The 61618-nt window shown below is 36.6% G+C and overlaps 5 protein-coding genes and 1 non-coding gene across 10 annotated transcripts; 4 read left to right on the forward strand and 2 right to left on the reverse strand.

Annotated features, from left to right (window-relative positions):
• The first annotated feature begins 17464 nt into the window (after positions 1-17464).
• On the forward strand, positions 17465-17572 carry LOC112708579 (small nucleolar RNA R71). Its single transcript, XR_003156431.1, has one exon. It is a non-coding gene; the product is annotated as a small nucleolar RNA R71 (small nucleolar RNA).
• A 13341-nt stretch (positions 17573-30913) lies between these two features.
• LOC112705718 (WUSCHEL-related homeobox 8) lies at positions 30914-32460 on the forward strand. Its single transcript, XM_025756633.3, has 3 exons — positions 30914-31322; positions 31403-31795; positions 32198-32460. The coding sequence occupies exons 1-3, from the start codon at positions 31148-31150 to the stop codon at positions 32257-32259; spliced, it is 630 nt and encodes a 209-aa protein (XP_025612418.1). The 5' UTR covers positions 30914-31147; the 3' UTR covers positions 32260-32460.
• A 1526-nt stretch (positions 32461-33986) lies between these two features.
• On the forward strand, positions 33987-41796 carry LOC112705719 (uncharacterized). Its single transcript, XM_025756634.3, has 13 exons — positions 33987-34573; positions 34833-36129; positions 36681-36899; positions 36996-37213; positions 37706-37780; positions 38528-38599; positions 38677-38775; positions 38937-39008; positions 39091-39205; positions 39690-39758; positions 39847-40132; positions 40281-40359; positions 40711-41796. The coding sequence occupies exons 1-13, from the start codon at positions 34436-34438 to the stop codon at positions 41470-41472; spliced, it is 3501 nt and encodes a 1166-aa protein (XP_025612419.1). The 5' UTR covers positions 33987-34435; the 3' UTR covers positions 41473-41796.
• A 534-nt stretch (positions 41797-42330) lies between these two features.
• LOC112705720 (uncharacterized) lies at positions 42331-44514 on the reverse strand. 3 transcript variants are annotated; one of them, XM_025756638.2, is made up of 7 exons: positions 43983-44514; positions 43781-43898; positions 43609-43686; positions 43372-43400; positions 43124-43211; positions 42888-43015; positions 42331-42705 (listed from the first exon to the last, which is right to left on the reverse strand). In XM_025756638.2, the coding sequence occupies exons 1-6, from the start codon at positions 44169-44171 to the stop codon at positions 42921-42923; spliced, it is 597 nt and encodes a 198-aa protein (XP_025612423.1). In that variant the 5' UTR covers positions 44172-44514; the 3' UTR covers positions 42331-42705; positions 42888-42920. The 3 variants fall into 3 exon arrangements, with proteins under 3 accessions (XP_025612423.1, XP_025612422.1, XP_025612421.1); XM_025756637.2 differs by having other exon boundaries at positions 43609-43695; XM_025756636.2 differs by having other exon boundaries at positions 43609-43707.
• Positions 44515-44572: 58 nt separating this feature from the next.
• Positions 44573-48607, forward strand: LOC112705721 (U-box domain-containing protein 44). The gene is made up of 4 exons (XM_025756639.3): positions 44573-45051; positions 45591-46157; positions 46294-46603; positions 46829-48607. The coding sequence occupies exons 2-4, from the start codon at positions 45600-45602 to the stop codon at positions 48406-48408; spliced, it is 2448 nt and encodes an 815-aa protein (XP_025612424.1). The 5' UTR covers positions 44573-45051; positions 45591-45599; the 3' UTR covers positions 48409-48607.
• Positions 48608-49714: 1107 nt separating this feature from the next.
• LOC112705723 (F-box/kelch-repeat protein At5g42350) lies at positions 49715-52871 on the reverse strand. Of its 3 annotated transcripts, XM_025756641.3 has the most exons (3): positions 52655-52871; positions 52428-52519; positions 49715-51820 (listed from the first exon to the last, which is right to left on the reverse strand). In XM_025756641.3, exon 3 carries the CDS (start codon positions 51727-51729, stop codon positions 49993-49995), a length of 1737 nt encoding a protein of 578 aa, XP_025612426.1. In that variant the 5' UTR covers positions 51730-51820; positions 52428-52519; positions 52655-52871; the 3' UTR covers positions 49715-49992. The 3 variants fall into 3 exon arrangements, with proteins under 3 accessions (XP_025612426.1, XP_025612427.1, XP_025612428.1); XM_025756642.3 differs by lacking the exon at positions 52428-52519 and having other exon boundaries at positions 52555-52691; XM_025756643.2 differs by lacking the exons at positions 52428-52519; positions 52655-52871 and adding an exon at positions 52555-52582 and having other exon boundaries at positions 49715-51716.
• Between the last annotated feature and the right edge of the window lie 8747 nt (positions 52872-61618).

Raw genomic sequence — 61618 nt, forward strand, 5'->3', positions numbered from 1 at the left:
GGTTATAATTACTGCCTTGTTGGTAGTACCCTTGATTCGGACGGTTGTAATAAGCATTTGTAGCCGCCAAGGTGTTGTCCTCCTAGAGTTGCGGACATTCATCAGTGTAGTGGGAGTAGCAAGCGCATATTCCACACACTCTCTGAGGGACTAATTATTGACACTGCTACTATGGAGGAGGTGAAGGTTGTTGTTGATTCAGCTGGAGCTGCTTGAGTATATTGGTCATCTTTCCCAGAGTCTTGGTGAGAGCAGTGGTCTCACTACTAAAAGAAATTTCTGCAATAGCCTTGGGGTGATTAGTCCTTTGGTTTGCATTTCAGGTAGACTCAACTAGATCGGTGATCAGTTGCCACGCTTCTGTCGTCGTCTTGTACTTCGTCAGAGAGCCATTACTCGCAGCATCTAAGAGGGTCTTGTCTCCAGGATTCATGCCTTGGCTAAAGTAGCTAATTAACACCAACTGGTCAATCTTGTGGTGGGGGCATGAGTCTAGGAGATTCCTGAAGCATTTCCAATATTTGTAGAAAGTCTCTGATTCACCTTAAATGACACAAAAAATCTCCTTCCTCAATCTATCAGTAACCTCTGCTGGAAAGTACTTGTCCAGGAATTCCCTTATGAGTGAATCCCAATTGGTAATAATAGCTTTCGATTGAGAGTAGAACCACTCCTTTGCCTTTCCCTAAAGAGAGAATGGGAAGGCGTATAGCCAAACGGCGATCTCATCAGCACCATGCCGCCTAGTAGTTGAGCACGCTGTTTGAAAATCCCTAAGCTGCTTGATAGGCTCTTGAGCAGGTAAGCCATGGAACTTAGGCAGAAGATTTATCAGAGCAGTCTTCAGTTCGAAGTCAGTAGTCAAGTTCGGATGATGCGCTTGATATGGCTGCAGTGTAAAATTTGGAGCTCTTGCTTCCTTAAGAGTAATTCTCCTAAGAGCTACCATAGTATCTGCACTTAAATCAATAGAAGAGGCATCAATTGAATTAACAGGAAAGGAACTAGTTTCTTCCTTGACTGACGCTTCAGAGTCAACCTCAGATAAGACTGGTGAATTGGGTGAAACCCCTTCACCACCCTCAGAGGCTAATCGACGCCAAGCTAATACGTGAAATAGTCCTTTCGATCTCAGGATCAAATGCGGCTAAGCTCGGATCTAGTAACGAACGTGTCATCAATGAAAGAAACATATAGCTCATGGTAATAAAATATATTAAGAAAAATGTAATTATGTAAATAAAAAAAAATATTTACACCAACCAAAAATTTAGCACATTGTTGTAACTCCCCGGCAACGGCACCAAAAATTGACGAGCAGAAAAATGCCAGTTAAGAAATTTTAATAAAAACAATGTTGCAAGTATAGTTCTTAACCGACGAAAATTCCACTATCAATTTAAAAGGATGTCACAATTTAGAATCAAATAACTGGGAGTAGAATTTCCATGTCGTTTCCCAAAGAGTTGACAAAAGAGTGCAATTTATTGGTCAGGGATTTTCTGAGAAATTTTAGAAGTTTAAAAATGGAAAAATAAGTAACTAGGAGTTAAGCAAGGAAGAATTAACAATAGATGTTGTGTATTTGAAATAAAAAGCCTTGGCTAGGGGAAGATCAATTGGAGATTCTATCCTCGTTGGTTTTTCCAAGTATAATAATAAAAGTTATTGCTTCCACTTAGTTATCCCCTTGCAGTTGCAGAGGAAGGTTAAATGGGTGGCACTAACTCTGACTCATAAGTCCTAGTCACTTCATATGGAAAGACTAGAGTTAGTGAAAATAGAGTTAGCCAGCAATTCTAATTATATATTAATACTTGAGTGTCCCAACTTAAGAGTTTCCAATTAATCAACTTCCAAGCCAAGTTGGGAGTTTTAAATCATTAACATGAATGCCATCTTCAACAACATGGAGAAGGAAGAAATAGGAGACATGGTAATTAAAATAAATTTATAAAATCAAAATTGGCACGGATAATTAATTAAAAGAAATTAACAAGCAATGGAATTAAATATAAAAATAGTTCATGGTATTAATAAATTCAATTTCACAAAATCCGAACATGAGTTGAAGCAATTAAATGGAAAACAAAAGAGTAGAATGATAGAAAAGCAAACTAAAGAGATGACGACTTCAATCGAAGGTAGTAGCAGCTCTCTCAATATCCAACCCAAAAGCAAAACTAAGAAAATGCTAGAACCCCAGGAGAAGTAGTAGTTTCTCTCTCTAGAATTCAAAACTAAAACTAAAAACTAAGTGAAAGTGAAAGTCTGCTCTATCTCAGCTACACCCCTGCCTTTAGTCTGTGTTTTCGGGCTTGAAACTAGGTCCGGATTGGCCCAGAAATCGCCCCCAGCGACTTCTGACATCTGCAGCACGCGACGCTCTGTCACGCGTACGCGTCGATGGATTTCTGCGCAGGTCACACGTACGCGTTAGTCACGCGTATGCGTCGCTGTGAAATGCGCCAATGCGCGCGCACGCTTCAGCCATGCGTGCGCGTCGATGCTCACTTCTTATTTCTTTGGTTTCTTGTATTCTTTCCACTTCGACATGCCTCCTCTTCATCCCTTTAAGCCATTCATGCCCTGTAAACCTGAAAACACTTGACAAACATATCACGGGATCGAATGGTAATAAAGGAGACTCAAAAATTAGCAATTTAAAGGCCTAGGAAGCAAGTTTTCAATCATGGAACAAAATTAGGAAGGATTTGTAAAACCATGCCATTTTTATGAATAAGTGTGTGAAGAGTTGATAAAATCCACTCAAATAAGTACAAGATAAACCATAAAATAGTGGTTTATCAGGCTTGTACAGGTTCGAGAGCCTTGTGGGTCAGAGTTCTGCCATCAAGAGCAGAGAAATTTTCACAAACCCGAGTCAGGGCTACTTGAAGGGAAACACCAACGTGTTTATCCAAGTATAAGCTCTTACAGAGGAACCAATGTCAATAAGGCCACACACGTCTAGAGTCTCAGCGAATCTCTCTGCCCTTCTGCTATCAAAGAAACCCCCTCTCACCTCATCAGTAGAGTGTAGAATCTCATTAAAATCTCCTATTGTTAACCATGGTATTTGAATTTACTCAGCTAAGCCTATCAGTTGAGTTCATAAATCTTGTCTAATTCCCATGTTAGGACTCTCAAAGATAGCATTACACAACCATAATTTACTTCCTAAAGATATTTCCACTATAATGCATTGCTCCATGATACTAATCACCTTGCAATGATTAACTAGGACAGTAGATAAAAACCAAATACCACCGCTTTGACCTTGCGCATTAGAGATGGCTACAGCTAAATAACCCATATTACTCCAAAAAAACTTTAGTCTGTCAAAAATAATGTATTTTCAACAAACAGATAAAAGATAAGTGATATTTTCAGATAAGTTCTTTACAGTAAATACAAGCCATCTTATTAGAGGCTCTTCTAACATTTCATACCAAAATATTAAAATCACAACTATCAATAAAAAAAAATAAGAATAATAAAGATGAGGATAGAATATACCAATCACGGTTTGAAATAATTTAATTTTCTTTAAATCCACCAACTATATAAAAAAATTAAGATTTTATTCAAACAAGTAACAAACTATTCTTAAAATTAAATAATTTTACTTTGAATTAGAATATAGAAATATGATGAGTTTGGAAAACTCCAAATTAATATGATGATGATCAAACATTATTAAAATAATTAATTACAAAATTATTAATTTGAATTTTGATGTACATATGTTGATTAATAATTTTGTTGTTTGCAGACTTAGCAATTGGGCATAAAGAAATTTGGAGCCCAAAAATGTTGGCAAAATATTCAACCTTGTGCAAAAATCCTATCTAATATGTGGCTGAATTATTTTTTCAGGCAACATGTATTGGGCCAAGAAATTTTGGAATAGCCCATAATCACTGTTATTAAAAGACCAACATTATGGTCCGAATTGAAAGAAGAAAGAAAGTGGAGCATGTGGTTTCTATTATTAATTTACTTTGGTGGGATCCAAATTCAAATTGAAAGCATGCTTTCCACGGATGCCTTTCTCAATGGTTATGAAATTTAGATTTTGATTAACTTGGATTTATTGCATGCCTTGGTAACATGAGAGAGAAAGCTTACATTGATTTGATTTCTATTATTGCTTTATACGTTACTAGGCATGGGTAATGTAAACATAACTCATTTTAATTTCTTTCTTAATTCCATTGAAAGCTTTTCTCTGTTCTCTCTCCTCTCTCTTTCGGTCATGTCTAGCAAGAAAAGAGGGTTGAAGCAAGCCATCAGAAAAAAAATCACAGAGAATCTATGTGCAAGCAAGAGGCTAAGGTGATGATGGTCTTAGCAAAAGGAAGATCTACAGTATGGTGTGGCTGAGATCTTTACCACAAATGGTAAAATGTGGTGAAGAAGTCTCAAGATCACCATGTCTAAAAAAGGTGGAAGATCCAATTCGGTCAAAGAAAAAGATTTTTGGGGTATGGCTCGTCTCTACTTTTGTTCATCCATCACAGGAGGTAGCTACAGTAGCTACGTGGAAAGAAGCAGAAGATAGAGCAGATGGAGCTGTTAAGGATCAAGAGTTCATCAAGGGTCAGAAATCCTTCTTGGGGATCAAGTCAAGATGGAAGGCTCATATTGATGAAGCTTGATGAGTTGGGATGAGAGTGAGGTAATTGCATGTTGGATTTTGCATTCGGTTTCCTCTCTCTTCTCTTTGTCCGAACTGGTTTGTTAATTGAAGAAGAAGAAGTTGGCACGGTTCAACCGTTTTAACCTTGGAGGCTTCCCCTTCTATAATAAGGGTGAACAGCCAAGGCTTGGAGTAAGGAGAAAAAGAGTGAAAAGCACAGAGTTCTCATAGCTACCCAAGCTAACAGAAGTTCTTCTCCTTCAATGTGTTTCATGTTGTATTTTTCTATTTAGTTTTGTATGTCTTGAGTCTCATGGTGAAAAAGGCAAACAAGTGTAAGGTTTATAAGAAAAATCCAGTGAGTGAAAAAAGGTAGAGGGTATAAAATTAAAAGAAAAAGCCATAGATGTCCTAGAGGTCCTTTGTAAATCTGTGTTGTGTTTCATGATTTTGTGGGAATCCCCTTGCAAGTTGGGTTAGCACTTAGCAATTGAAAGCTTGGTAGGTGACCAAGTCAAGTTCAGGATTAGGGATAGATTCTGGACTTGTCCTGGATAGAAATGGTAGTTCCTAGGGAGAATTGGTGTCTGTAATCAAGATGATTATAGTGAAATTCTATCATTGTTGTGATGAAGACTATATGTAGGCTGCATTACACTGAGCAGCTGAACCAAGATACTTCTTGGTGTGATTCTCTCTCTTTTCTACTCCATATCAGTTTCTGTTCGCAGGAGACAAAATTGAAAAATATCTCTTGGCTTGTTACGAGACAAAAAGAAAAAGTCTATTGATTAGTCACGAGACAAAAACAAGAATATCTCCTCAAAGAGGTCTAAAAGGCAGCAAGTGTAACTAAGCAAAAATGGGCTAAGATTCAACCCCCCTTCTCTTAGCCACTGATAACTATCAATTGGTATCAGAGCTTGGTCTCAAAGAGATCAAGCTTTGCAGCTTGGAGAAAATATCCAGATGGCAGAGAACAGTGGCTCAAACCTGGTGTCCTACAATCTGACAGAAGGGCAGTCAAGTAACAGACCTCCTCTCTTTAATGGAAAGAACTACATTTATTGGAAGGAAAGAATGAAGAATTTTGTGCAAGCAGTAAATTACAGACTCTGGAAGATAATCCTGGAAGGTCCTCAATTTCCAACCACTACAAATGCTGATGGAGTGGTTTCTCTCAAAGGCGAAGCCAGTTGGACTGAAGAAGACAGAAAAAAGGTGGAACTCAATGCCAAGGCTATCAACTTTCTCAACTATGTAATCAACTTCTAAGAATACCGACGGGTATCACGATGCACAACGGCAAAGGAAATCTGGGATAAACTTCAAATTACTCATGAAAGAACAACCCTAGTGAAGAAGACCAGAATAGACATGCTGAACAGAGAGTATGAAATGTTTTCAATGAAGAAAGGAGAATCGATAGAAGAACTGTTTGAAAGATTCAACATCATCGTCAATGACTTGGATGCTATGGGGATCACATATCCTGAATCTGTGCTTGTGAGGAGAATTTTGAGAAGTCCCACAAAAGAGTGGGAAACTAAGGCAATAGTGATATCTGAGAGTAGTGGTCTTGATTCTATGACATATGATGACTTGAGAGAAAATTTACTTGCATTTGAAAACACATATTTGAAAAAAAATTCAAAAATAAAATGAATAGCTCTCAAATCTGTTTCTAACCCTCTGGATGATGAATCCAATGATAAATCTTCTGAAAATGAATTTGTTTTGTTTGCAAAAAAATTCAGGAAAATGGTGAAACTGAAGGAAAAAAGCAAAGGAAGCAGCTCAAGGAAACAAAAGAAAGACTTCAGTAAAGTGATCTGTTACAACTGCAAAGAAACTGGACATTTCAAATCCGATTGCCCTAAGTTGAAGAAGGAGGAGAAGCCAAAGAAGGGAAAGAAAAAAGGACTGATGGCTTCTTGGGAAGACTTGGAAAATGACTCAGAAGAAGATGAAGAATCAGAAACCAAGTCTCAACCGTGCCTTATGGCAAATCACGTTGAATAGGTAGTATTTCATAACCCTGACACTGAAGATCTTCATCTCATGATAGATCACCTTTCTGAAAAAATTAGATGCTTCCTAAGTGAAAACAAAGATCTTGGATCACAAATCACTATTCTTAAAGCTGAAAATAGTTTTCTCAAAGATAAATTAAGGGAGGCTGAAACTGCTGTTGAACTTGTTGAAGAAAACAAGCAGTTAAATGCTCAACTTAAAAGCTGTGAATACCACCATTCTATGACCGCAAATCTGAACTACTTTGAAGAAAATGATTGGCTGCATAAAGAGATAAGAAGGCTTAAAGAAGACTTAGCCAAGTTTACTCAAAGTTCTGAAAATCTAAACCAACTCTTGGCTAGTCAAAAACCTCTTTATGATAAAGCTGGTTTGGGTTTTCATAAAGCCTTAAAATCTGTTGAAGAACCTTGTTTTACCAAATTAGCATCCACTTCAAATGATACAAGGTTTTAAAACCCAACAAGCTTTAGCAAAACAGCAACTCCAAGATTTTGTAGATTTTGCAATTAGAGTGGTCATTTTCCCATTCAATATTTTTTTATTAAAAGAATAATTGAAAACAAAGTTTGTAAAGTTGTTTGTGATTACAATGGCTTGGGACAAAGAAGATATTTTAACATCAAAGGATCCAAAAAGATTTGGATACCTAAGGTCACTTGAGCTTATTTTGTAGGTGTGCCTAGCATCCAAGCGGAAGGACAATATTGGTACATGGATAGTGGATGTTCTAGGCATATGACCGGAAAGGAAACCTTCTTCATTAAGCTTGATGAATATGATGGAGGGTTTGTCACTTTTGGTGATAATGGTAAAGAAAAGATAGTGGCCATAGGTAAAGTTAGTAAGAGCTTTTCTTCTTTCATAAATGATGTTTTACTTGTTGATGGGCTGAAACACAATTTACTAAGCATTAGCCAATTATGTAATCTTGGATATGAAGTTATTTTTAGGAAATTGGATTGCTTAGTTATTTGTGAAAAATTTAGGAAAATTTTGTTTGAAGCCAAAAGGTGTAACAATGTGTATGGATTGACTCTTGAGGATTTAAAAGATCAAAAAGTAACATGCTTTACATCACTTGAATCTGAAAAATGGCTTTGGCATAAGAAATTGGGTCATGAAAGCATGTACCAAATTTCTAAGCTAGTTAAGAAAAATTTGGTGAGAGGAATTCCAAACATTAAATTTGATAAGGATATTACTTGTGATGCTTGTCAATTAGGCAAACAAGTAAAATCTTCTTTTAAATAAAAAGATGGAATCTCCACTAAGAGGCCATTAGAAATGTTGTTTCACATTAATCTTTTTTGTTCCACTAGAACTCAAAGTTTAGGAGGTAAACACTATAGTTTGGTGGTGGTAGATGATTACTCTAGATTCAGTTGGGTACTCTTCCTAACTCATAAGAATGATGCTTTTCATGCTTTTTCAACTCTTTTTAAAAGAATTCAGAATGAAAAAGATTTGAAAATTTTCCACTTGAGAAGTGATCATGGAAAAAAATTGAAAATCAAGATTTTAAAAAATTTTGTGATGATTTTGGAATTACACATAACTTCTCATGTCCTAGAACTCCTCAACAAAATGGTGTAATTGAAAGAAGGAATAGGAACCTTCAAGAAATGACTAGGGTTATGCTTTGTGAAAATGATATTCCAAAATTCTTGTGGGCTAAAGCTGTAAATACAGCTTGTTATATTTTGAATAGGACTATCATTCGAAAAGGATTAAAGAAAACTCCTTATGAGCTATGGAATGGAACCCCACAAAATCTTAAGCATTTCCACATTTTTGAATGCAAGTGTTTTGTACTTAACAACAAAGAAAATCTTGGAAAGTTTGATCCAAAATCCTATGAAGGAATGTTTGTTGGATACTTTACCACTAGCAAAGCATTTAGAATTTACTTTAAGGAACATAAAACCATAGAAGAATCCATACATGTGTCCTTTTGTGATACTAATTCAATTCTCAGTGCCCTTTTTATGATGATACAGGAAGTGAAGCTGATATGAACCATCAACCAAGTCAAGAAAGTCCCAATGTTGTTCCAAGTGAAGAAACATGTCCGTCCAAATTTGTCTCATCAGGATGGAAGAGACATTTCAGTTTTGTCTCCGAACTAGTCAGAGAATCCGGAATAGAACAGTCAACTGAAGCTCATCAAGGCAAAACCTTACTTCAAAAACCAAGAGAATGGAAGTCCTTGAAGGGTTATCCTCAAGATTTTATCATTGGGGATCCTTCCCAAGGCGTAGCCACAAGATCCTCAACCAAGAAGCAAGTCGAACAAAGCAATGTTGTTTTCTTGTCCCAAATAGAGCCTCTCAATGTGAAGCAAGCTCTTGAAGACTCCTCTTGGGTCAAAGCCATGGAAGAAGAGCTAGCTCAATTTGACAAGAATGAGGAAGCCAGGAGACAAATCTGGGTGTGAGATGGTCAAGCCATGAAACAGGGGGAGAATGACCGTGATGTTAATAATCTTGGGCCCAACCAATCCTTTGTTGACCTTCTCTATAACTCTGACCCATTTTGAGTTCCTCGTTTTTTAAATAATTCTTTTTGGGATGTTATCACGTCATACCTTGTAGGAAGGAGTTCTTGTCAAATCATAATCTTTTCCCCAACTCCCTCCCTTGATTCAAGGAACAAATCTTTCAATTTTTTATTTAAAAAAAACCTTCCTTGTTGATAACCGCTCTATTAAATGATCATTATTCTAATAAACCTCTCTCCACTCAGCATTTAATACAGTTACTTCCTCTCTCCACAAACCACCCTTTTCGGCTATCTCTTCACATTCTCACCATCTACTTCTTTCTCTCTCATGATGAAAAAGAAGGTAGCGCCTAAGAGAAGCAACCGAACCCCACATTCCAAAATCCCTCCATCTTCTTCTACTCCTCACACTCACACTCATATCCACGTTCACTCCACTTCATCTTCATCCCCTTCTTCACATACAACAGAAGCCATGAGAAAAAAGGTCATTCATCAAAAATCTTCATCTCGCAAGAAGCCTGAAAAGGAAAAGGGGCCTATGGCTGAAGACGAAGAAGCTTCCCAGTCATCTCCAACTGCCTCACCACCACCACGACGATTCACTCCTCACCCCTCTGGCCGCAGTTCTCAACACTTAAAAGGCTACACTCTCTGAAACACTAGAGAACCGCCAAACTTGGAATCTCTTGATTTCAAAAACAAGTTCAACAAGGGCCATTCTCACTTTGATCTGGGCAGATTCAACTCTAGTGCTGCATATGAGTTCCACAATCAAGTTCTGGCTAAACATCACCCATGTGTCTCTCACATAGTGAATTTGGAGACACTGACTGCAAAAGGCATCAACTTTTCCACTCTGTTTGATAATCTGAAGTGGACTCCATTGTTCAACATTCAAAAGCCTGTTTATCCATCCCTGGTTCGTGAGTTCTATGCGAACATGATGTACCTTGATGGAGCAATTCACTCCTATGTCAAGAGGGTTCACTTAACTCTGAACAGAGAAACCATCAGTGCTGCATTAGGATATACTGATGAAGGAGCAACTGCCTACATAACTGGAAAGTGGAATTCTCAAGTTGGGATCTCCTATCAGATTGCTCTTACTCAAACTTGTGAAAATTTCTCTGCACAAGATGGAACGGTTCTGACGCATAAGGCTCTTGGTCCTGTAAGAGCGCTACTTCACAGAATCATCAATCATATTTTGATACCTCAGAGTGGTTCCTATCAAAGAGTAATTGTTTGTGATACCTTAGTTCTTTTTGCAATCCTTACTTCTTCTCCTATTTCATTTGCTTATTTAATGGTGCGTCACATGTGGGAATGTGTACGCAGTGACAAGAAGGCAAATCTGCCTTATGGCATTTTTCTTACATGCATATTTGAACATTTTCATGTTGATTTGATTAATAAACATGTAGAAAATAAGGTTTCCACCATCAAAGGATGATGAGTCTTTGGACCTGTGAAAAGTAACAAAGGAAAATGCTCCGTGTCCTCTGTATCTTTAGAAAGTGATCTTGAAAGTCATCCATCTGAGCCATCGAAGTATTGCTGAATCCATCAAGGATGTTCTAACTGAATTTTTAAACATGTCAAATCTAATGGTACGTTCATACAAGGAAGCTTGCAAGCAGGCATATGAAAATGAGAAAGTTTGGACTAAGTGCAATGAAATCATCAACCTGCTGCTTAAAAGTTTTGAGAAAGACATGGCTGCTGCAGATGAGGATAATGAATTACTTGGCTCAGATTTTAATCTTTCTGATGATTAATATGCTCTTAGCTGCTTTTTGAACTCTGTTTCTGTTTCTTGCTTTCTTGTTCTGGTATTCTGTAACTGTTGGTTAACTGTACTAGACAATTGTGTTTTGGTAAAAACAAATATTCTACATTTTGGCATGTTATTCTCATTTGTTTTTGGTATGCGAAATTGTGATCAATACTTTTCACAAATCAAATAATCTCCGGTAATGAATCCAAAAACTTGGTGTTCAATACCATGGCATAAACACAACTTCGTACAACTAACCAGCAAGTGTACTGGGTCGTCCAAGTAATAAACCTTACGCGAGTAAGGGTCGATCCCACAGAGATTGTTGGTATGAAGCAAGCTATGGTCACCTTGTAAATCTTAGTCAGGCAAACTCAAATGGATATGGGTGATATACGAATAAAACATAAAGATAAAGATAGAGATACTTATGCAATTCATTGGTTGGACTTTCAGATAAGCGTATGAAGATGCTTGTCCCTTCCGTCTCTCTGCTTTCCTACTGTCTTCATCCAATCCTTCTTACTCCTTTCCATGGCAAGCTTATGCAAGGGTTTCACCGTTGTCAGTGGCTACCTCCCATCCTCTCAGTGGAAATGTTCAACGCACCCTGTCACGGCACGGCTATCCATCTGTCGGTTCTCAATCAGGCCGGAATAGAATCCAGTGATTCTTTTGCGTCTGTCACTAACGCCCCGCCCTCAGGAGTTTGAAGCACGTCACAGTCATTCAATCATTGAATCCTACTCAGAATACCACAGACAAGGTTAGACCTTCCGGATTCTCTTGAATGCCGCCATCAGTTCTAGCCTATACCACGAAGACTCTGATCTCACGGAATGGCTGGCTTGGTTGTCAGGCGAGCACTCGGTTGTCAGGCGATCAACCATGCATCGTGTATCAGGAATCCAAGAGATATTCACCCAATCTAAGGTAGAACGGAGGTGGTTGTCAGGCACACGTTCATAGGTGAGAATGATGATGAGTGTCATGGATCATCACATTCATCAAGTTGAGGAACAAGTGATATCTTAGAACAAGAACAAGCGGAATTGAATAGAAGAACAATAGTAATTGCATTAATACTCGAGGTACAGCAGAGCTCCACACCTTAATCTATGGTGTGTAGAAACTCCACCGTTGAAAATACATAAGAACAAGGTCTAGACATGGCCGAATGGCCAGCCTCCCAATGATCTAAGAACTAGATGTCCAAAGATGATCAAAAGATCTAAAAATGATCCAAAGATTGAAAATACAATAGTAAAAGGTCCTATATATAGAGAACTAGTAGCCTAGGGTTTACAGAGATGAGTAAATGACATAAAAATCCACTTCCGGGCCCACTTGGTGTGTGCTTGGGCTGAGCAATGAAGCATTTTCTTGTAGAGACTCCTCTTGGAGTTAAACGCCAGCTTTGGTGCCAGTTTGGGCGTTTAACTCCCATTCTTGTGCCAGTTCCGGCGTTTAACGCTGGGAATTCTGAGGGTGACTTTGAACGCCGGTTTGGGCCATCAAATCTTGAGCAAAGTATGGACTATCATATATTGCTGGAAAGCCCAGGATGTCTACTTTTCAACGCCGTTGAGAGCGCGCCAATTGGGCTTCTATAGCTCCAGAAAATCCACTTCGAGTGCAGGGAGGTTAGAATCCAACAACATCTGCAGTCCTTTTTAGTCTCTGAATCAGATTTTTGCTCAGGTCCCTCAATTTCAGCCAGAAAATACCTGAAATCACAGAAAAACACACAAACTCATAGTAAAGTCCAGAAAAGTGAATTTTAACTAAAAACTAATAAAAATATACTAAAAACTAACTAGATCGTACTAAAAACATACTAAAAACAATGCCAAAAAGCGTACAAATTATCCGCTCATCACAACACCAAACTTAAATTGTTGCTTGTCCTCAAGCAACTGAAAATCAAATAAGATAAAAAGAAGAGAATATACAATGAATTCCAAAAACATCTATGAAGATCAGTATTAATTAGATGAGCGGGGCTTTTAGCTTTTTGCCTCTGAATAGTTTTGGCATCTCACTCTATCCTTTGAAATTCAGAATGATTGGCTTCTTTAGGAACTCAGAATCCAGATAGTGTTATTGATTCTCCTAGTTAAGTATGATGATTCTTGAACACAGCTACTTATTGAGTCTTGGCTGTGGCCCAAAGCACTCTGGCTTCCAGTATTACCACCGGATACATACATGCCACAGACACATAATTGGGTGAACCTTTTCAGATTGTGACTTAGCTTTGCTAGAGTCCCCAACTAGAGGTGTCCAGGGTTCTTAAGCACACTCTTTTTGCCTTGGATCACAACTTTATTTCTTTCTTTTTCTTTTTCTCTCTTTTTTTTTCGTTTTCTTTTTTCCTCCTTTTCGTTTTTCTCCCCTTTTTTTGTATTCACTGCCTTTTCTTGCTTCAAGAATCATTTTTATGATTTTTCAGATCCTCAGTAACATGTCTCCTTTTTCATCATTCTTTCAAGAGCCAACATTCATGAACCACAAATTCAAAAGACATATGCACTGTTTAAGCATACATTCAGAAAACAAAAGTATTGCCACCACATCAAAATAATTAAACTGTTATAAAATTCAAAATTCATGCAATTCTTCTCTTTTTCAATTAAGAACATTTTTCATTTAAGAGAGGTGATGGATTCATAGGACATTCATAACTTTAAGGCATAGACACTAAGACACTAATGATCACAAGACACAAACATAGATAAACATAAGCACTAAAATTCGAAAAACAGAAAATAAAGAACAGTTGTCCTATGGAGTGCTTGTTCTTCCTCTTGAAGAACGGGTCCACCTTAGTGATGGCGGCTTGTTCTTCCTCTTGAAGATCCTATGGAGTGCTTGAGCTCCTCAATGTCTCTTCCTTGTCTTTGTTGCTCCTCTCTCATGATTTTTTGATCTTCTCTAATTTCATGGAGGATGATGGAGTGTTCTTGATGCTCCACCCTTAGTTGTCCCATGTTGGAACTCAATTCTCCTAGGGAGGTGTTTAGTTGCTCCCAATAGTTTTGTGGAGGAAAGTGCATCCCTTGAGTAATCTCAGGGATCTCATGATGAGTGGGATCTCTTGTGTGCTCCATCTTCTTCTTAGTGATGGGCTTGTCCTCATCAATGGGAATGTCTCCCTCTATGTCAACTCCAACTGAATAACAGAGGTGACAAATGAGATGAGGAAAGGCTAACCTTGCCAAGGTAGAGGACTTGTCCGCCACCTTTTAGAGTTCTTGAGCTATAACCTCATGAACTTCTATTTCTTCTCCAGTCATGATGCTATGAATCATGATAGCCCGGTCTATAGTAACTTCGAACCGGTTGCTAGTGGGAATGATTGAGCGTTGGATAAACTCTAACCATCCTCTAGCCACAGGTTTGAGGTCATGCCTTCTCAATTGAACCGGCTTTCCTCTTGAATCTCTCTTCCATTGGGCGCCCTCTTCACATATGACTGTGAGGACTTGGTCCAACCTTTGATCAAAGTTGACCCTTCTAGTGTAAGGATATTCATCTCCTTGCATCATAGGCAAGTTGAATGCCAACCTTACATTTTCCGGACTAAAATCCAAGTATTTCCCCCGGACCATGGTAAGCCAATTCTTTGGATTCGGGTTCACACTTTGATCATGGTTCTTGGTGATCCATGAATTGGCATAGAACTCTTGAACCATTAAGATTCTGACTTGTTGAATGGGGTTGGTAAGAACTTCCCAACCTCTTCTTCGGATCTCATGTCGGATCTCCAGATATTCACTCTTTTTGAGTGAAAAAGGGACCTCAGGGATCACCTTCTTCAAGGCCACAACTTCATAGAAGTGGTCTTGATGCACCCTTGAGATGAATCTCTCCATCTCCCATGACTCGGAGGTGGAAGCTTTTGCCTTCCCTTTCCTCTTTCTAGAGGTTTCTCCGGCCTTGGATGCCATAAATGGTTATGGAAAAACAAAAAGCAATGCTTTTGCCACACCAAACTTAAAAGGTTTGCTCGTCCTCGAGCAAAAGAAGAAAGAAGAGAGTAGAAGAAGAAGAAATGAGGAAGAAGGGAATGGCTTTGTGTTCGGCCAAAAAGGGGAAGAAGTGGTGTTTAGGTTGTGTGAAAATGAAGGAGTGAAGATGGGTTTATATAGGAGAGGGGGGCTCATGGTTCGGTCATGTATGGGTGGGTTTGGGAGGGAAAGTGGTTTGAATTTGAAGGGTGAGGTAGGTGGGATTTTATGAAGGATGGATGTGAGTGGTGAAGAGAAAGATGGGATTGGATAGGTGAAGGGTTTTTGGGGAAGAGGTGTTGAGGTGATTGGTGAAGAAGAGAGAGAGTGGTAGGGTAGGTGGGGATCCTGTGGGGTCCACAGATCCTGAGGTGTCAAGGAAAAGTCATCCCTGCACCAAATGGCATGCAAAAATGTGTTTTGAGCCAATTCTGGCATTAAACGCCGGGCTGGTGCCCATTTCTGGCGTTTAACGCCAAGTGCTTGCCCTTTTCTTGCGTTTAACGCCAGTCTGGTGCCCCTTTCTGGCGTTAAACGCCCAGAATGGTGCCAGACTGGGCGTTAAACGCCCATCTGCTAACCTTACTGGCGTTTAAACGCCAGTAGGTTCTTCCTCCAGGGTGTGCTGTTTTTCTTCCTGTTTTTCATTCTGTTTTTGCTTTTTTCATTAATTTTGTGACTTCTCATGATCATCAACCTACAGAAAACATAAAATAACAAAGAAAAATATATAAAATATAACATTGGGTTGCCTCCTAACAAGTGCTTCTTTAATGTCAGTAGCTTGACAGAGGGCTCTCATAGAGCCTCAGAGATGCTCAGAGCAATGTTGGAACCTCCCAACACCAAACTTAGAGTTTGAATGTGGGGGTTCAACACCAAACTTAGAAGTTGGTTGTGGCCTCCCAACACCAAACTTAGAGTTTGACTGTGGGGGTTCTGTTTGGCTCTGTTTTGAGAGAAGCTCTTCATGCTTCCTCTCCATGATGACAGAGGGATATCCTTGAGCCTTAAACACCAAGGATTCTTCATTCACTTGAATGATCAATCTCCTCTATCAACATCAATCACAGCCTTTGCTGTGGCTAGGAAGGGTCTGCCAAGGATGATGGATTCATCCATGCACTTCCCAGTCTCTAGGACTATGAAATCAGCAGGGATGTAATGGTCTTCAACTTTTACCAAAACATCCTCTACAAGTCCATAAGCTTGTTTTCTTGAGTTGTCTGCCATCTCTAGTGAGATTTTTGCAGCTTGCACCTCAAAGATCCCTAACTTCTCCATTACAGAGAGAGGCATGAGGTTTACACTTGACCCTAAGTCACACAAGGCCTTCTTGAAGGTCATGGTGCCTATGGTACAAGGTATTGAGAACTTCCCAGGATCTTGTCTTTTTTGAGGTAATTTCTGCCTAGACAAGTCATCCAGTTCTTTGGTGAGCAAGGGGGGTTCATCCTCCCAAGTCTCATTTCCAAATAACTTGTCATTTAGCTTCATGATTGCTCCAAGGTATTTAGCAACTTGCTCTTCAGTGACATACTCATCCTCTTCAGAGGAAGAATACTCATCAGAGCTCATGAATGGCAGAAGTAAGTTCAATAGAATCTCTATGGTCTCATTTTGAGCCTCAGATTCCCATGGTTCCTCATTGGGGAACTCATTGGAGGCCAGTGGACGTCCAGTGAGGTCTTCCTCAGTGGCGTTTACTGCCTCTTCTTCCTCCCAGAATTCGGCCATGTTGATGGCCTTGCACTCTCCTTTTGGATTTTCTTCTGTATTGCTTGGGAGAGTATTAGGAGGGAGTTCAGTAATTTTCTTGCTCAGCTGACCCACTTGTCCTTCCAAATTCCTAATGGAGGACCTAGTTTCAGTCATGAAACTTTGAGTGGTTTTGATTAGATCAGAGACCATGGTTGCTAAGTCAGAGGTGTTCTGCTTAGAACTCTCTGTCTGTTGCTGAGAAGATGATGGAAAAGGCTTGCTATTGCCAAACCTGTTTCTTCCACCATTATTGTTGTTGAAACCTTGTTGAGGTCTCTGTTGATCCTTCCATGAGAGATTTGGATGATTTCTTCATGAAGGATTATAGGTGTTTCCATAGGGTTCTCCCATGTAATTCACCTCTTCCATTGAAGGGTTCTCAGGGTCATAAGCTTCTTCTTCAGATGAAGCTTCCTTAGTACTGCTTGGTGCGTTTTGCATTCCAGACAGACTTTGAGAAATCATATTGACTTGTTGAGTCAATATCTTGTTCTGAGCCAGTATGGCATTCAGAGTGTCAATCTCAAGAACTCCTTTCTTCTGATTAATCCCATTATTCACAGGATTTCTTTCAGAAGTGTACATGAATTGGTTATTTGCAACCATTTCAATTAGCTCTTGAGCTTCTGTAGGTGTCTTCTTCAGATGAAGAGATCCTCCAGCAGAGCTATCCAAAGACATCTTGGACAGTTTAGAGAGACCATCATAGAAAATACCTATGATGCTCCATTCAGAAAGCATATCAGAGGGACACTTTCTGATTAATTGTTTGTATCTTTCCCAAGCTTCATAGAGGGATTCTCCTTCCTTCTGTCTGAAGGTCTGGACTTCCACTCTAAGCTTACTCAATTTTTGAGGTGGAAAGAACCTTGCCAAGAAGGCATTGACTAGCTTTTCCCAAGAGTTCAGGCTTTCTTTAGGTTGTGAGTCCAACCATGTCCTAGCTCTGTCTCTTATAGCAAAAGGGAATAGCATAAGTCTGTAGACCTCAGGGTCAACCCCATTAGTCTTGACAGTGTCACAGATTTGCAAGAATTCAGCTAAAAACTGATGAGGATCTTCCAATGGAAGTCCATGGAACTTGCAATTCTGTTGCATTAGAGAAACTAATTGAGGCTTAAGCTCAAAGTTGTTTGCTCCAATGGCAGGGATAGAGATGCTTCTCCCATAGAAATCGGGAGTAGGTGCAGTAAAGTCACCCAGCACCTTCCTTGCATTGTTGGCTTTGTTGTTGTTTTCGGCTGCCATGGGTTCTTCTTTTTTGAAGATTTCTGTTAGGTCCTCTACAGAGAGTTGTGCCTTGGCTTCTCTTAGCTTTCTCTTCAAGGTCCTTTTAGGTTCAGGATCAGCCTCAACAGGAATGCTTTTATCTTTGCTTCTGCTCATAAGAAAGAGTAGAGAACAAGAAAATGTGGAATCCTCTATGTCACAGTATAGAGATTCCTTGAGATGTCAGAGGAAAAGAAAAAATAGAAGGCAGAAGTAGAAGAATTCGAACTTATCAAAGAAGATGGAGTTCGAATTATGCATTAAGGAATAGTGTTAGTCCAAAAATAGAAGGATATGAGAAGAAGGGAAGTAATTTTCGAAAATTAAGTAAAAGATTTTGAAAACATTTTGAAAAACACTAATTGATTTTCGAAAATAAAAGTGGGAAAGAAATCAAGTGATTTTTGAAAAAGAATTTGAAATTAGAAATAAAAAAGATTTGATTGAAAGCTATTTTGAAAAAGATGTGGTTAAGAAGATATGATTAGTTTTAAAAAGATGTGATTGAGAAGATATGATTTGAAAAACATTTAAAAAAAAGATTTGATTTTGAGAATTAATGACTTGGCTAACAAGAAAAGATATGATTCAAACATTAAACCTTTCTTAACAGAAAAGGCAACATACTTGAAATGTTGAACCAAATCATTAATTGATAGCAAGTATCTTTGAAAAAAAGAAAGAAATTGATTTTGAAAAAGATTTGATTGAAAAGATATGATTTGGAAAAGATTTGATTTTGAAAAATTTTGAAAACCTGAAAAAAATTTGCATTGAAAACAAAATCTTCCCTCTTGTACCATCCTGGCGTTAAACGCCCAGAATGGTGCACATTCTGGCGTTTAACGCCCAAATCACTACCCTTTTGGGCATTAAACGCCCAACCAGGCACCCTGGCTGGCGTTTAAACGCCAGTCTGTCCTTCTTCACTGGGCGTTTTGAACGCCCAGCTTTTTCTGTGCAATTCCTCTGCTGAATGTTCTGAATCTTCAATTCTCTGTATTATTGACTTGAAAAGACATAGATTAAAAATTTTTTGGATTTTTAATAATGAAGAATAATCAAAATGCAACAAAATAACAATGCATGCAAGACACCAAACTTAGCAGTTTGTACACTACTGACACTAACAAAATGAAAATGCATATGAGACACAACAAAACACTCAAGTCAAGAGAATTCAAAGGTCAGAGCAAGAAAATCCTCAAGAAAAACTTGAAGATCATAGAAGACACATGAAAAATGCAAGAAAAACATGCAATTGACACCAAACTTAACATGAGACACTAAACTCAACAAGAAACATAAAATATTTTTGGTTTTTATGGTTTTGTAATTTTTTTGGATTTTTCGAAAATTAGAAAAGAAAATAAAGGTATCAAAATTCTTAATGAGAACTCCAGGAATCAGTGCAATGCTAGTCTAAGACTCCGGTCCAGGAATTAGACATGGCTTCACAGCCAGCCAAGCTTTCAAAGAAAGCTTCGGTCCAAAACACTAGACATGGCCAATGGCCAGCCAAGCCTTAGCAGATCACTGCTCCAATAGCAAGATTGATAGAAATCAACAAGCTCTTGTGATGATAAGTTGAAACCTCGGTCCAATGAAATTAGACATGGCTTCACAGCCAGCCAGACTTCAACAGATTATCATGAAAAACTAGAATTCATTCTTAAGAATTCTGAAAAAAAAATACCTAATCTAAGCAACAAGATGAACCGTCAGTTGTCCAAACTCAACAATCCCCGGCAACGGCGCCAAAAACTTGGTATGCGAAATTGTGATCAATACTTTTCACAAATCAAATAATCCCCGGTAATGAATCCAAAAACTTGGTGTTCAATACCATGGCATAAACACAACTTCGCACAACTAACCAGCAAGTGTACTGGGTCGTCCAAGTAATAAACCTTACGCGAGTAAGGGTCGATCCCACAGAGATTGTTGGTATGAAGCAAGCTATGGTCACCTTGTAAATCTTAGTCAGGCAAACTCAAATGGATATGGGTGATATACGAATAAAACATAAAGATAAAGATAGAGATACTTATGCAATTCATTGGTTGGACTTTCAGATAAGCATATGAAAATGCTTGTCCCTTCCGTCTCTCTGCTTTCCTACTGTCTTCATCCAATCCTTCTTACTCCTTTCCATGGCAAGCTTATGCAAGGGTTTCACCGTTGTCAGTGGCTACCTCCCATCCTCTCAGTGGAAATGTTCAACGCACCCTGTCATGGCACGGCTATCCATCTGTCGATTCTCAATCAGGCCGGAATAGAATCCAGTGATTCTTTTGCGTCTGTCACTAACGCCCCGCCCTCAGGAGTTTGAAGCACGTCACAGTCATTTAATCATTGAATCCTACTCAGAATACCACAGACAAGGTTAGACCTTCCGGATTCTCTTGAATGCCGCCATCAGTTCTAGCCTATACCACGAAGACTCTGATCTCACGGAATGGCTGGCTCGGTTGTCAGGCGATCAACCATGCATCGTGTATCAGGAATCCAAGAGATATTCACCCAATCTAAGGTAGAACGGAGGTGGTTGTCAGGCACACGTTCATAGGTGAGAATGATGATGAGTGTCACGGATCATCACATTCATCAAGTTGAGGAACAAGTGATATCTTAGAACAAGAACAAGCGGAATTGAATAGAAGAACAATAGTAATTGCACTAATACTCGAGGTATAGCAGAGCTCCACACCTTAATCTATGGTGTGTAGAAACTCCACCGTTGAAAATACATAAGAACAAGGTCTAGGCATGGCCGAATGGCCAGCCTCCCAATGATCTAAGAACTAGATGTCCAAAGATGATCAAAAGATCTAAAAATGATCCAAAGATTGAAAATACAATAGTAAAAGGTCCTATATATAGAGAACTAGTAGCCTAGGGTTTACAGAGATGAGTAAATGACATAAAAATCCACTTCCGGGCCCACTTGGTGTGTGCTTGGGCTGAGCAATGAAGCATTTTCGTGTAGAGACTCCTCTTGGAGTTAAACGCCAGCTTTGGTGCCAGTTTGGGCGTTTAACTCCCATTCTTGTGCCAGTTCCGGCGTTTAACGCTGGGAATTCTGAGGGTGACTTTGAACGCCGGTTTGGGCCATCAAATCTTGAGCAAAGTATGGACTATCATATATTGCTGAAAAGCTCAGGATGTCTACTTTCCAAGGCCATTGAGAGCGCGCCAATTGGGCTTCTGTAGCTCCAGAAAATCCACTTCGAGTGCAGGGAGGTCAGAATCCAACAGCATCTGCAGTCCTTTTTAGTCTCTGAATCATATTTTTGCTCAGGTCCCTCAATTTCAGCCAGAAAATACCTGAAATCACAGAAAAACACACAAACTCATAGTAAAGTCCAGAAAAGTGAATTTTAACTAAAAACTAATAAAAATATACTAAAAACTAACTAGATCATACTAAAAACATACTAAAAACAATGCCAAAAAGCGTACAAATTATCCGCTCATCAGTTTTGCAGGACTCCCATTGATGACAAAAAGGGGAGGAAAGTTGAGAAAAAAAATTGAAAAACAGGGGCTGAAATCTTTGAAAAATAGGGGCTGAAATCTGAATGATTAATGATTACCCTTGTGTATGTGCTTCAATTTTTATGGTTTATGATTTATGATCTGATTTTTGGTCTATACTCTGATTTCTGCATTATCATATTTTGATTTTGGTTATGCTCTGATATTTTCCTAATCTGCCTTTTTTTATGAAATTCTATTATTGACACTATATCTCAAAAAATGCTTCATAAAACATGAATCATTGTGTTGTTTGGCAAATTTGTTACTTGGCAGAAAATATTTTGGTATAGCCCAAAATCATTGTGATTAAAAGACCAACATTATGGTCCGAATTGAAAGAAGAAAGAAAGTGGAGCATGTGCTTTCTATTATTCATTTACTTTGGTGGGATCCAAATTCAAATTGAAAGCATGCTTTCCACGGATGCCTTTCTCACTGGGTTATGAAATTCAAATTTTCATTAACTTGGATTTATTGCATGTCTTGGTAACATGAGAAAGAAAGCTTACATTGATTTTATTGCTATTATTGCTTTACACGTTACTAGGCATGGGTAATGTAAACATAACTCATTTTAATTTCTTTCTTAATTCCATTGAAAGCTTTTCTCTGTTCTCTCTCCTCTCTCTTTCGTTCATATCTAGCAGGAAAAGAGTGTTGAAGCAAGTTATCAGAAAAAAATCACAGAGAAGCTATGTACAAGCAAGAGGCTAAGGTGATGATGGCCTTAGTAAAAAGAAAATCTACAGTACGGTGTGGCTGAGATCTTTACCACAAATGGTAAGATGTGATGAAGAAGTCTCAAGATCACCATGCCTAAAAAAGGTGGAAGATCCAATTCGGTCAGAGATGAAGATCCCTAGAGTATGACTCGTCTCTACTTTTGTTCATCCATCACAAGAGGTAGCTACTGTAGCTACGTGGGGAAGAAGCAGAAGATAGAGCAGATGGAGCTGTCAAGGATCAAAGGTTCATCAAGGGTCAGAAATCCTTCTTGGGGATCAAGTCAAGATGGAAGGCTCAGATTAATGAAGCTTGATGAGTTGGGATGAGAATGAGGTAATTGCATGTTGGATTTTGCATTTGGTTTCCTCTTTCTTCTCTTTGTCCAAACTGGTTTGTTGATTGAAGAAGAAGAAGTTGGCACGGTTCAACCGTTTTAACCTTGGAGGCTTCCCCTTCTATAATAAGGGTGAACAGCCAAGGCTTGGAGTAAGGAGAAAAAGAGTGAAAAGCACAGAGTTCTCATAGCTACCCAAGCTAACAGAAGTTCTTCTCCTTCAATGTGTTTCATGTTGTATTTTTCTGTTTAGTTTTGTCTGTCTTGAGTCTCATGGTGAAAAAGGCAAACAAGTGTAAGGTTTGTAAGAAAAAGCCAGTGAGTGAAAAAAGGCAAAGGGTACAAAATTAAAAGAAAAAGCCATAGATGTCCTAGAGATCCTTTGTACATTTGTGTTGTGTTTCATGATTCTGTGAAAATTCCCTTGCAAGTTGGGTTAGCACTTAGCAGTTGAAAGATTGGTAGGTGACCATGTCAAGTTCAGGATTGGGGATAGATTCTGGACTTGTCATGGATAGGAAGGGTAGTTCCTAGGGAGAATTGGTGTCTGTAATCAAGATGATTATAGTGAAATTCCATCATTGTTGTGATGGAGACTGGATGTAGGTTGCAATGCACTGAGCAGCTGAACCAGGATACTTCTTGGTATGATTCTCTCTCTCTTTTCTACTCCATATCAGTTTCTGTTCGCAGGAAACAAAATTGAAAAATATTTCTTGGCTGGTTACAAGACAAAAAGAAAAAGTCTCTTGACTAGTCACAAGACAAAAACAAAAATATCTCTTTAGAGAGGTCTAAAAGGCAGCAAGTGTAACTAAGCAAAAAGGGGCTAAAATCTAACCCCCCTTCTCTTAGCCACTGATAACCATCAAAATAGAAATTGAAATAGATTATCTTTAAAGATAAATATCACAAATAAATCTCGACTTTATAATAAAAAAAAACAAATTAAACTTGAAGTCAAGATTTTAATAATGAATTCTAAATTATATATATAAGTTTAATTTATCCATTAAAAATTAAAAATATTATTTGTGCACTAAAATCAGTCACTAATATATTTGTGTATAAATATATGTATAGTTTAATTTATTTTTAATGTGTATTTATATTCTAATATATCTTTTAGAGAGCTGCTACACATCCAAGTCTTTTTGGCAATCAAGTCCAATCAAGATATCCGAAACCCAACAAAAATTAGTTTCATTAGTGAAGCATGAATACACACTCTAACTACGTAAATGTTTCGCATTTCTCTCCTCCTCCTCCTTCTTCTTCTACTTCTTCGTGTTTCTCCTCCTCCTTCTTTGCATTTTTCTTCCTTCTTCTTCGTGTTCCCTCCTTCTTCTTTACATTCTTTTTTCTTAATTTTATTCCTCTACAGAGAATAAATCAAGAAGAATTTTGAGAAAATAAAATAAGAAGGAGAAGATGAAGAAAAAAAAGATGAAAATGAAGAAGATGAAGCAAAAAATGAGGAGAAAAATTCAAGTAAAACGAAACCAAATAAATTTAAATTAAACTCAGAAATGAAATGAAATTTCTTAAGGAATAAAAAATTTGGTCAATACTTAGAAGCAGCATCAAGTGAACCTCAGTTAAATCACAAATGAACCGAAATTAGTTCAAATTTAAACAAAAACTAACTAAACAACCACACATGAACAAGTTCAGCAAATTCAAGTGAAACGAAACCAAATGAACCTAAATTAAACTAAGAAATGAATTAAAATTTCTTAAGGAATAAAAAATTTGGTTAATACTTAACATGCATCAAGTGAACCTCAGTAAATTTACAAATGAACCGAAATTAGTTCATATTTGAACAAAAACTAACTAAACAACCACATATGAACAAGTTCAGCAAATTCAAGTGAAATGAAACCAAATGAACCTAAATTAAACTAAGAAATGACTGAAATTTCTTAAGAAATAAAAAATTTTGTCAATACTTAACAGCAGCATCAAGTGAACCTCAGTTAATTCACAAATGAACCGAAATTAGTTCAAATTTCAACAAAAACTAACTAAACAACCACACATGAACAAGTTTAATAAATTCAAGCGAGACTAAACCAAATGAACCTAAATTAAAATAAAAAATTACACAAAAATTTTTAAGGTATAAAAAATTTGGTTAATACTTAACAGCAGCTTCAAGTGAACCCTCAGTTAATTCACAAATGAACCGAAATTAGTTCAGATTTAAACAAGCAGTAAAATAAATTCAATCATTAACAAAAATATATCGAATTTATTTCTGGATCCAAATGAACCTCAAATAAAGATGTTAGCAAAATGTTAGTGTTGTTGGTGATGACGATAACGAAAGAGAAAGATAATGAAAAAAAAAAACCTGCGTGTGCAAATTTAAAAGAAGAAGTGACGACAATAAACATGCGCACGTAAATTTAAAATATTGGGTTAAACTTGATTAGTGTCATGACTTTGATGTAAAGATTTATTCTATTTTTTATACTTCCTAAAGATGTTTTCACCGCAATGCACTACTCCACGGTACTAATCACCTTGCAATGATTAACTGGCACAGCAGATAAAAACTAATATCACCTCTTTGACTTTGTGCTTTAGAGATGGCTACAATTGAATAACCCAAATTACTCCAAAAAAATTTTACCCTATAAAAAATAATGTGTTCCTAACAAACAGATAAAAAAATATGTGATATTTACAAACAAGCTCTTTACAGTGTGCAGAAACCATCTTGTTAGAGACTCATCTAATATTTCAAGCCAAAATATTAAAATTACAACTATCCATAAAAAAATAATGAGAATAATAAAGATGAAAATAGAGTATATCAATAACATGGCTTGGAATAATTTAATTTTCATTAAATCCACCAACTATTTAAGAAATTAAGATTTTATTCAAACAAATAATAAACCATTCTTAAAATTAAATAATTTTACTTTAAGTTAGAACATAGAAATAGAAATCGAAATATATTATCTTTAGAGATAAATATCACAAATAAATCTCGACTTTATAATGAAAAACAAATTAAACTCTTAATAATGAATTCTAAATATATATATATATATATATATATATATATATATATATAAGTTTAATTTATAAATTAAAAATTAAAAATGTTATTCGTGCACCAAAATCAGTCACTAATATATTTGTGTATAAATACATATATCGTTTAATTTATTTTTATTGTGTATTTATATTCTAATATATCTTTTAGAGAGCTACTATACATCTAAGTTTTTTTGGCAACTAAGTCCAGCCTAGTTGGTCAAACCCAACAAAATTTAATTTCATTAGTGAAGCGTGAATACACACTCCAACTACGTAAACATTCCCGTGTTTCTCTCTTCCTCCTCATCCTTCTTCTTCGCATTTATCTTACTTCTTCTTTGTGTTCATCTTCCTTTTTCTTTGCGTTCCTTTTTCTTAGTTTTATTCCTCTCAATAGAGTAAATCAAAAAGAATTTTGAGAAAATGAAATAAGAAGGAGAATATGAAGAAAAAAAGATGAAAAATAAGAAGAAGCAAAAAATGAGGGTAGATATTCAAATGAAACGAAACCAAATAAATCTAAATTAAACTAAGAAATGAACTAAAATTTCTTAAAAAATAAAAAATTTGGTCAATACTTAACAACAGCATCAAGTGAACTTCAGTTAATTTACAAATGAACTAAAAATAGTTCAGATTTGAACAAAAACTAACTAAACAACCACACATGAACAAGTTCAGCAAATTCAAGTGAGATGAAACTAAAAGAATCTAAATTAAACTAAGAAATGAACCGAAATTTCTTAAGGAATAAAAAACTTGGTTAATACTTAACAGCATCATCAAATGAATCGAAATTAATTCAGATTTGAACAAAAACTAACTAAACAACCACATATGAACAAGTTCAGCAAATTCAACTGAAACAAAAACAAATGAATCTAAATTAAACTAAAAATGAACTGAAATTTCTTAAGGAATAAAAAATTTGGTCAATACTTAACAGCAACATCAAGTGAACATCAGTTATTTCACAAATGAACCGAAATTAGTTCAAATTTGAACAAAAACTAACTAAACAACCACACATGAACAAGTTCAGCAAATTCAAAAGAGACAAAACTAAATGAACCTAAATTAAACTAAGAAACAAACTAAAATTTCTTAAGGAACAAAAGTTTTGGTCAATACTTAACAGTAGCATCAAGTGAACCTCAGTTAATTCACAAATGAACCGAAATTAGTTTAGATTTGAACAAGCAGTAAAGAAACTCAATCATTAACAAAAAACACATCAAATTTATTTCTGGATCCAATGAACCTCAAATAAAGATGTTAGCAAAATATTGATGTTGGTGATGATGATAACAAAAGAGAAAGATGCGTGCGCGAATTTAAAAGAAGAAGCGACAATAGTAAACGTATGCATGTGAATTTAGAATACTTGGTGACTGACTTTGGTGGTTGATTTTGGTGTACCCGTAGCATAGTCAATTAAAGTCGCAGGAAACGTGCGCATGAATTTAAAATATTTTGTTGGACTTGGTTACGGTTATGACTTGGATGTAGAGATTTATTCTATCTTTTATACTAGTAACTGACTTTGGTGGTTGATTTTGGTGTACCCCTAACATAATCGATTAAAAATATGTATGCGCGCTAAATGATCTTATAGATAATAGATAAATTATAAATAAATCTTCTAAAATACAATTATAATATAATATAAATGTTAAAATATCTTCAAAATTTAAAATATTACATGAAATATCATCAACCAAATCCATATGATCTTATCAAAATATAAATATTTTAGTGAATAAACATAGGCTAACAACTTTACCACAGTCAACAAGAGGTAAAAAAAAAAAAGAAAGAACAGATAGACAATCAACATATATCACATATTCATATGTATAACAATTGATAAGCATAGACAGGTACTACATAAATAAATTGGAAGCTTGTTGAAAATGGCATTACCAAAATTGCAGTGTCGAGTCTGTAATCTCCCAATCTAAAAACATGAGAAAATACCTATGAAAGTTTTCAATTATAATTGTTACCAAATAAAAAACAAAAAAATAAAAACTCATTTTGTCGTTTCACCATTATATTATTTCAAAAGAGGATGTGCAATTGATACAGTTGGAAACCAAAATTGAGTTTAAAAAAAATGGGCCAAAAAATACAACTTACCCATTTTTAGTCATAAGCTTCCCTGTATTTTCTATCATAGTCACCAACCCAAAAAATATCGACCATTTGACAAAAAATTCATAGTTTAGTAACAATTTTCTATTAGCATTTATGTTGGACTTGGTAACAAGATAAATTCACAGCTTAGATATTCTAAACACATAAAAATACATGAATTGTGTAGATCATATGACCAATATGATTTCTTTCTTGATTTTTTGTAAAGTGGGTTCTATTATTTCTTTCTCCATTTTCTTTTCTCTTCATCTTAATAAAATTCTTCTCTCATAAAAAAATAGATAAAAATAAAAATCTCTAAATGAATGAGCAATAAATAATGACAGAGTCATCAATCCTCAGTTTAATTAACAAGATTAACAAGATTTTTAATTTAAATAAAAAATAGTGAGCAATGAGCAATGACAGAGTCATTAATCATCATCAATCATAGGTTTATAAGAACCCATGATAAACCACTTCAACCCAATAATCTTAACAGTCAAAATTATTCAATAATTATTCAACCCAGTAATAAGTAACAACAACAAAGTTCACAGTTTAACTAACAATAATTATTCATAATTATTCAACAAAGTTCAGTTCACAGTTCACAGTTCATAGAAAAATAAAAAATCACAGTTCACAGTTTACAGAACTTCACCATAATAAAAATTTATTCAGTTATAGTTAAAAAAACTACCTAGAAGCTAGAACCTAGAAGCCTTGAACAGAGTACGCAAGAGGAAGACACCGAGACAAGGAGAACTGATAAACCCCAATTTTAGGGTGTATCTTGTATTGAATTTAGTGAAATTTATCAACTTATCTCACATTTATTTAATAAAATAGCATGGTTTTGTGAATTTCTCCTAAATTATACTTAAGGTTGAAAACATGCTTTTTAGACTCTTAATTTGTTAAATTTAATTTACTTTAATTCCATTTGATACCTTAATGTGTTTGTTAAGTGATTTCAGGCTCAGAGGGTAAAGATTGGATTGAAGAAATGAAGAAAAAATATGTAAAAGTGGAGAATTCATGAAAAAATGAAGTTTTAGAAATCTACCATGTGGTGCATACGCGTGACCTGGAAAATCGTAATATGGCACGTACGCATGACCTTGAGCGTATGTGTGACATGCAGCATGTGACTCACTTAAAGAAAACGTGGCTAGCAATTTTTGAGCTCATTCAAGCCCAAATCCAACTCATTTCTGAAGTATTTGAAGCCAAATCCAAGATGGAACAAGGGAAGAGCAATTAGGGTAGTTTAGGAACCATGTTTTATGCGTTTTCTAGAGAGAGGCCTTTTAGTTTAATTTTCTCCTATATTTAGGTTTTAATTCTTGCTTTGATCTAGTTTCAATTACTTTTCCTTGTTTAATTGCTTTGATTCTCTTAGTTCATCTTGTTAATTTCTCATTTGTGTCACCTTTAGTTTCATGAACCTTTATTACTTTTAATTTCATTTAATGCAATTTGATGTTTTTTATGTTTATTGGTGTTTAATTAAGTTGTTGTTATTGTTATCTTGCATTTGGTAGTCTTAGATTTTATTATTATTACAATTTAATATGCTTTTCTTTTTATGCACACCAAGTGTTTGATTACTTGATAAAATGCTTGGCTTAGTTTTAGAATAGATTTTTTGCATTCTTGATTTGGAAAGAAAAATTAGGTACTCTTGAGTCATTAATATCCAATTTATATTGGTAATCTAGAGTTGTTAGTTAATCTTGTTTTCATTGATACTAATTATGGATTGGGATTAACTAGGCCTATTTGACCTTCTCCTAATATTAGAAATAACGTAGTAGATTTAACACTTGGTAATTATTGTGTTATGATTAATGACTAAAATAGAAAACCTCAATTCTCATTCCTCTCCTTGAATGCCTTTTTAGTATTTACTATCTTTAGTTGTTTACTTTATTTTCTTGTTATTTAAATTCTTGTCTTCTTATTTGCAAACCACCCTATGAATCTTATAACTGATAATATGCATACCTCACTATAATTCCTTTAAGAGACGACCCGAGATCTAATACTCTCGATATTTTTATTGGTTTGCACTTGTGACAAACAAAATAAACTCTGATGCGGGTCAATTGTTGGTTTGGAATTATAGTTGCAACGAAGCGATTTTTTATTCAGAAGAAATTTTGAACTAACGTTTGGCCTACATCAAGCACCTTCGAACGGGCTTCAAACGGGATAGTGGTTGCGGTGGAATAGAGCTAGCGACGGCGCAACCTTCGCTATGCGACAGAGGCTTCCATGTTTACATGGTAGCTGCGCGATGGAGGGGAAGGAATGTTGCGATGGCTGCTGCGCGATGGAAGGGAAATGAGGGAGCAGGCGGTGGCTGTTCAAAGTTGGAAGTTTCGACGGCGGCGGTAGCAGGCGATGGCTGAACGAAAGTGAAGGAGGACCAGGAGATCGATGAGAGGAGCTTTGGACTGAATGAGAAAGAGGCAGAGAGCGTGTTCCTGGAGTCTGAAATTAGGGCTGGACTGGAGTAGAATTGTGAAGATAGGGTTCAGCACAACCAAAACGACAATATTTACTTCATAATTCAAAAAATCGGCCGGTTACAGTTCGGTTTGACTAATCAGTTCTTGGCCAATTCGACGGTTCAAAGGTGTTTTTTAAAATTGGCGATTTTAGCATCTGACTGATCCGTTTTTTGTAACTATTTATGGTTCGATCGGCCGGTTCAAACTAATTTTCAAAACCTTGCTGCATAATGTAATAGATACTGGTTGAAAAACTATTTTCTTATTCAAAACTTAACTAGGATCAAATAAAAACATGTGAAAAAAAAGGTCTTATATAATGTAATATTACATTTTACAGTGAAAAAAAAATCTATTTCTCTTTCCATAAACATGCCTAGTTTTTTTTTTTTTTTGTCACAGGTATAGGCTTGAGGAACCAGCCCAACCCAGTTATTACCCATAGCCCGACCCGACCCGACCCCGATCTTCTGCCCCGTTCACAGTTTTACTTTTACACCGACTAGAGTAGCATGCAATTGTGATAAATAGAAACTTTGATTAGTTGGGTTGGGCTATTGATATAAAGACTGGACTAACCAAGTTGGGCTATGATTCAGTGACATAAAGCTGGACCGGTTTTTTGCGCGGGGCACACGCTAGTGAAAAGAAAAGATAAAAAAAGAGAAAGGAGGGAAAATTGCGTGATTTGCGGGAGCTTGGGCCAAATTGCGCAGTTAACTACGCTACCTTTTCTGGTTGACTAAGAGAAGAGAAGCCTCTATCTGCAAATAGAGATGCAATTGCTCACAATTCTTCATCATCTTCTTCCTTTTGCTGTTACTGCAAAAGAGAAAAAGGATGGAGGCAGAGCAAGCCACATCAGGAGCTAACAATGGAATCGGAAGCTTATACATGAAAGTGATGACCGATGAACAACTGGAAATGCTGCGGCAACAGATATCGGTCTACGCCACCATCTGCGACCGCCTGGTTGAGATGCACAAATCTATCACCACTCAGCAAGACCTCGCAGGTTCGGTTCATCTTTAATTTCACGATCTAATTTGTCATCAATTAGGAGAGCGTCATGAATGAATGTTAATTGTTGTCTAGGAATGAGGTTAGGGAATTTATACTGTGATCCTCTCATGGCGTGCTCCGGCCACAAGATAACGGCGAGGCAGCGGTGGACGCCGACGCCTCTGCAACTTCAAATTCTGGAGCGTATATTTGACGAAGGGAATGGCACTCCAAACAAGCAGAAGATCAAGGAGATAACCCTTGAGCTTGGCCAACATGGCCAGATTTCAGAGACTAATGTCTATAATTGGTTCCAGAATCGAAGAGCACGTTCCAAGCGCAAGCAACTGCTTCCCTCCCAGAATAATCTAGAAGCAGAAGCAGATGTAGAAGTAGAGTCTCCAAAGGAGAAAAAGATGCCTGAAATTCAAGAAACAATTCATCAAGTTCCTTCCTATGAGAACTTGTCCCACAGTCCTGATATAGGTATATACCGTTTTGCTAGACCACCCAATCTTTCTTTAACCTTGTATCATCAAACGTGTGTAAAAACACTACTAGTTTATAAGCGAATCCTTTTAGTTCACCATGGATAATTTGCTAGTTATGTATTGGGGTTCAGTTGACACGAGTTGGTTCGTTGTAATCTTTAGACTTTACTTAATTTAGTATAAAAATATATAAATATATGAAATCTTTTGACTTGTATAAATATTAGTTTTAAAAATAATTAAATCGTCTCTCATTATTTTTTTCTTAAGGATATTCTTAGCTCGTGGAGAAAATGAGTTAATTTTTTTTTAATTTTGATTAGTTGTGCTCTTGACGAGTTTACTCGAATTTGATTGCTCTAGCGTTAAAATCTGATTGGTTTGTTTTGTTATGCAGGATTTGAACAACTGATGAGTAAACTAGAAACTGGAGGCTGCTATGGTTCTTATTTTCTTTAGAGATGTGCCAATTGATTGTGGATGGTGCTATCCCAAAATAGGAGATTTCATCCAGCTGAACATGTTGTCTAAGTCTAACCACAAGTGATGTGGCATAGCATATATATAAAGTGTATTCATATATGCGTATTGTAGAAACTATGGTTGGTGCTTTCAAGAACTAACTACTGCTTATTATACATCACTGTGATTCTGTTGCAATTTACTTAATACCAGAAATTCTAATTTCCACGATGTTAATAATGAAACTCGCATAACTGGATTTGGAAACAAGGTTTAGCATACAAATTAGCACCATTGGGGTATTATATAGAAGAGAGAACATGTTATCCCGTAAAAAAAAGGGAACATGTTAGTAGAACCTTCGTTTTAGCTGATGGCAACCATGTATCTAAATGAAATTGAAGGCTGAGCAGTACTCCCATCAGTCGTTCTCTTTGCAATATGAATGGCAGCAGTATTTGGCTATTTGCTAAATCCCATGGTATTATATATATTTTTTCTTTTATGATTTTTGGCTTAGCGACACAATAAGAAGTAGCGTTAATAGTTAAACTACAATTCAATGGTGAATTGGTTAGGGGGGATATAGATAAAATAAAAATACAATCATATTTACAATAAAAATCAACTATAAAAATGAGTCACTAATACAAAATGTATATTAAAATAAAAAATGTATATTAAAAATAAATTATACAATATATATATATATATATATATATATATATATATATATATATATATAATAATCAATTTCAATATATAAATAACATTTTTAATATAATAACGATACATCAATCCCATCATTTTTGGTTTTGGCAAATAGGATGGCATCGCTCAAATGATGACTTGTTATTAGCGATCATAAATTAGATAGCATAAATATTTTTAGATATCCATTTGTATGTAAGAAGTGAGTTCAAGTATGATAATTATTTAAAGTGTTTAAAAAATACAAAATTTTGATAAATAAAAATATATTTAAATTCTTTTGATGAATAAATTAGTCCAGAATTTTTTATGATAAAAATATAATTTATTTGTCTAATTTTGTTTTAAAAATACAACACTTTTTACTTCGTATAGAATGTTTAAGGAGGTAAGCTCTCTTTTTCTTTTGTACATATATGGAATCATTCTTATTTTCTATGCAGACATAAAATAAGTTGGACTGCTACGCTCTAATTTTCCTTTTTGTTCCTAATCCATTCCTTTTAAATATTACAAAAAAATTGTAAAATGTGGCAGGTAGATAACTTTCTGTGTGTTTTGTTAGGACTCCAAAATCAAATCAATCGAATCATCAAGCACATCGGAAATAGATTTTGTGTTTTCAGCAATTAGCTGAAATAGTACATAAAAATAAGAGTAAAAATTTACATTTTATTTATAAATATATTAAATAAGAATAAAATAAATAAAAAATTGATAAAAAAAACTGCTTTAGTGCCTTTAGGTTATCAGTAATATAAAAAAATATTAATTAATATTAAAATGCTAAAGTGTCTGTACTGGTTTTTTTTCCCCTTCTAAAATTGATAAAAATGCTGATGTTAAATAAACTATCTAGTTTCCCTCGTGAAGCCAAGCTTAAAGAAATGGGAGTCAAATTTTACTAACGAATTATTAGTTTATTACAAATAACCTTATAATCAGCGGGTGCAAAAAAATAATGCTACAGCAGGACAGCTAATAAGAATTATTTAATATATGATTATTATTTTATGATAAGGTTTGTTGATGGTGTATAAGCTGGGGATTATTATTACAACATTAATATTAATATTACTTTATGTAGATGAAATCAAATGAAGCTTCTGCTTCTTAGTATCTCTCGTCTCATCCCCACAAACCCAAAGAGGCCCAAATCAAACTTAAACAAACGAGTCAGTGAAATTTCTCCGTCGAATCTCGACCTCTGTTCTCCACCGACAATACGCCACCGCATCTCGCCGGAAAAATTTAACCCGCCACCAGTTTTTCTTAATTTCTTCCAATTCAGGCGTAGAATTCTCGATTTGCCATCCACCGCTATTCCCTTTTCTCCCAATTCATCATTTCCGTCCCTTTCTCTTTCAACTTAACAAATCCCTAAATCTGATTCAGTTCCTTCTGCGGCGTGCGATCTAATTTAGCGGTTGAAGATTGAAGCCGAATACATACAATTAATGAGATGGCAGCACCACCTAACATGGATCAGTTCGAAGCGTATTTCAGGAGAGCGGATTTAGATGGTGATGGAAGAATCAGTGGAGCTGAAGCTGTCTCGTTCTTCATGGGATCCAATTTGCCCAAACCCGTCCTTGCTCAGGTTCATTTATATTCTCATTATAATTCCTAATTCTAACCTATGCCATACGAATCGCGCCACTGTACTTCTGTTAACTTGTATCTTCTGCTTTTTTGGGATTCAATGATGTAATGGAATATGGATATCGTTTCGTGCTTGTTTTGCTTCGGATCCTTGTTCTAGGTTTTTTGTTTGATGCTTTGTTTATTATCTTCAATTATATGATGGAAACTTAGATGTGATCTAGCCTAATACTTGGTGTGCTTGGTGTATTTTACAGGTATGGAATTATGCTGATCAGGCCAAAACTGGTTTCCTTGGGAGGAATGAGTTTTACAATGCTCTGAGATTGGTAACTGTTGCTCAGAGTAAGCGAGATTTGACGCCTGATATCGTGAAGGCCGCATTATATGGTCCTGCTGCTGCAAAAATCCCTGCACCTCAGATCAATCTTGCCGCATTACCCCCACCACGCCAGAATGCAGTAGCTCCTGCTGCATCAATGCCGCAGATGGGTGTCACCGCACTACGCCCAAATGCGGTAGCTCCTGCGGTTTCAATGCCGCAGATGGGTGTAACTGCACCACGCCCGAATTCGGTAGCTCCTGCAGCTTCAATGCCACAGATGGGGGTGACTGCACCGCATCCAAATTCGATTTCGCCTGCAGCTTCAATGACGATGGGTGTAACTGCACCAACATCAACCCAAGGTTTTGCCTACAGAGGGCAAGGATTTCCTGGTCCTGCTGCTAACCAGCAATATTTTCCTTCCCAGCTGGGTCCGACCATGAGACAGCCTCAATCTATGCCAGCTACTAGCGCTCCCCGCCCACAACAGGGGGTTGTAGGCCCGGATATTTCTAAAGGAGTTAGTGTGGCTGGCCACAATCTCTCTAATCCTAGCATCTCAAGTGGTTGGAATAGTGGAGGTCCTGGTACAGTTGCTGCTAGGCCTGGAGGACTAGCTCCATCACTTCCCTTATCAACGTCAGCACCACCACTTGCTCCTGTTTCACCAATGTCCCAGCCAACAACTGTCAACACAAGAGCGTTATCTGTTTCTGGAAATGGTTTCTCTTCCAATTCAGTATTGGGAAATGATTTATTCTCGACCACATCATCCACACTGAAACAAGAGCCGGCTGGACAGAGTTTTTCATTTAGCAGTTCACCTGCTTCGTCAGCCATTGTTCCAGTGTCTAGTGGTGCCCAACCTGCAACAAAGAAGAATGCTCTTGATTCACTCCAGAGTGCATTCTCAATGCAGCCTGTGGGTAGTCAATTTCAGCGAGGACAGTCTGCTTCACATCCAAGTCAGCAGATTTCACCACCTGCTTCTGCTTCACACCCTAGCCAGCAGATTTCACCACCTGCTTCTTCTCCCCATGCATCATCTGGGATTTCAGCTGGACTTGGAAATACTAATTCTGACAATTCACAGCAGTCTTGGCCAAAAATGAAACCTTCTGATGTGCAGAAGTATACAAGGGTGTTTATGGAAGTTGACACTGATAGGGATGGAAAAATCACAGGGGAGCAGGCCCGCAGTCTATTTTTAAGTTGGAGATTACCTATTGGTAAAACCTTTTGTTTTCATGCTGTGACAACTGTTTGATGTTGTTTCTGCATTAGGTGCATTAATGTATTAACTTGTCCATGATATGTTGCATCATAGCTTCCTAAAATTGGAAATTGAGAATATTACGGATGTTTTTGCTGGGTTATATGGTTGGTGACAACTATTACACCTGAGATCAAATTCACATTTGGGAATCCACTTGATTAAAGCCAAGAATATTTAACAATTCCAAGTCCTTAAGTCTCATCCTTTATGAAATGAATACTTTAAACAATTTTGTGTTGAACATTGTGTTGGCTCGAAATTTGATGTTGCTATTGAAGTTTCTGTGCCATGCTAATGTATTTTAGAAGGTGCTTGGGGGAAAACATTACACTGATGAGATGATGTTATTATTAGATATGTTTATCCACTAAACCTCAGGACTATCTGTTTCCTGTTTAAGTTCTATGCAATTGCATATCTCATTATTTGGACATGCTCTTGTATAATTCTTGGGACGACCTCCTTTGATAGCATATAATTAAATATGTGCTGGACTTTCTGCAGATGTCTTAAAGAAGGTGTGGGACTTATCTGATCAGGATAATGATAGTATGCTTTCTTTGAAAGAGTTTTGTTATGCTCTTTATTTGATGGAGAGGTACAGGGAAGGTCACTCTCTTCCGCCAACCCTTCCACATAATGTCATGTTTGATGAGACACTATTGTCTATGTTGGGCCATCCTAAAATTCCTCATGGAGGTGCTGCTTGGGGTATACGCCCAGGTATAGTTCACTAACCTACAGATCATGAAAGTTTCCTTTTCCACTTGTCTTTTTAGGATATTCTTGATGGTACTTTTACTTCTTGTTTGTCACAAGGTTTTCAGCAGCAACAAGGGACGCCAGGTGCTCGGCCAGTGGCACCAATAGCTGGTTTGAGGCCGCCGGTTCAAGGAACTTCTGTCCAGGTTAGTGGCAATATGCTGCCCAATCAGCAAAAGTCGGGTGCTCCTGTGTTGGAGGATTCCTTTATGAATCGCACAAATAATGGTGAGCAGCATATGCCAAAGCCTCAAGATGCAACTACTACAGAGAAGGTATTTTCAGAAATGAACGTTCCGCAACTGTTTTTCTTTTTACGTTATCAAAGAACCCTTATCCTCCTCATGAGTCTTTGTAATTATCCTCTCTTATTTTCCTAATTTTTATTGAAAACAGTTCCTTCATTCTTTATAAACAAAAAATGCTAACATTATGAAGTTCATCTTAAACCAATAAGTTTAATTACATCCAATAACAATTTGAAGGCCAATGGACACCTTTGACTTTGAAATAGGAGAATTAAGTACCAGTTTGGTAGTTCTTTCAATATTAATTTTAACCTAAAATTTATGTGTCAGTGCCACCTTTTAAGGATGTTGGCCCAGTGTCCCAAATTTAATTTTGCAAGAAATTATTTGAAACAGTTTATGGGGCTCATAAGTACTTTTGGAAACCAAAAGTCTCCCATCTCATCTATTTTTGTATGTGGCCTCAGTTCCTTTGCACCTTTTGATATATTATAAAGATATCACTCTCTGTTGTTGTAGGCTGAAGAAGCAGAGAATGTGATTTTGGATTCAAAAGAGAAGTTGGAATACTACCGCAACAAAATGCAGGAACTGGTAATTCATCACATTTATCTTTTCCTTTTGATCTTGAGCTGATGTTGTGTATATGTACTTATGGTTTTATACGTTGAGATAAACTAAATGGAGGATTCAAGGTCGTGCTGCTGGTAGCTTGGTTATAAGTAATTAGGGTTGATGCACAGCTGCTTGCTACTTCAAAATATAAATTTATTAATTATCTATGACCCTTTTATGTGAAAGTTGTAGCACATGGTTGCCTTTCTTGCTGGAAATGATCTCAACTCAAGCATTTGAAGTTAAGCATAACTTAATCTAATCAAACAGTGGTACTAGAATTATGCAGTTTAGTGTGAGGGAATGTCTTTAACTTGTTAATTCAATATAGCTAGTCCAGCTAATAAATGGGTAGGGATCGATTTGAAATTCAACCTATAGTGACTTAATGGTAGCTTTAAGTTTCTAGTTAGGCTTCATTTTGATTTGTAGTTAGGATTGTGATGGTTGGAGAAGCTTTTCTTGTGCCTGAGAAACTGTAGTTACTAGTTAGAATCATGGTGGCATTTTATAGAAAGTAAGGCTTATAAATGGGTACATCTAAAGGAACTGTTTGGAGTTCAAGAAAGTGAGAAATATTATTTTTTAAGCTTTTTAATTGAGTATGATGGCTTATTATGTGCTGTTAATATAAAACTGTATGCAATGTTATGAGCGACTACAAACATTTGGTGGTGCACTCACTTGTTTCCCACCGATGAATCCTTTTTGCTATATGTATAACAGGTTCTATATAAAAGCAGATGTGATAACAGACTGAATGAGATTACAGAAAGGGCATCTGCGGACAAACGTGAGGTTGTTCCTTTTCTCTTTAAATATATGATTTAACTTGAAGTTAGAAGAATAAACTCTCAGTTACTGCTATTTTACAGGCAGAGTTGTTAAGCAAGAAATATGAAGAGAAGTACAAACAGGTAGCAGAAATAGCATCCAAATTGACTGTTGAAGAAGCTAAATTTCGTGATATACAGGTAATTAGAAATTTTCATTATTACTTGACAAATAGTAAAAGATAGGGTCAATTGACATGCATTGTCCATGTGCTGCAAATATGAATTTATTTCTGTTAGTTAGGAGGATGTGCACTTGAACATTTCAATGCATCACGTAACCATTACTTTATACATATTAGGAAAGGAAGGTGGAGTTGCAGCAAGCCATTGTCAAAATGGAACAAGGAGGCAGTGCAGATGGTATTCTTCAGGTATTTTTATTCTCTGAATAATTTCTGGTGTTCTAGAAAACCTCTGCATTATTTTATTGCTGAAGATTAGTTAATTCCATAGGTCCGTGCTGATCGAATACAGTCAGATCTTGAGGAGTTATTTAAGGCTTTGGCTGAACGATGCAAGAAACATGGGATAGATGTGAAGTCAATTGCAATGGTTCAGCTTCCTACCGGTAAGTTCGATGTTGATTTGTCTCATTGTGGCTTCTTGCTTAACCCCTTAATTTATTGTTGATTCTCAAAGGGTCACACTACAAAATTGTCATTTTTCTTTTACTTTTTGCTTTTCCCTCTTGTAATATGTGATTCTAGTTATTTTTCTTATGTAATTAATCTACTTCTCGGAGCCATTTAGAAACCTAAATTTTACGAGGGTATACTGGTGGCAAGCCCTTTATAGTTGTTTATCCTTCTCTACTTGTTATGCACTAAATCAAACATCAGCAATTTGCTTAAACATGGGTACTGTATAATAAGTATGTGAGAGCTTGGGGAAAAACATTGGTTCTGTTTAAAATGTATAATTAACTTTACCAAGTTGTATGTATAAGTGGCTGTAATCATAGGTGAAAGATCTGTATAGCATATTAATAGCTATGAAGGCATTTTTCTCTCTGTCTAACTGAAACATGATCGTGCATGTGTCTTGAATCATAGGATGGCAACCTGGGATTGCAGAGGGAGCAGCTCTTTGGGATGAAGATTGGGATAAATTTGAAGATGAAGGTATGCAATATTTCTTTCTATGAGTTTTTTGTTTTTGTGTGTTTTGTTTTTTGTTTAATACCCAATTATTTGCTATTTTAACTTCCAGGATTTGCCAATGATCTCACTTTTGCAAAACATGCATCTCCAAAATCAAAACCCACCTTCGTTAAAGGAGAGCAAAATTTCCCTGATGACAATTCAGCTTATGGTTCACCTGTGAATGCAAATGGGAAGCAAGAAACTGCTATTAATGGTGATTATGCAGTTGAAGATAAATCTTATACACACAGTGAAGATGGCTTTGCAAGAAGCCCTCGTGGTAGTCCAGCTGGAAGGACTACTGTGGAAGACAGTCCATTTGTGAAAAGTCCTCGAGGAGATGCAGAAACTAGGTAACTTGTTTGTTTTCTCTTTATTATTTGCTGATAGGGTGGTTTCTGGGCCCTTTCCTATCTTTTTTTGGCTTGTTCTTCCTCTCTGCAGTACTTGGATTTGAATGTAGTGCATTTAGTAATTAAGATATTATTAATGTGGTAGCAGAAGTTTTGATGAATCGACTTGGGGTGCATTCGACAATAATGACGATGTAGACTCGGTGTGGAATTTTCCTGGTACCAAGGTAACTTCTGTCAGATAGCTTTTCTTTGTATTGCTTTCTTTCTTTAAAAAATGTAACAAATTCTCGGTGTCTGTAAATACTTGCGGAGGTGGAGAAAGCCCATATATGTATGAAACATAATGTGGTTTTTTATTTATTATTACCATTATCATCATCATCATCATTATTTACTATTATTATTATTATTATGTAATGTTGGTCTTCAATATTACCCTTATTTTTCAAAGTTATGCCATTTTCAGATATCAGTTGCTTTGATTTTCTTGACACAACCCTGTCCCGTTGTGGTTCTTCGCTTTTGTGAAGTAATTGATCTAATGCTATGATAATTTTTCTTGTTTGGTTCTGTAGGACTCTGATGGAGATTTCTTCAAATCTGGTGACTTTGGTATTAACCCAATTAGAACAGGATCTACACATGCAGATGGCATGTTCCAGGCCAAGAGCCCATTTACTTTTGATGATTCGGTGCCTGCAACTCCACTTTCCAAGTTCAGCAACTCTCCGAGATACAAAAACTCCACTTTTGATGATTCAGTACCTGCAACTCCACTTTCCAAGTTTGGCAACTCTCCAAGGTACAGTGAGGCAGGGGATTTCTTTGAGACATCAAGGTTTGATTCAAGGTTCGATTCCTTCAGCATGCATGATGGTGGGTTTTCTCCACAACCAGAGGGGTTTACAAGATTTGATTCCTTTAGTAGCAGCAAGGATTTTGGCTACAGTAGTGAGAATTTCACAAGGTCCGATTCCATGAGTAGCAATAGAGATTTTGGCTTAAATAATGATAAATTCGCAAGGTTTGATTCCATTAGTAGCAGCAGAGATGTTGGGTTCAATAATGACAAATTTTCTAGGTTCGATTCCATAAGTAGCAGCAGCCAAGACTTTGGCTACCATCCTGAGACGTTCACAAGGTTTGATTCCATGAGTAGCAGCAGCAAAGATTTCGGGCATGCAAGGTTTGATTCAATTAGTAGCACCAAGGACTTAGGCCACAGCAGTGCATTCTCTTTCGATGACACTGATCCATTTGGTTCCTCTGGGCCATTTAAGGTTTCTTCAGATACTAATTCTTCGAAGAAGGGTTCTGATAATTGGAGTGCATTCTAGCCTCTAAACCAAGTTTCCTGTTTCCTTTTATGTTTCCATTTCCTTGATTGTTCATTGTAGGCCATTTTTTGTGTATAGTTAGAAGAAAAGCTTGGATGGTATTATTGTATTTTGTGGCGTTGATGTATTAGTCTAAAGAGTTTTTTTTTTTTAAGGATTTTTTTTCCTGGGGCTGATGGAGGATGTGTATGAGTGAGAATGAGAGTGAGTGAGAGAGAGATGTGAGATTAAATGATTTGATGTGATATGTACTATACCGAGTTGAATCGCAAGTCAATCTCTATTACGAGCATTGCCACTTATAAGATCTATTTTTCTTGTAAACTAGAGAGCAGTGCTCACTCTGCGTAGGTTCATAGAAGCATTAGTGCTATGCAGCTTCCCTCTGATGTATTTGGTTACGTATTGGTATCTTTCTTCTTATTCTTCGTTCTTAATAGTCAAAACCATATCTAAGGATGAAAAAATAAGAATTAGAGTTGGGGTGAGAGTTATATTCATGATTGAATATATTGATTTGTGTTGAACTTATTTTATTTTCCCTCCTTATTTTGAGTGGTGGCAAAATGTTTTTCTAAGTTGTTTTATTTTATTTTTTATCAAGAATGTTAGAGGATTATTAGAATTTATTATTCTTAGTCATCAGTTAATCATCAATGTTTAAAAATATAAAATGACGTATTTTGTATTACTAGACTAAAAGAATTAAGTTGATGACTAAATAATGGTAAAAAATAATAAATTCTGATAGTTTCTTAGCATTTCTCATTTTCTATTCTTTTTTCGGACACTCGGCCTCAAATTAATTCTAAAAAATACATCATCTCAAATATTACTGTAATCCTAACAATAGAAAAATTGCTCGTTTTAATATTGTAATTTATTCATTGTTCAGCCTCCCATGTTATAGAAAAAGAACAAGCATAATTACACGCCATTTTCCAAGTGAGCAGTAAGCTTGATGAAAAAATAGAGTGCGTTATTAAGCCAAACACAAGAAACATGAAGCTAGTGTCGGCAAAACTATCTTGAGGAACTTGCTGTTGCTTCATCTTTAACATCTCATAAACCGTTGAAAGCTAATTTTATACGCGGGATGCAAAAACGAAATGAACATGATGCGAATATATTTCACTATCTTCTGACAAATCAGTAAATTTAACGTCAACAACCTGGAATGCTGGTCCCCATTACTATAATCAGATAATCCACATGCTACACATTTCCGGCATCCTGTACATGCAAAAAAATTAATCATGCCAGTAATAAGTGGGGGAAAAAAATTCTATTTGGTTATGAATTTCTCGCTAATCGTTGAGTTATCTTGCAAACCAATTACTTTTACTTTCCTCATTCTGTCTTTCCTAAAGGCGGAAGAAAGGATAATGGTTTCTATAAAGGAAAAATCATGTTACCCTTTGATGATACTGCTTGCCACCCAATGCTGCCTATTCCTTAGTATCTTCTACCTCTTGATGAAGTTGGTGAAAAGAATATAGGAATCTCGAGCGCATATTTGCCATTTCTACTAGGGTCTCTAGTGCTGCAAAGAATTTCATTCGACAGAATGTGTTATATCCTGGTTATCAGCACATTTGCAAGGGAAGCAAGGAGATTTAAGATCATCAATTCTTAATTCTTATATGTCTACCTCTCTCAAATGACAGTTGGGCGGCTCGAAGCTTTGGCGGAATTAAAATTCCAAAGACTGACAATGACTTCGCTCGCTCCCTTCGAACCTGTGAATATCACTAACAACATTTATACAATAACTCAATTCAAAGCTTAGAAACTTGGACAAGGGAAATGTCTATAATTTGTTCACTCCATGATTCCATCATGGTAGCAATGATATTAATAACAATCCAGTGCAAGAAGAAGAAAGTGTAGAATACTTACTACTACATCATCATCATCATCTGCGCGTTCTGAAAATTTCTTTGCAATGGTCACCTCAGCAGTTTGTACAACCACCATGTATAAGAAAATTAGAAACATCTAACAGAAGTACTTAAAAGTACACAGCAGCAGAATCAAATAACAAATGAAGCAGAAGTTTGGTTTGAGTAGGTATGTTTCATTTAAAAATATGCTTAAATTAGCACAACCCTAATTACTCAGGTAAGAATGCCATACCAGAAGATTTGGTGCTATTACTATCTTCATCTTCTTCAACTTCTTCAGAGGATACCCATTTACGCAACACGAACCATGCTTTTGCATCTACCAAATCAACTTTAATATTCAAACAGATAAATAATCAAGAAGTACACAGCACCATGTTCCACTATAAAAACACAAACTTTACCATCATATTCGGTAATTTTCAACGTTGTAGAAGCTGGATGGAATTTGAGGTCCAAAAGAGAAGTATTAAGGCGTGCAGTTCCCATGGAATGCCTCGCACTCGCTAATTCCATCCATGCCTGTCCAAAATTAGGGCAAATGAATTGCAGAATTGTGAGAAGATTTTAGTTTTTAGGGAATTAGGAAGAAGAATGAATACCTACTTGTCCAAGTGTGGAAGAGAGAGAGTGAGAGAGGGAAAGATAGCTATTAAGTGAGTCCATGAATTGCAACACGAGTTTCTCTTCAGCTCCAGGCTGGAGTCGCACTTCCCGTCGATTCTCAACTTCAACCGCCTCCTGCGGCGGTTCTTGATCGCCGCCACTTTCGGGAATGAAATGCCGTTCCTCCATGAAAGTTAGTTAGTTCACAATTCCAGCCTCCGATCTCTGCAACGCTTGTTTGATCCCAAATATTGGTAATTTCGATATGTATTGATTTAATCTTGATGCATAAAAAAAAATTAAATTACATATATTTATATATAAATACATTAATAGTTAATTTTAATATATAAATAATATTTTAAAAAATTTACGGAGCAATTTAGTACAGTATAAGTATATGTAAGATTTACTTCACCGATTAAACAGTAGCTTTTTTTTGTTATTTTTTTTAGTGCTTGAAAATGTATTTGACAAAAAAATATATATAAATGAGAGTTTCAATGAAGAATATAAGCTGAAAGATTTTCCCAATTTATTTGATGTATTTAGTATCATTATAAAGTAATGATTGATATTGATAAAAACACGAGTGGAGCCAACCTGGCAGTGTTTGAAGGGACACTGTACATAAATAAGAAATATGTTATTTTACTTGTATTATTTTTGTGAATATGTTTTTTATTTTTAATTTTTATATATCATAAAAAATATCATAAACAAACATAATAATCTCTCTCTCTCTCAGGCTGGCTGAGTTGATGACTATTTCCTCCCAGTCAACCTTCTCTCCTTCTCTCTGATTTTCCTCTCTTTTAATTTTATTTATTTATTTTTGCAATTTCTGTTGCTGTTGTTCTCTTCTTCTTCCTCCTCCTCTTCTTTGTTCCTACATCTCAACTTTCATCTCTGCAATTCCAGCTCTTTATACCATGACACTGCACCAACCACTTTCTCCAATCAACTTTTCCTCAACCTTTTTTCTTTAACTCTCAAACTTTAGTATAAACTAAAAAGTAGGGTTTCAGAATAGTATCTCTGCCACTTCCACCAATTTTGATTTACACAGGTAACTCTTATTGATCAGCTCAATTCTGCAATTTATTATTTATTTTTAAAATTTAGAGAAAATTATTGATCCCCCCCCCCTCCCCTTTTTTTGTTTTGTTGTCCTTGGTCGTAACCCAAATTATCTCTGCTCTGAAGAAATGTTTTTATTTTTCTTGGGTTTGAATTTTCTCGGAATTCTCCTCTTGATTGCAACGATAATTTCAATGGAAATTAATCTGGCCTAGTTTGTATGGCTCTCTTTCTAAATTAAGGCGATATGTGTCGATTCTGGGAGATCTTAATTCAGTGATCCTTATTATTATTATTTTTTTAGCACTAGATTGTTGAACTGTTCTCTAATTTTGACTTAATTCAATGGTTCTTTGCAATTTCGTCGTTGTAGTAAGAATATATCTTTGCCAAGGCATGATTCTGTTTGTGCGTTTACATCAAATTTCTTCATTGTTTAACTACTCTTTTGATATTATGAATTGTCATTATTGAACAATGGAAACTTATCAGCACTACCTTGCTGTGTTGTTTTCTTTGGGGGAATAGGAAACATATATGATGGCTTCAAGCTGGGATGGAAGCAATGACCCTGGCAGCCAGTCAGATGATAGCTTTCATTTCGATAGGTTGCACATTGAGCCCATTTATGATGCTTTCGTGTGTCCTCTGACAAAGCAAGTTATGCGGGACCCTGTAACGTTAGAAAATGGACAGACTTTTGAACGTGAAGCAATTGAAAAGTGGTTCAAGGAATGCAAGGAAAGTGGACGGCAACTTGTTTGTCCGTTGACTCTGCAGGAGTTAAAGAGTGCAGAACTGAATCCAAGTATGGCTCTGCGAAACACCATTGAAGAGTGGACGGCCAGGAATGAAGCTGCACAGCTGGATATGGCTCGCCGCTCGTTGAATATGGGAAGTCCAGAAAGTGATACGCTTCATACTTTAAAGTATATCCAGCACATATGCCGAAGAAGCAGGTCAAATAAGCATAATGTCCGCGGTGCAGGGCTCATACCCATGATTGTTGACATGTTGAAGAGCAGCAGCCGTAAGATACGATGTAGAGCTTTGGAAACTCTTAGAGTTGTGGTAGAGGAAGACGATGAAAATAAGGTTGTGACTTCTTTGCTGGCTATCATTTAATTTCCTTTGCAGTATGTGTGCGTATTTTTTCAACTTTTAATTTTATTTCTTAGCTCTGGCAGTTTGCCTTTGGGATTTATGTTAACATCTTCTCTTTGTTCCAAAGGAATTGTTGGCGGAAGGTGACACTGTGCGTACAGTTGTAAAATTCCTGTCTCATGAGCTTTCAAAAGAAAGAGAGGAAGCTGTCTCTTTGCTTTATGAGCTCTCAAAATCTGAAACCCTATGTGAGAAGATTGGTTCAATTAATGGAGCTATTCTTATATTAGTTGGAATGACAAGCAGCAATTCAGAAGATCTTTCTACTGTTGAGAAGGCTGATAAAACATTGGAGAATCTGGAGAAGTGTGAGAATAACGTACGGCAGATGGCTGAAAATGGTAGATTGAAGCCTCTTCTGACCCAACTTCTTGAAGGTGCTAATACTACTCTGTAATTAATCTCAATCAAAGCTGTGTTGTGTGGCTACTTTGCTCACTATTTATGTTAATTCTCAAGAGAGCATAATTTATAAAGCTTTTGAAATGGGTTTCCGTGTATTATTATTATAATTGTTATTATTCTTAGTATCGGGGCTCAAGATTGGTTGCAGAACTCTCTTTCATATGTGAGAATCAAATCATTATCATGTATCCTTTCAGGTCCACCGGAAACAAAACTTTCAATGGCTGGATTCCTTGGTGAGCTGGTTTTGAACAATGACGTCAAAGTCCATGTTGCTAGAACTGCAGGTTCATCTTTGATCAATATAATGAAAAGTGGTAATATGCAGTCAAGAGAAGCTGCACTGAAGGCACTAAATCAGATATCGTGCGAGCCAAGTGCAAAGGTTCTTATCGAAGCGGGAATACTTTCTCCTCTTGTCAATGACCTTTTTGCAGTGGGTCCAAATCAGCTTCCAACACGATTAAAAGAGGTTGCTGCTACAATTCTTGCCAATGTGGTGAACTCAGGGGAAGACTTTGACTCAATTCCTTTCGGACCTGGTCACCAAACTCTGGTCTCAGAGGACATAGTTCATAATCTACTTCATCTCATAAGCAATACTGGTCCAGCAATTGAGTGCAAACTTCTCCAAGTTCTTGTCGGACTCACTAATTCTCCAACCACAGTTCTGAGTGTGGTTTCTGCTATCAAAAGTTCTGGCGCCACTATCAGTTTAGTTCAATTCATTGAGGCTCCACAGAAAGATCTGCGTGTAGCTTCCATAAGACTTCTTCGAAATCTCTCACCCCACATGGGTCAGGAACTAGCCGATGCTCTACGTGGCTCAGTCGGACAGCTTAGTGGTCTAGTTAAAGTCATATCAGAGAGTACAGGAATCACTGAAGAGCAGGCAGCAGCTGTTGGCCTTTTAGCGGATCTTCCTGAGAGGGATTTGGGACTCACAAGGCAGCTGCTAGATGAAGGTGCATTTCAGCTGGTCATATCTAGGGTGATTGCCATCAGGAAGGGTGAGATCAGGAGCAGTCGCTTCATGACACCATTTCTTGAAGGGCTTGTGAAGATCCTTGCAAGGGTTACATATGTCATCGATCAGGAGCCAGAAGCCCTTGCACTCTGTCGTGACCACAATCTTGCTGCATTGTTTATTGAAATGCTTCAAACTAACGGACTTGATAATGTACAGATGGTTTCCGCCACAGCTTTAGAGAACCTGTCCCAAGAGTCGAAAAATTTAACAAAGTTGCCTGATTTGCCACCGCCAGGTGTTTGTGCTTCAATCTTTACATGCTGTTACACACAACCGGTCATTACTGGACTGTGTAGAATTCATAGAGGATTGTGCTCTTTAAAAGAAACATTTTGCCTTTTTGAAGGGCAAGCAGTCCTTAAGTTGGTAGCTCTACTGGACCACACGAATGTGAATGTGGTTGAGGCAGCACTTGCAGCCTTAGCTACTCTTATAGATGATGGAGTGGATATTGAACAAGGAGTACAGGTGTTGTTGGATGCGGAGGGAGTGCGGCCTATACTCGATGTGTTACTCGAGAAACGGACAGAGAACTTGCGGAGGAGGGCAGTCTGGGCAGTGGAGAGATTGTTGCGAACAGAGGATATAGCCTATGAAGTTTCAGGCGATCAAAATGTGAGCACTGCACTTGTGGATGCTTTCCAGCATGGCGACTACCGAACAAGGCAGATTGCGGAGCGTGCCCTCAAGCATGTTGATAAGATACCAAACTTCTCCGGAATCTTCCCAAACATGGGAGGAGCGTAAGCCTGTTGTAGATGCTTCAATGTGAGGTTTACAATTATGATTACAAATATTTGTATGTAATTTTCTGTTGTTCCAAGCAGTTTTGGATTGTATCTATATTTTTGTTTTATTTTATCTGCTATGCATTGATTCAACTGCAGTTGGGATTGTTGTATACTAATTATCCATTCTTTTAGGAGGTGTTAATTTTTCCTTGCAAGACTATTATGAAGGATCAAAACTTCTTCACAGAACTTACACCAGTATGAAAATTTGGGCCAGGAAATTCCAGAAATTGGTTTAAATTCCCATCGAAATTAAAAATATTCGTGAAACCAATACCAAATTTGTATAAAGACCTGTTGTGACCTTTTCAATACGCAGAAGATGGTGAGAAGAGAACCACATTGACATTGTTATCTGGTCGCTTGTAATGGCAAAGCTATCTATGACAATATAATTGAATATTACTATTTTTAATTAAGAATCGAATTTATATTAAGTTGCATAAATAAGAAATACGATAATGCATTTTGATTACATATTTTAATTAATTCAATCTTTTTAAAAGAAAAGAAAGTATATATAGTGTCGGGTTAAAACACACAAACCAATTGACATATAAATTTAAAACATTTAGTAAAAATGACCAATATACATAGGGCATTGGTCAAAGACTTAAAAAAGGCATGGAAAGAATAAAAATTTACAAATGTTCAATTTTGTTAATTCCATAACCAATTATTACACAATTCCCTTAAAAAGAATTAATTTCCTTACAACTTTTAGTCCTACTAAATTTTCAAAAGCACTTAAAGGATACTGATATCCTGTCATCATTGGCATGCGTTGTCTTCTAACGATTAAATTATAAATGAATATGATATTCTTTTAAAAAAATAAAAACCTTATTTTATAATTTAGCATTTCAATAAATTAATAACCTTTTAAATACACCTAGAATATTAGAATATAGAGTGACACAAACTCGGTAATACGTTGAAAAATATTTCTTACTCCAAGAGTTACCCTATTTTGTTTTTCTTTCTCGAATTCTTCACATTTCTACCGTCTCTTCAAACGAAATTTGTTTATTATTTTCTGATTTTCTCTCATTATAATCTGACTTAATTGTTCAAGTACCATAAGGAAGAAATAAAAATAGGCAATTGCTTAAATGAGTAGTCCAGGACCCAAATTGCTTTATAGAGTAGAATAATGCGTTCATTTAACTCCCAAGGTTAAGCAAACCTTGAAAATTGGAATTAGCATCCTACCTATGAAAATGACTAATGCTTGAGGCCAGATACTAAAAGACAAAATGAGGTTGATTGGTGAACTAATAAATGAATTAAGAAGACCAAGGAATAAAAGAGAGTAGAATTCATCTTACAAACACATAATTCCAGGAACTTGATGGATAGCAGAAAAATACAAGTGCAAAGCCAAAGGGGGGAATTCAACTTTATGATTGGTGTGAATGAATTAAATAAGGTACATAAGAAACCCTGAAACAGAGAACCTGCAAAGTTCAGTAGACTTGCCCGTATAAAATTATGTGCAGCCAAATACAAAGTAGAAATGCATGCATGTAAGCTAAGGATTTCAAAGATGTAGCACTGCCACAGTTTTGGTCAAGCAAGAAGAAGCATCCAGCTCATGAGTGACATGATTCCTTGAAATATGGTGCCAGCGTGCCATATCAGACACATCACATACAGTTAAAAAATCCAACACCTGACCAAATATCTTGAACATCTCTATCCCAAAAATAAGGCTTTTGTCTGCCACAAATACTGCATTCCAATCCATTGGGGCATCAGGATGCACTGAGACTTCAGTCCAGGTAAGATACATGAGATCTAACTCCCATAATTTTCTAACAGCCTTGTTCCGGCGCCCGATTTGACCATCCCCTTCACACCAGGACACAGATAGCATGAAAAGACGGCCATCGGAAGATACAAGTTTGGGGTAGTATTCAAGAACACGCGGCGGAAATGGAGAGGTTTGAATTGATATCCAGAATCCCCGTTCAACATCATAAGCCGCAAGCTTGTCCGTCTCGGAATAAACATAAAACATCTTGCCACAAACAATTCCAGAACATGCAACCCCAAAATCAAAAGGCAATCGCTGGATTTCAGTCCATTTATTTGATACAGAATCATATATTTCTCCAGAGTCCAGAGGCTCGTCCCATGATCCCAGACCTCCTACAGCTATCAGCAAAACTCTTCTACTTCCCTTTGAACTTGAATGATCACTCTTTTGTCTAAGGAATTTGTATGTCCTTCTACTGGTAACAGATGAAGCTTCACTCTCATTGAAAGAAGATCTGCAATGACGTCTCATTGAGAGCTTATGAGGATCCTCGTAGACGTCCGACACCCCACCGATCCTTGATCTTGGACGTCTATCCTGCCGGCTTTGATGACCTTGACATGTTGGGAAATCTGAACTGACCTCAGAAACTCCTAATATAGGAACTGATCTTCCATATTTCATAGATGGTATTTTACGCCAAGACTTCGTCAAGGGACTAAATACGACCACCCCTTTGTGCGTCTTGAATGAGCTCCTATCCACCCTCCCAAAGCTGGTCAAGCTAGAACATCCTCCAACAATGAAGATATCATCCTGTATACTGGCAACAGAGAACAAGAACCTTCCCCTTAGGTATTCGGCATCTATCCTATGCCATTGATTCATAGACACATCCAATGCATGTATCTCCCCAGAGCAAAAGCCATCTTTAACTGCACCAAACAGAAACAGCCATGGATTTTGATATGAACCCTCTCTTCTCATTTGGAGGAATCTAGGAGTGGTAGTCAATGCCCTCCATTTCTTGCACACAAGGCGAGCATTCATGAGACTTGTCAACGGGAGCCGGACCAAACACATTTCCAGAACATCGTCCGGGAGAAAGATATGCATTCTAGTATTTGCAGCCAATTCTTCAATTTCAGAATTCTTTCTAGAGTGTCTCCGCCAAAATATGTCCCTCACCCCATACGAGAAACAATCCACGGCAGTTTCTTCAGGGCCACAAATAGGTTTATATCCCCTACCCTCTTCACTGGCACTCGATCTCCTCCTACCATTTGAATCACTGAATTCATCACTGGTGTCGGCGCCTACCTTGCAGCCCCCACCTCGACTGTACAGAGTTAGGCATCTCAAAGCAACACCCTTCAGATCATCATCTTCTTCCCCCGCACTTCTGTTATTCTTCTTTCTCAGCTTCTGGCTGACACTCCTCACAAGACGCTTGGACACGCTCAAACTCTGGACATCTTGACAAAGGGATTCGTCTGCCCCCAATCCTTCAGAAAACATTATGCTCACTCACTAATTTTTCACAAGAAAAAATACAAGCCCCATAGCTATCTTGAAACTTGCGTTCTAGAATAGCACACAAGCTCGCCTTCTATGATTCATCTCAAGAAAGAAAAAACACAATAAATTAGAATCACAATCACCAACTGCAACACCACACATACATTATTAATGCTCTATAAGTTAACGTTCCACACATAACAAAGCATTTCTCCGTTAAAAACACTTGCTACACCCCATCAAGAGTTGCAGAGATGAAAAAACAAGAACGATCCTTAAAATATACCTTTTTCTAACAAAAATTATGAATAAAAAACGGAAATTTCCTTGGAAGGCAGTGAATGAACCCAGATCCAGAAGGGAAGAGGAAACATAGGGTGAAAATTGCAAATCTATGTGGAAATTGAAAAAGAAATAAAATAATAAGAATAAAGAGATGAACTTGAGGAAGAAAAGAGGTAGCAGTGAGTGAGAGTGAAAGATGAGTGTGAACAGTGACTGATACCTAACACAACACAACAAAAAACACCGCAAACTGAAATCTTGAGAAGGAAATAAATTGAGTTCACATATCCATGCGACTTTTGTGGTTGGATAAATCTAATCTTGTGCACAACGGAAACAAACGTTCACAGAATTTCCAAAGCAGAAGAAAGTGTGAAAAAAGAAGAGAACGAAAGGGGAAAGAGAAGACTTACATTGCAATGCAATTGAGAAAGAGAGAGAAAGAGGTGGGGGAAGGAATCACGAATTCGAGAGTCCAATTAAAATGGTCATGTTGTACTTGTACCTACCACATCAACACAGAAAAGAAAACAACTTTACCTTTTGTTTTCATGGAACCTCTACGATTAGGAAGAACCGAAGAAGAAAGCAGAAGAATAATAGTAATATTAAATAAATAAAGAGAAAAAGAAGAACATACATTAGTGAGATTAGGGGAGTCAAGAAATGAAAAAAAGACATTGGATGAGGAGCAGGTTAGTTGGTGGAGACGGGAATTTAGTAAAGCGACTTCACCACTCATTAAAAAGCGAACCACCACCCTTCATCCAGCCCCTTCAATCTCTCCTTTCTCTTTTCTTTACCCCCTCATTTTTGTTTTAGAGTAAAGTATTCTTTTTTTTCCTATTGTTTTCGATAAATTTTAAAATTGTAATATTTTAATAGTTTTATATAAATTCTTAATATTTTAAAATCGTCTCAATTTTATTTCGTTGTTAATTTTATTAAATAGGATAAAAATATTAAAAATAAAAATATATATAAAAATAAATTTTAATTTTATTTTTTAATAATATTAATTTTTATTTTTGTGTGAGTATTATTTATTATTAAGTGATTATTCGTATAAAAATAATTTTATATAAAAGCATCTAGAAGTATTTTATGACTTTTTAAATTAAAAAATTATCTTAAAAAAATTATCAAAAAACAAATTGGAAATAGAAAATTGTCGTAATTCATTTTTTTTTTCATTTTTTATGGTGAAAATATATCTTTAATAACTCAAGTTAGTATAGATTATAATAGATATTATGTTAAAAATTATACTCTAATGTCACATTTAAAATAGTGTATGTGTCATATGTTATAAAATTGATCATAATTCTGAAATTATGATTTGCCGTTTAATTGATTCTAGAATAGTAAATTATTTATTTTTCACATATTTTATTTCCTTAGACGTATATATAATTAATATCGTAACATTTTTATTAAAAAGAATGATGGTTATAATATAATTCATTAAACTCATAAAGTGAAATTATTAGGTTGTTATTAAGTCGAATAAAAAGGAAATATTATTACTGGTTCTTTATTGCTATCAAAATGTAATACTTTTCTTGAAATTTGATATAAAACTCAATTATTAAACCAAAATCCTAAAATTTTTTAAGCTTAAAAAATGAATTTAGAACAAAAGCAATAACTAAAAGGTTAATATGTATTATATTAAATAATCTTAAATCATCTAACAAATTATCTAATAGATATCAATCATCTTCACATACTTTAAATGGGTATTTACTTAATATTAAACTAGCGTTTTATTTTTTTTCTTTTAATTTCTTTTTTTATATAATAAGTCACATTAGCGTATCTATTGGCTAGAGACTACTAATATGGGATTTTTTTAAAATAAATAATTTATTTGCAAATATAGATATTTTGAACATAATTTATATTTTTATTTATCTCATTTACAGCGTAAATGAATTAGTTATTATACTAAAATGATATAAAATACATATTTTTAACTAATAAAGCAGCTGCACTCGTGAAATGTGAGAGACAACGAATTATATATATCTCGTTTACAACATAAATAAATATGTGTTAAATCAATTCAGACACACTGTAAATGAGATATGTCCATAATTAGTTCATTTATAATGCAAAGTGCAATAAATTTAAACCAGCTACAAAGGAACTGCAAGTATTAGCCTTTCTCATAAACAATTCACTCTTTTTTCATTCTTCTTCTCCATACTTTCAATAAATTTAGTAAAAATGACTAATGATAAATATATTTTGGTGAGTGTATATTCTAATTGTCACATGAGAAATAATGATGATAGGGTTGTATTTGAGTATGATAATTCTATCTTTTTACACACTCATTGTTCAAGTTCTCCGTCTGAGTTAAAGAACCTAATAATGACGAGGATAAGTGCTAATGTGACAAAGAAGATTGGAAAAGTTGGGTATAGGTTGTTAGTACCAATAAAAAATAGAGTATTTCGTTTTCGTGTATTTAAGGCTTAAGGATCTTCTTCTGTAAACATAGAGAAGAAGCATGAAAAGCTTCTCTCAGTACAGAGTCAAACAGAAGCGCTTATTGGGAGGCAACCCAATTTTATTTATCTATATTAATTACTCTTTTATTTTATTTTATTTTTCATTGTTATTTTATGTTTTCTTTAGGAGGATGATCATGTAAAGTCACAAAAACAACTGCAAAAATTAAAGCAAAATAAAAAACAGCATAAAAAATAGCACACCCTGGAGGAAGAACTTATTGGCGTTTAAACGCCAGTAAGGATACCAAATGGGCGTTTAACGCCCAGCCTGGCACCTTTATGGGCGTTTAAACGCCAGAAAAGGGCAGTAGTATGGCGTTTAAACGCCAGAACTGGCAGGAAAATTGACGTTTAAACACCAGTAAAAGTATAAAAATGGGCGTTTAAACGCCCATCCTAGCACCATTCTGGGCGTTTAAAAGCCAGAACTGGCAGGCAGCTGGCGTTTAAACGCTAGAAAAGGACAGCAGACTGGCGTTTAAATGCCATAATAGGGCATCAGCCTGGCGTTTAAACGCCAGAAATGGCACATAGAGGGCGTTTAATGCTAAAAAGGTGCAGGGATGAAAAATCCTTGACACCTCAGGATCTGTGGACCCCACAGGATCCCCACCTACCCCACCTCATTCTCTCTCCTCTTCATACTTCTCCATAACACTCTACCCAAAACACCACTCACCTATCAAATCTTACCCTCTTCCCCATATTCTCTTTACCACTCACATCCACCTACCCCCCACCCACTCAAATTCAAACAATTTCCCTCCCAAACCCACCTCTTCTCACACAAACTAACTCCCTCTCTTACCCTATAAATACCCCTCCTTACTCCTTCATTTTCACATATCACATACACTCAACACCCCCCTTAGCCGAACCCTCTCAAGCCCCCATCTCCCACTTTTCTTCTTCTTCTACTCTCTTCTTTCTTCTTTTGCTCGAGGACAAGCAAACCTCTTAAGTTTGGTGTGAAAAAGCCTTGCTTTTTAATTTTTTATAACCATTAATGGCACCTAAGGCCGGAGAAACCTCAAGGAAGAGGAAAGAGAAGGCAATTGCTTCCACTTCCGAGTCATGAGAGATGGAGAGGTTCATCTCAAAGGTCCATCAAGACTACTTCTATGAAGTTGTGGCCAAGAAGAAGGTGATCCCCGAGGTCCCCTTCAAGCTCAAAAGGAGCGAATATCCGGAGATCCGACATGAGATTAGGAGAAGAGGATGGGAAGCTCTCACCAATCCCATTCAACAAGTTGAAATATTAATGGTTCAAGAGTTATACGCTAATGCATGGATCACAAAGAACCATGATCAAAGTATGAACGCGAACCCAAAGAATTGGCTCACAATCGTTCGGGGAAAATACTTAGATTTCAGTCCAAAAAATATAAGGTTGGCATTCAACTTGCCAATGATGCAAGTAGATGCACGCCCCTACACTAGAAAGGTCAACTTTGATCAAAGGTTGGACCAAGTCCTCATGGACATATGTGTAGAAGGAGCTCAATTGAAGAGAGACTCCAAAAGCAAGCCGGTTCAACTAAGAAGGCTTGACCTTAAGCCTGTGGCTAGAGGATGGTTGGAGTTCATCCAACGCTCCATCATTCCTACTAGTAACCGGTCTGAAGTAACTGTGGGTCGGGCTATCATGATCCATAGTATCATGATTGGAGAGAAAGTGGAAGTTTTTGAGATCATACCTATAGAACTATACAAGGTTGCTGACAAACCTTCTACTTTAGCAAGATTAGCCTTCCCTCATCTCATCTATCACCTATGCAATTTAGCTGGAATTGTCATAGAGGAAGACATCCTCATTGAAGAGGACAAGCCCATCACTAAAAAGATGATGGAGCAAACAAGAGAGCCCACTCATGGACCTCAACAAACGCATGAGGAAGTCCTTCATCAAGAAATCCCTGAGATACCTTAAGGGATGCATTTTCCTCCACACAACTATTGGGAACAACTCAACACTTCTCTAGGAGATTTGAGTTCCAATATGGAGCAACAAAAGATGGAGCACCAAGAGCATTCCATCATCCTCCATGAAATTAGAGAAGACCAAAGAGCCATGAAGGAAGAACAACAAAGGCAAGGAAGAGACATTGAGGAGCTCAAGCACTCCATAGGATCTTCAAGAAGGAGAACTAGCCGCCATCACTAAGGTGGACCCGTTCTTTAATTTCCTTGTTATTTGTTTTTTTGTTTTCGATTTTTTTATGCTTTATGTTTGTCTATGTTTTAGTTTCATTACATGATCATTAGTGTCTAGTGTCTATGTCTTAAAGCTATGAATAATTCCATGAATCCTTCACCTTTCTTAAATGAAAAATGTTTCTAATTACAAAAGAACAAAAAGTACATAAATTCCAAATTTTATCTTGAAATTAGTTTAATTATTTTGATGTGGTGGCAATACTTTTTGTTTTCTGAATGAATGCTTGAACAATGCATATTTTTTATAGTGAAGTTTATGAATGTTAAAATTGTTGGCTCTTGAAAGAATGATGAACAAAGAGAAATGTTATTGATAATATGAGAAATCATGAAATTTATTATTGAAGCAAGAAAAAGCAGTGAAAAAGAAAAAGCTTGCGAAAAAAAAACATTTCAAAAAAATTGCGAAAAATAAAGAAAAAAAAGAGAAAAAAAAGAAGAAAGAAAAAGCTAGCAGAAAAAGCCAATAACCCTTTAAACCAAAAGGTAAGGATAAAAAAGGATCCAAGGCTTTGAGCATCAGTGGATAGGAGGGCCTAAAGGAACAAAATCCTGGCCTAAGCGGCTAAATCAAGTTGTCCCTAACCATGTGCTTGTGGCATGAAGGTCCAAGTGAAAAGCTTGAGACTGAGTGGTTAAAGTCGTGATCCAAAGCAAAAAAAGTGTGCTTAAGAACTTTGGACACCTCTAACTGGGGACTTTAGCAAAGCTGAGTCACAATCTGAAAAGGTTCACCCAGTTATGTGTCTGTGGCATTTATGTATCCGGTGGTAATACTGGAAAACAAAGTACTTAGGGCCACGGCCAAGACTCATAAAGTATCTGTGTTCAAGAATCAACATACTGAACTAAGAGAATCAATAACACTATCTAAATTATGAGTTCCTAATGGATGCCAATTATTCTGAACTTCAAAGGATAAAGTGAGATGCCAAAACTGTTCAGAAGCAAAAAGCTACTAGCCCCGCTCATCTAACTGGGACTAAGTTTCATTGATATTGTGAGATTTATTATATATTCTCTTCTTTTTATCCTATTTTGTTTTCATCTGCTTGGGGACAAGCAACAATTTAAGTTTGGTGTTGTGATGAGAAGATAATTTATACGCTTTTTGGCATTATTTTTACATAGTTTTTAATATGTTTTAGTTACTTTTTAATATATTTTTATTAGTTTTTATGCAAAATCACATTTCTGGACTTTACTATGAGTTTGTGTGTTTTTCTGTGATTTCAGGTATTTTCTGACTGAAATTGAGGGATCTGAGCAAAACTCTGATTCAAAGACTGAGAAAGGACTGAAGATACTGTTGGATTCTGACCTCCCTGCACTCGAAGTGGATTTTCTGGAGTTACAGAAGCCCAATTGGCGCGCTCTCAATTGTGTTAGAAAGTAGATCCAGCAACGTTAATAGTTCATACTTTTGACCGAGATTTGATGGCCCAAACTGGCGACCAAACGCCCACCAGAGACCCTTTTATGGCGTAAAACGCCAGAACTGACACCAAAGTTGGAGTTAAACGCCCAAACTAGCACCAAAACTGACGTTTAAAATCCAAGAAGAGCCTATGCACGTGAAAGCTTCAATGCTCAGCCCAAACACACACCAAGTGGGCCCCGGAAGTGGATTTATGCACCATCTACACTTAGTTACTCATTTTCTGTAAACCTAGTTTACTAGTTTAGTATAAATAATACTTTTTACTATTTTATTCATATTTTTAGATCATTTTTGAGACTACTTTTGGATCACTTGATCTCTTGATCACATTTTGGGGGCTGGCCATTCGTCCATGCCACCTTTATCACTTATGTATTTTCAACGGTGAAATTTCTACACCTCATAGATTAAGGTGTGGTGCTCTGCTGTTCCTCATGAATTAATGCAAAGTACTATTGTTTTTCTATTCAATTCACGCTTATTCTTGTTCTAAGATATTCACTCGTACTTCAACTTGATGGATGTGATGATCCGTGACACTCATCATCATCCTCCTTTATGAACGCGTGCCTGACAACCACCTCTGTTCTATCTGCAAGAGCTTGAGAGCCTTCCATTCCGTGATATCAGAGTCTTCGTGGTATAAGCTAGAATCAATTGGCAGCATTCTTGAGATCCGAAAAGTCTAAACCTTGTCTGTGATATTCTGAGTAGGATTTGGGATGGGATGACTGTGACGCGCTTCAAACTCATGACTGTTGGGCACAGTGACAGTGTGCAAAAGGATCAATGGATTGTATTCCGACACGATCGAGAACCGACAGCTAATTAGCCAAGCGGGAAACCGTAGCGGACATATTTTCACTGAGAGGATGGATGGTAGCCATTGACAACGGTGATCCACCAACATACAGCTTGCCATGGAAGGGAGTACGTATGATTGGATGAGGACAATAGGAAAGCGGAGGCTCAGAGGGAACAAAGCATCTCCATACGCTTATCTGAAATTCCCACCAATGAATTGCATAAGTATCTCTATCATATTTTATGTTTTATTTATTTTTTTATCATCAAAACCTCATAACCATTTGAATCCGTCTGACTGAGATTTACAAGATGACCATAGCTTGCTTCAAGCTGACAATCTCCGTGGGATCAACCTTTACTCACGTAAGGTATTACTTGGACGACCCAGTGCACTTGCTGGTCAGCTGCGCGGAGTTGTGAAAAAAGTGTGAACTCACGATTTCGTGTACCAACGAGCATTCACAGCTACCTGGTAATTTGCCATCAAATTTTCATAATCTTCTTCCAATTGGCCAACCTTCGCTCGAAGTGTGTTGTTAGTCACACGTAGCATCTTCACTTTAAAGTAGTTATAGTCTTTAACTTCCTTACTAGTCATATCTAGGACTTTACTAACCATCTTTAGAGCTGTTTCTTTGTGCGCCACCTTCTCCACCATTGAAAAATGACCTTTCGCACTCATTTCAACTTCGTATGGCTGCCCAAGAAGCACCACCATAAAACCATAGAAGGGGCCTGCATCACTGAGATATCTTTCTTGCTTAAAGAAACATGGCCCAAGGATTTCAGACTTGTAGTATAGCTTCACCAAAAGTTCTTCCATGCTATTCAGTATAGGAAAATCACCATTGACCTCCTCCTCTGGGATCACTGGAAGCCCTGCATCCACAATTCTACGACTCATCAAAACCCAACCTGGAATGAAAAGTTGTTAAGTAAATTGACCCCTCTTTTGATAAACAATTAAGGTGCTCCAAAAATGAAAAATAAACCTGCATGTTAAAAACTTACAAGAGACCACCAGTCGTGGCCAGCTATTCCCACATTCCTTGTCCCCTTTCTCATTCCCTCTACCTTCGCATAAATATCCCATCATTTAAAGAGTGGCAGCATTCTCAACAGCAATGGAATGCAATCTTACATTGAATGCTAAAACATCTTGTTGGTAGCTTGCTAAAGCAATGGTACTCAGGGAAAGTGAAGTCCATAATCTACTCCCTGGCGTTTTCCCAACTTGTGTACACTCCTGTTCGCCTCCCCTTCGTGACAGCGAAGAACATATAGCATTGCATTTTATCGTCTATCTCACACTACCTCTCCTCTAGTATGTCTGGGGCACAAATAGCTGCGAAATGACTAGTTCTTTCCTGGGTTCAGGAAGCCTCAACTATATTGCCCTGCTTCGGCTACCACTTCAACGTTAGCAAACCATTTATGACAATGCCTCGTTCTACATAAACGGAAATTCCTTTAGTAACATATATTTCTAATGTTGTTTCTTATTAAAAAAAATTCAAGCATGTTAACCCTAAACTTTTAAAACAAATCAACACACTTTAGGCCCAGCCTACTGTAATCTCATCTTGTCCGTAGCAACCATAAACAAATGTAACCCAACTTACACTCGTAACAGAATAAACAAAAACCCAACCCCAATTTTAGCCCACTTCATAAGCCCAATGTCAAAATAAAACTATTTACACGTGTCAACTCTAACATGTACATTTTCTGAAATGGCCTTAATCATAGGGGTCAAATTTTCAATAACTAACACACCGGATATACCCCCGTTAAGGTAACGAGTTACACCTCAATGCATCAATGATTGTATCAACAAAGCACACGTGGCCAATCCATATGCCGACAACAATGCCGGCGTCACGAGCGCCTCATCTGGAAAGTCGCGTGTAAAAATTTACCGTATATCAAATCAATTATGACTACTTGCTGAACCATTATAGTGAAATAGATACCCACGCATCTATCTCAAAATGTAGCCACGATAGTTTCTTAGGTGTAGAAATTTTCTTCTTTTTACACGGTAGCACTGACCTAAAACAAAAAAAAAATAAATAATACCTAAAAACCAAGTCTGGTGAAAATAGAATGTGAAAATAGAAAATAAGATTTTATTATTTTTACTGTTTTTACTTTTCTTTCACAAAATTTAAAAAACAAAAAATACTGAAAATATAAACAGAAGATGAAAATACAAACCAAATGCACATTAAGTAACCTTAGTGAATACTTCTTAATGGCAATAGAAAATTGAACGAGTAGTCTAGTAGCGGTTGAATGACCAAAGAAAAAGAAAAAACTAGCAGCGGTAACAAGACAATGATGGTATAATCCAGCCTTTTCCTTCTCCTTCAACATATGATCAGCTCATTCTTTTTTACCTCTATGTTTTTACTTCCTAGTGGTTCCTCTGCTTGTGTCACACTTGGCCCGCCTTTTTTTACTATCACATCTGCTGTCTTTGATCTATGTCTTTCCTTTGTCACAGTCATTTTTATTGTTCTGCCTGTCAAATCTATCTCTGTCTTTTCTTTTTCTTCTTTTTTTCTACCATAAACGACAACAATCATCCAGATGAGAAGAAATTAGGAAATTGAGAGTT

This window comes from Arachis hypogaea, chromosome 8, assembly GCF_003086295.3.
Source record: "Arachis hypogaea cultivar Tifrunner chromosome 8, arahy.Tifrunner.gnm2.J5K5, whole genome shotgun sequence".
Classification (NCBI taxonomy): domain Eukaryota; kingdom Viridiplantae; phylum Streptophyta; class Magnoliopsida; order Fabales; family Fabaceae; genus Arachis; species Arachis hypogaea.

Coding starts and splice junctions, on each gene's coding strand:
- LOC112705718 (XM_025756633.3), top strand. CDS start 31,148: ATGGAGGCAGAGCAAGCCACATCAGGAGCTAACAATGGAATCGGAAGC. Junction 31,323..31,402: donor CACTCAGCAAGACCTCGCAG/GTTCGGTTCATC, acceptor ATTGTTGTCTAG/GAATGAGGTTAGGGAATTTA. Junction 31,796..32,197: donor GTCCCACAGTCCTGATATAG/GTATATACCGTT, acceptor TTTGTTATGCAG/GATTTGAACAACTGATGAGT.
- LOC112705719 (XM_025756634.3), top strand. CDS start 34,436: ATGGCAGCACCACCTAACATGGATCAGTTCGAAGCGTATTTCAGGAGA. Junction 38,600..38,676: donor CATCTGCGGACAAACGTGAG/GTTGTTCCTTTT, acceptor GCTATTTTACAG/GCAGAGTTGTTAAGCAAGAA. Junction 38,776..38,936: donor CTAAATTTCGTGATATACAG/GTAATTAGAAAT, acceptor TATACATATTAG/GAAAGGAAGGTGGAGTTGCA.
- LOC112705720 (XM_025756636.2), bottom strand. CDS start 44,171: ATGGAGGAACGGCATTTCATTCCCGAAAGTGGCGGCGATCAAGAACCG. Junction 43,899..43,982: donor TCTCTTCCACACTTGGACAA/GTAGGTATTCAT, acceptor AATTTTGGACAG/GCATGGATGGAATTAGCGAG. Junction 43,401..43,608: donor TAATAGCACCAAATCTTCTG/GTATGGCATTCT, acceptor AGAAATTTTCAG/AACGCGCAGATGATGATGAT.
- LOC112705721 (XM_025756639.3), top strand. CDS start 45,600: ATGATGGCTTCAAGCTGGGATGGAAGCAATGACCCTGGCAGCCAGTCA. Junction 46,158..46,293: donor AGGAAGACGATGAAAATAAG/GTTGTGACTTCT, acceptor TTTGTTCCAAAG/GAATTGTTGGCGGAAGGTGA. Junction 46,604..46,828: donor TCTGACCCAACTTCTTGAAG/GTGCTAATACTA, acceptor GTATCCTTTCAG/GTCCACCGGAAACAAAACTT.
- LOC112705723 (XM_025756641.3), bottom strand. CDS start 51,729: ATGTTTTCTGAAGGATTGGGGGCAGACGAATCCCTTTGTCAAGATGTC.